At 33.2% G+C, this 72,089-nt stretch overlaps 4 protein-coding genes, 1 non-coding gene and 1 pseudogene across 8 annotated transcripts; 4 read left to right on the top strand and 2 right to left on the bottom strand.

Annotated features, from left to right (window-relative positions):
* Window positions 1–17,746: 17,746 nt before the first annotated feature.
* LOC124846212 (small nucleolar RNA R71) lies at window positions 17,747–17,853 on the bottom strand. Its single transcript, XR_007029517.1, has one exon. It is a non-coding gene; the product is annotated as a small nucleolar RNA R71 (small nucleolar RNA).
* A 2,714-nt stretch (window positions 17,854–20,567) lies between these two features.
* LOC124846209 (phenylacetaldehyde oxime monooxygenase CYP71AN24-like) lies at window positions 20,568–22,529 on the top strand. Its single transcript, XM_047323428.2, has 2 exons — window positions 20,568–21,570; window positions 21,715–22,529. The coding sequence occupies exons 1-2, from the start codon at window positions 20,572–20,574 to the stop codon at window positions 22,345–22,347; spliced, it is 1,632 nt and encodes a 543-aa protein (XP_047179384.2). The 5' UTR covers window positions 20,568–20,571; the 3' UTR covers window positions 22,348–22,529.
* A 5,785-nt stretch (window positions 22,530–28,314) lies between these two features.
* On the bottom strand, window positions 28,315–35,455 carry POD1 (POLLEN DEFECTIVE IN GUIDANCE-like protein). Its single transcript, XM_047323429.2, has 11 exons — window positions 34,677–35,455; window positions 34,192–34,343; window positions 33,827–33,930; window positions 33,284–33,372; window positions 33,118–33,191; window positions 32,283–32,433; window positions 32,004–32,171; window positions 29,746–29,843; window positions 29,538–29,660; window positions 29,007–29,075; window positions 28,315–28,910 (listed from the first exon to the last, which is right to left on the bottom strand). The coding sequence occupies exons 1-11, from the start codon at window positions 35,221–35,223 to the stop codon at window positions 28,704–28,706; spliced, it is 1,782 nt and encodes a 593-aa protein (XP_047179385.1). The 5' UTR covers window positions 35,224–35,455; the 3' UTR covers window positions 28,315–28,703.
* A 5,998-nt stretch (window positions 35,456–41,453) lies between these two features.
* On the top strand, window positions 41,454–43,798 carry LOC124846211 (manganese-dependent ADP-ribose/CDP-alcohol diphosphatase pseudogene; annotated as a pseudogene). 3 transcript variants are annotated; one of them, XR_015784188.1, is made up of 4 exons: window positions 41,490–41,567; window positions 42,033–42,165; window positions 42,266–42,391; window positions 42,640–43,798. The product of XR_015784188.1 is annotated as a manganese-dependent ADP-ribose/CDP-alcohol diphosphatase pseudogene, transcript variant X3 (transcript). The 3 variants fall into 3 exon arrangements; XR_015784187.1 differs by having other exon boundaries at window positions 42,033–42,391; XR_015784186.1 differs by lacking the exons at window positions 42,033–42,165; window positions 42,266–42,391 and having other exon boundaries at window positions 41,454–41,567.
* A 14,951-nt stretch (window positions 43,799–58,749) lies between these two features.
* LOC124824378 (manganese-dependent ADP-ribose/CDP-alcohol diphosphatase-like) lies at window positions 58,750–61,058 on the top strand. Its single transcript, XM_047296807.2, has 2 exons — window positions 58,750–58,880; window positions 59,904–61,058. The coding sequence occupies exon 2, from the start codon at window positions 59,925–59,927 to the stop codon at window positions 60,885–60,887; it is 963 nt and encodes a 320-aa protein (XP_047152763.1). The 5' UTR covers window positions 58,750–58,880; window positions 59,904–59,924; the 3' UTR covers window positions 60,888–61,058.
* A 6,062-nt stretch (window positions 61,059–67,120) lies between these two features.
* LOC124824375 (manganese-dependent ADP-ribose/CDP-alcohol diphosphatase-like) lies at window positions 67,121–69,591 on the top strand. Its single transcript, XM_047296804.2, has 2 exons — window positions 67,121–67,258; window positions 68,510–69,591. The coding sequence occupies exon 2, from the start codon at window positions 68,531–68,533 to the stop codon at window positions 69,491–69,493; it is 963 nt and encodes a 320-aa protein (XP_047152760.2). The 5' UTR covers window positions 67,121–67,258; window positions 68,510–68,530; the 3' UTR covers window positions 69,494–69,591.
* The last annotated feature ends 2,498 nt before the right edge of the window (window positions 69,592–72,089 follow it).

Raw genomic sequence — 72,089 nt, 5'->3', positions numbered from 1 at the left:
ATATGCAATTTGTCCATCGCTCATTCATAGATTGAAAGTTCCTCATCCTCTAGATTGCAATTCCCCTATCCTCGAGATTGAGTTCCCCCATTTACAAGATTGCAATTCCGCGATTCATAGAGCCTCCTTCATTCATTCATCATCTGTGTCATTCGCTCATTCGAAGAGGCAGATCCTCCATTGTAGAGCCACCTTGAGCGTTTCATTCCCTAACTCGCAAAGGCAGAGGCTCGTTCGGTCATTCGTAGAGGGCTTTTCCGTCTTTTGCACAGATGTATTGGCGAGGTTCTTGTTTTACGATTTTTGGTACGTTGGGTTTGAGCCGTCTTGGTGGAGGATTCGTCTTGTGTTGACGCTACCTTTGGGACGTCGACATTCTGACATGAGCATTATTGTTGGAGGGTTCGTGGTGCATTGGATTTGAGCTATCTTCCTCGCTAATTCTTCTTACATTTAGGGGAACTTGGTGTGGGGATCTTGGTTGAGGTTTTCTACTGTGTTTTTTCCCCTGTCGTTATCTAGAAGGCTGCCATCTACGTAATTTTTTTGGTTGTGGATGAATAGGAAAAGTTGATGCCGTATTCTTGGTAATTGGATGTTAATTTTGTGCAATGATACCCATAAATATTTGATTGTGAAATCTAATTTAAACATTAAAATTGAGTTGTTATGTGTCATTGGAAAATTGAGGCATGAATATATATATATATATATATATATATATATATATATATATATATATATATATATATATATATATATATATATATATATATATATATATATATATATATATATATATATATATATATATATATATATATATATATATATATATGGGGTTTGCTAATTTGTGTACGCCTATTTTTCAGTTGGTACATTTTAGTAATGTGTACCGAGTTTTAGTAGAAAAAAATACCCTAATATATCATAAATTCTAAGTTTTAAGGTTAAGGATATTTTAAGAATTTTCATTTTTAAAAGTAAAAAAAAAAAACACCAAACCCTTGCTCACTTCCCTCATTCCTCTCAACCCTTTCTCTTTCATTTTCTCACTCCAACATTTTCTCTGTCATCCCTACCCTAGTCCCAATTCAAAAAATCATAAACACTTGCCTAACCCTAATCTACCTTTCTCACGTATCCAATTTGGTTTTCTCTCATCTCTATACTTTCCCTCACCCACACACAACATCCTACGACACCATAATTTTTTGCTCTTACTCTGTTCGTTCATTTGTTTTCCAGTTTAATAACAAAATAATTGATGATGTTGATGTTGATTTTTGATTGGAGAGCTGTGTTATATATTTTTCCTTCTGTTTATTATTAAATTTTAGAATTAGTAGTTTATCTTCTTATACACTTAAACACCCTACTTGGTGTTTGGATGTTTTCTTCATTATTACTATGAGAGGCGGTTAGGTTAGGGATTGTAGACAATTCTAAGAGAAAAAAAGTTGACATTGAAAATGGAAGTAGCGATTCCATTATTGATTAGCTGATGGTTAGGGGAGTGTTGCGGGTAATTTTCATTCTCAAAACTAAAAAGAAAAAAAGAAACTCCCAAACCCTGGCTGATAGTGAGCAAGAGTTTAGGTTTTTTTTTTTTAGTTTTAAGAATGAAAATTATTAAAATACTCTTAACCTTATAACTTAGAGTCCATGATATATTAATGTATTTTTGTCAACTAAAACCCAGTACACATTATTAAAATGTCTCAACTAAAAAACAGGCGTACAAGTTAGCAAACTCATATATATATATATATATATATATATATATATATAAGTTTTTGTTAATTGGTCCTGTTCGTGTTTAATTCTTTTACTAAATTAAACTGATTGCATCTTGTTTCTTATTTATCCAAACGTATCATGTTGAAATGTTCATTTGATTCATCTGACAGATTGGCATTTGTAAATTGTGTTTTAGAGTTTAACTAAGAAGCTCTCTTTCACATAGTTTTCTTTAGTTCTGTTGAATGAAAGTAATTTGTTTGAGTGGAGGATTGAAGAAGATGAACTTTGCACGTAGGAGTGTTTTTAGAAACTAAATATCCATCTATATTATTATTAAAAGAGGATTTACTTACATTTTTTTTTTCAATTTTACCCTTTTAATAACTTCTTTTCTAAATTCAAATAAAAGGTTACTTCTCAATTTTATCTTTTAATATCTACTTGAATTCAAATAATTATTTGATAATAAAAAAGGCCATTTATACAATAAAAATTTCAAAACTTGTTTATTTTTATAATTAATTTTTTATTGAAATAGTTTTAAAATTTATTAATATTTTTGTTTTAACAATTAAAAAATATTTTACAGGTTAGTAAAATTATTTCTATGATGAAGAAAAAAGGTAGTTAGCACGCATAACATGCCTGTATTCCTACGAGTAGCCATTAATATTTCAATAATTAAGCCGTGACCAAAAGTAGTCTTTAGCCGTTTATGTCTGTATCACAGTTGATCCAAGGAAAACAGCAGAGGATAAACTCAAAGGAATAAACAATCTTCTCAACGTTTAAAATATTAACTAAGCACGTGTATAATGTTTTTAATCTTTACGATGATTACGTAAGGTAGTAGCACTCTATTAGTAAGAGTCTCAATTTTTAAAATATTATTTGTACTGCTTTTTTTTTATATATTTAAAAAATGTTTGATTAACTTTAAATATGAATATAAAATGAAATTGAAGTAGAAGTTAGTATAGTTAGATTGACTAAGAATGTAATTTTTCGAAATTTGTAGTATGGGAACTAAAAGAAAACGCAAAATCAAATTATTAAAAGTATAAATTTAATTTTTGTATCTCTTTTTCACTCTTTAAATATTTATTCAAATAAACTAACACTAAGATAGAGTTTTAAATTAGTTTGAATTAAAGAAAACTATAAAGCCAAAGTGACTTTTTTTCATGAACAAGTAAAAAATATATTAGAAAAGAACACTATTCAAGTTCTCCTCTCGTCCAAGAAAGTCTAATATCACTTATTTTAATGTTAAAAAGAAAATGTTACTGTCATTTTCGTGAAATGAGTAATGATTCTGATGAAATGAATTACCATGTACAATTTGGTCAACAAAAGCTGTATATAATTAATTAAGTGATACATTGTATGTGATTATCTTTGCTGTTATTCTAAGTTTTTGTTTAGTTTTAACTTAATTATATTTTATACATAAATATTGTCTGTGCCTAATAGCACTGTTATTGATGTCATACTTTTTTCTACATTATCATCGGGATAACATTTTTTTACTATACAAGAACTGAAACGTTTAAAATATTAACGACTAATTTATTCTTTTCAACAATTAAACATTAAACAACTAAATTATAAGACGGTATCTTATTCATACCTTCTAAAATTATTATAACTTTGAGTAAAGGTCCATAATATTCCCAAATTTGATAAGGCCAAACATTATACTAGCAAAAGACTTTCATAAAATATTGCCATTGATATAACTAAAAGAGATACACTTTTGTAAGAAATAAAATTGAGAGTGCAACTGCTACATTTATAGAGCTAAGTTTAGTTAACTTATATTGATAAATGGCCATTAACTAATCAATTATATATCGTAGAAGAAATTGGTCATGGTTCACGTCACCATACTGATTATTTCCATCAGAGTTCATATTTTTCTAATTATCCATAGTATATTATTCTATTTAGTTTTAGTAATTAAGGTGATTATAACTAATATATATATATATATATATATATATATATATAATTTATTTTGTATAAAATTAAAGTGATTATAACTTGTAACATTCCATAAATATAGCATTTAACCATATAATAGAATAATTACGATTAATAATAATACAGATCAGTTTTAACATTTAAAGAGCGTACCACTATGGCCGAACGGTTGTACAAGAACCACAACTTAGCTGTACAATATAAGCGGGATTTGACCGAGCGGTTTACAAAACCAACACCGAGCGGTCATACAAAACTTAAAGAAAAGACGAACGAACGACCACCTAACCAAAATAACTAACTCCTAGCCGAACGTCCTACTGTTTGGTTTTCACCTCTACTTCAACTAAGTTCTCTTCTTCCAGCGCATCCTCCAACAGCGCGTCTCCATCTGCTCACATCCACACGGATGATCATTGCAACGACAAGACGGACGTACAAGGACGAGACAACACAAGAAAAACACAGGGTAAGCTTATGTAATTTAATTCAAGTAATAACATACATTTCTCACATACAAACACATCAAACGCATTCCAACATACAATTCAATCAAACCCTAATACTAGACTGACTGTCCGGACTGTATGAATTTTGTGTAGCTACGACGTTCGTGCACCCGGGTGATGTAATAACTGGAATTCTCATCAGCTGCCACCCGAGGTTAGTCCGTTCCGTCCAAAGTACCCATAAGGACTAGGACCTCTTGCCATTTCCACACATGAACTACCCTCCTCTACGTGAGGACGAGTACTCACGGAACATCAGGATGAACCGCCAGCTAAGCATTTCCACATTCATACTTTACAAATTCCAATATTCATCCAACAGTCGTTCCTCCCCGGAACGCTCGTTCCAAATTCACAACCTTTAATTTATCTCAATTACTCTTCATCCTTTATAATCTTTCCCTTTAGTGTTATTTTCATCATCAGTTCTAAGAACATAAAATACCGAACGTTCAACCCTCTTCAGAACGAGGACGAACGATAGGAACGAGACCGAGAAGTCTCCCATTCCAGAATGGAATAAGACCGAGAAAGTCACTTTTAGGTTTAGGAATAATACGAGTACAATTATACAATATCTGACGATCGTTATTTACCACGTGAATCAGTTGAATGAACTGGCTCTCGTAAGTTCAGGCCAATACTCAAAGAATAAATTAAGTACGGTGGTTCTAGGCCGAATCCAATGGATGTAGACACCTCAAGACGTTTAAAGAACTATATTTAGAATAATTCAATTACTGAAACCTAATGCCAGTCAATGACCGAACACGGTAAAAGGGATTTACTGAATTTGGACGAACGCTGTTTTATCAAGGTTGATCAATTAGAAATGAGTACAAGCGCTTGGGTATAAGACCGAGCGCCACTCATTATGAGGGCTTGGGTTGAGACCCCTCACTAATTTAACTTATAATAGAAACATTAATAGTAATAAATATAATACAAGATGATGGAGATAGGGTTTAAGAATAACTAAGTATACAATTATACGTTTACAAGATTCCCAATTCCCCACATAACACTCAGGGACATCTACGCTTGGCCGAACGCTCAAACATAGCACTATTATAAGAAGACGTTCGTCCTCAACTAGAATTCTTCCCAAATGAAAAAATTCAATTTCAAAGAAGTTTACTAGAAATACGAACGGTTGAGGACCGTTCAATGACGAATGTACATTATCATAGTGAGAATTTCGTATTCAGATTTTCATTTATCTTCAACTCAATTTTCAATACATCATTTCATAACCTTATAACTTCATATAAAACATCAATTTACATATTTCATAAAATCCATATAATATTAATAATCCATATTAATAAGCTTCCCTTACCTGGATACGTGATTGAACGTCCTAAGAGTAGGTTTTTGGTTCGCCCGACTACAACTTTCTACCCTCAACGATCACTTAACTCTTCCAACTAAACCGAACCACATAAAAAATCAAAAATAACTTAGACTACACCCCTGCATGCAACCAGAACTTGGTTTTGCATGTAACAAAAGAACGAACGACTAAGGGGAGAAAACTTACCAGCTCAAACTTGAAACTAGTTCGGTTCAAGGTGAAGCTTGGGACGCCGGGAATGCTTCCACGGTGCCTGAACGTTGATCGGAGCAGAGAAAAGGTGAGTTATCGTAGAGAGAAGGGAGAGTTTTCTAGAGAGAAGAAGGAGAAAATGAAAGATCAGATTTTTGGAAAGAGGGTGCATGCAGAGTGAGTGAAACGGAAACTTCCGAAATCAGATTTTGCTTCTCTCGTTCAGAACGAGCGTCCGCTCACTTGCTGACACCTGCCTTCCACTATCTGATTCTCTAATCCTCGTTGCCTGACACCTGGCGTCCGCACAGAGGGTTTTGAGTGCATTTTAAATGACTGACATGAGGGGTTTTGGGTGCGTTTTTCCGAGGTCTGACATAACTAATATATATAAGGTGAATATAAATAATATATTTTGACTTTAATATTTATAACTAATAACCAATTTATTAAATTTTACATGAAACTTATATAATTCATTATTATTATTATGATAAGTTTTTTTTATTAAAGTAGTTATATATATATATATATATATATATATATATATTTATTGTAACATCTTGATAAAATTATATAGTCTTTCAAAATAATTAAAGTAAAACTTATATAAAATTAGTGCTATCAAAATGGATTAGAAACAATGGGTCAACCCGGTCCATTATGAGTTCGGGTCGGATTGAGTTTGAAAAAATGTCATTTTTTGATATGAGTCAATTTTCAACCCGGTCCACTTAGAACCCGACTGACCAATCCATCTAATTTAATTTAATTATTTATTACTTTGTATTTGAATATTATTAGTTAATGCTTTTTTTATTATGTTGTAAACTATAAAGAAAAATATGTTTCAAGAGAAAAAAAATATTATGGATTTATCCATTCAAGACTAATATTATAAATGGATAAGTAACACAAAAAGATCAATTTTAGAAACTTATTTATTCGCTTTTTGTGCTTGCTTTTGAATTACATTTGGACTGTATGATACTTTTTTTTTATTATTTTGAATTGTCTTTGGAGTTTAACATCATTTTAGGGTGAAATTTATTTATATTTAAATTACAAAAGAATTGTAATTTTTTTTAGATTTGAAAAAAAAATTGTATTTTTTTATGATTTGAAACAAAATTGTAATTAAGTGAGCCGGTGAGCCAATTCGTTTAACCCATCATCCTAATAGGTCGGTCCGGGTTCAAATTTTTTTAGCTCGCTAATAATGAGTCAGACTAGATTGATTCATTAAGTGACCAACCCGTGGTGGACCGGATCGGATCAGACAGGGTTACCCGTTTTGATAGCACTATATAAAATATAAATTTGATTATATTTTTTTGTCCTAATGTGCGGTTCAATTAGATCTTTTATTTTATATTTTTAATTTAGTTCTCTAATTATTAAAAATGATTTTATTTCTTCCTTCCAACTATATTAACTTTAACTTCGTCTTTGTACACTCTACATAATAGTTGGTAGTATTTTCATTTTTTTATTTGTTTTTAAATTTTTTTAATTTTTTTTTAAATTAAAAAAAATGTCATGTGTCAAACCAGTGTTGTGTTGTTTGACAATGGTAGTGCCACATGACAGTGATAGTGTCTGTGATAGTATTAGTGTCATGTGGCAGTGTTAGTGTCACACAATATTAGTGTCACGTGGCAATGTCATTTCTACATTATATTGCCTTGTATTCAATTTAATCCCTAACGAAATGGATCAAATTGTATCATTTTTAAGAAAATAAGGACTTAATTGAACAAAAAAAATTAGGGACCGAATTGAATCACATAAAGGGATAAGAGGACGAAAAATATAATTAACCCTAAGAACACATTAGGAGTATAATTGAGATGTAAAATGTAAGGACATACATGTTAAGACAAGATCATCTAGAGAGACAAGACCGTCTAGCGACTCTTGTTTTGAATTTTAACATACAAATATTTAACGAAATAACATTTATTGATTAAAACCGTCCAAAGCATATGTTTTCTTAAAATATTGTTGAATAACATAAGAAAATCATCGTTGATAACTCTATATAAGATGTTATATAACTTACAAACAATGTTTGTTAAAAATGTGTTTATCTTTATAAATGGTCTAGAAATTTTTTTTATTAAACGTTGTATCTTGTAAATGATGTGTTACTCAAAAGGAACAAACTTGTGCACTAAATGCTTAATACATGAAACATACCTAAACGTTCTATAATGTTTAAAACATTAAATGCATGTATGATTTGTACTTCTTTATCTGTGGTGCTTTGTTTCTCTTTATCTATGCAGATCATGAAAGTATCAAGCTTTATTTAAAAGCTCTACGCCAGATTAAGAAAGATTTCAAGGGATAGGAAGACATTCTTGGAATGTTTCCTTAATGCTTTTTACTCTGATTGAGTCGTACAAGCCATGTTTGCTAAAAGCACAGTTGTTATTCCAAGACGCAACCTAGCACCTGACTTACCTAAATGACTACCTACTTGTTGGGTATCCAAGTGTGAGTCCAAGTCCCACATTGGATAGAAATGAGAAAGTAAAGCAGTATATAAAGATGAAAGACCTATTAACCCATTGCCTTAACGTTTTGGGTAACGAATGATGTCAATCCCTTATATAGTTGGCTTAGATGTTATTGGTGTTTGTGTAACCCACTGGGAACCCTCCTCCTCAATAAACCCAACAGTGGTATCAGAGCCGATGGTTTGTCTTGGTGACCGGCTCAGACGAGTATAATGATCCCTATACCGAAAGTCTTCCTAGCAAAGGGTATCCAGGTAAAGCAAGTTTCGTTAAGATACGGCGGTTGGAAAGGGCTACTCGTGGTTGTGATTAGTTGGGAATGCTTCCGCTGGAGGGGGAGTGTACCTATGTGGAAGGGACTCACCCTTGAGGGGGAGATGTTGGGTATCCAAGTGTGAGTCCAAGTCTCACATTGGATAGAAATGAGAAAGTAGAGCAGTATATAAAGATGAAAGACCCATTAACCTATTGCCTTAAGGTTTTGGGTAAAGAGTGGTGTCGATCCCTTATATAGTTGGCTCAGATGTTATTGATGTTTGTGTAACCCACAAGGTAACCTCCTCTTCGAAAGACCCAACAGTCTTTACCATTTGTAGGGATGTTCAACACACACACATACACATAGTTCTCCACACTGGTAAGATATTGTCCGCTTTGGGTCAAGCCCTCACGTATTTGCTTTTGGTACCACTCCAAAAGGCCTCTTACCAATGGAGGTATCTTATGTGTATATAAATCCATGTCCATCTCTTATTTTATCCGAGGTGGGACTTTGTTTGTACCCAACATCCTCCCCTCAAACAAAGGACTATGGTTCTCCACCTCTACCTCCCCTACAGCGGAAGTCTTTTTCTTATCCTCGAGTACACCATGGTCATCACTTCTCTTTCACAATCCATGGTCAAACACTGAGCATCTCTTGCTCTTCACCTCTCATGATTCACTTCCAAGCTATCTACCGGCCACCTACCAAGGCTTCACCTGATTATGGATGGACGTACTCGTCTGAGCCCGGTCACCAGACCTGAACCATGGGCTCTGATACCATTTGTAGGGATGTTCAACACACACACATACACATAGATCTCCACACTGGTAAGATATTGTCCGCTTTGGGTCAAGCCCTCACGGATTTGCTTTTGCTACCACTCCAAAAGGCCTCTTACCAATGGAGGTATCTTATGTGTATATAAATCCATGTCGATCTCTTATTTTATCCGATGTGGGACTTTGTTTGTACCCAACACTACTCTCACTGAAGTCAACTCTTTGAGTAACAGATCTTTCCCGAAGAAGTTTATATAAGGAAGACTGGCTGAAAAGAAGATAATAAGAATATATCTTTGAATCTTACGTTGTTATTATCTCTTTATAAGCTTTCAATGTTTAGCACTTACTTTGTTAACAAAAAATGTTTTACAAGTTTTCAGATTTCCTTATCCTGTCTTTCAGAGCTTTCAATATGTACTTGTTTTTCAAAAATACCTTTGATATGTTTGTAAATTCTGAAGAGAATCAAAACACTTGGTTGTTTAGTTTAGTTGAGCTAAACGGTCTATCCAGGTTGGATAGTTTATAAACTAGGAGTGGTAAAACTCATTGTAATCTTTTAAAGATTAGTGAAACCCCTTAAGTGTGTTTAAGGGAGAACTAGATGTAGCTTAGTTGGAGTGAACCAGTTCAAAAATAAGCTTGTCTTGTTTGTTCTCTTTCCTAAACGCTATATGAAAACTTAAGTGTTTAATAGTAATTCCAAATCGTTTAACCCCTGCAAAAGAACTTAAACAATTGTTTGCAAAAAGTTTCTAAGAACTCCATTCAATCCTCTTTCTAGAGTTTTTCTGTGTTTCAATACAAATTTAAAAGTAGTAAAGGTTGTAAAGATTGCACTCCATTATTTTATTCAAAAAAGGTCAAACTATAATAAAATTTCTTATAACAGAGTTTCATTTAATAAATACCATTATCTCTCTAGAAACTTTTCTAAAACTTTTTTCTATCTTCTCTTTAGATTCTTGACTTCATCCTTCATTTGTTTCACGAATAGAGACCATAGGAAGGATTCTTGTAGGCAGCTCTACATACCCACCCGATCAGAACTAATAATAAAGTAAGTTTACTTTTTATCCCTTTTTGAAGTTAGTGGACATTTAAAGTTGCATGTAATATGTGATTGAGTGTATGTGACTCAAAATAACTCAAAGTGAATATATATTTGTCTATGAGCATAAGGATGTGCTTAAATATCCAACTACGGAGTAGTTTCTTATAGTATAGGCTTCATTTAAGAGTCAAAACTCATCCCTTTTTACTACTCTAGGATATACTTCAACTGTCCAATCGAAGTATTCTATCCAAAAAAAATGAAGCCAAAGCCCTTTACTACACTAATGAGAAGAGAAAAAAATAATAAATCAAAAATTCAATTTTTTTTAGCTTGAGCGAAAAATTTTAAATTTTATTCACAATTTTTCTCACAATTTTTTGTATATGCAAATATTTGTCGAAATCTATACATGTTAACCCTATATATTATTGATAATTATAAGAAAAGATAAATAATAGTCTTTTTAATTAAGAAACACATTAGTATTATTAATTTTCCATCTCACATATAATGTAACACAACCATAATATGAAATCTTATTACTTTTAGTATAATTAAATATAGCCACCAATTAATTTTAGGGAAATTTTAATATAAAATTTAAATTTATAATATTATGACTTTCGCCATAAATAAAGCCAAAAACAATAAATGCATAAAAATAATAGAAAAAAAATTACAAACGCAAAATTTCGCCTAGCAAACACAAACTGGTTCGTCCAACAAATTTAACTTCATGTAAAATTAATATAAATTATTCTTCAATTGTGCTTATGATCTTCATGTTTTCTAACTTCCTTCCTTCAGGAAATATTATAAGATTCAATGAGACATGTTTTGATCTTTGACCTTGTCATAAATCTTTTAAATTGCAAATGTTTTATTTCAAGTTCTTTTCATATATGCTCAGGAAATAATCCTTTATCATACATTCCTTCTTGAAGAGAATTTGTCCTCAAATTCGTACCACTTGAAGATTTCGTATAAACAACATAATCTCCTCTTCAACCTTTTCCCCTACACATACTAATAAATACCTAGTATTGATTGATTTCAATGTTGAATTGACACTTATCTTGCTTTAATTATGCGTAAAATTCATGATAAGTACCTCAATTCTACCTGTTTTTTAGGTATAGAAGAGTTTAACGAGTAAAAGTTCAATTTGTGAAGAAAAACAAAGAAATTCAAAAAATTTTCAAGCATTCTGTCACAACACGGTTGTAGTGTCGCAAGAAAAAAACCCAACATGAAAGGAAACCTCAATCCTTGACTTGGGGCTCAAGCCATTGAGAATCCTTATTGAGAATCCTTCATCATGAAGTAATCTCAAGAGGCTCACCCCTAAGAACTCACAACTAAAGCCATGGAGAAAACCCACTTAGGAAGGAAACCTCACAGTTGGACCATGGACCACAATTGGAGCCATGCTGCCAGAGTTTATAAATACCAAAATTTCAATCTGTTTAGGGATTTCATATTAGAGACTAAGGATTGGATTGCAGACTTTTTGAGAGACTTTAAGAGAACTTTTAGAGAGAAACTTTATAAAGTCTTCTCACTCACATCCTCTGTAATTAATAGAACATCTTTAGAGGATTAGGAGATTGGTTCTCTTCTTTGTTGTTACTTCTTTCTATCATTTATGAATAACTAAATCTTCCATGTGTTGGAGTGAGATGTAACAACTTTGAACTCTCTTGTATTCGACAATATTTTTCATTTATGTATGTTTGCTTTTGATCTAAAACTTGTTAATTGATTTATGCTTAATGTTGGATGACGTGATTACTCGTCTTACTTCACTAGCTTAATATTTAGTGAGAACTAGTGTTAAGTTGTAATCCAATAAGTTTTCATGTGGGCTTCTAGATGCTAAGAATAGATTTAGAGTGTGCAACTGAAGATATAGTCTTGATCTTAATGCAAGTGACCCGTTCAAGTAGTTATTGAGGAATCATACTAAAGAGTTGCGACCCTAGGCTCTAGGTGCCAAGGATGGACCTAGAGTTACACCTAAGCGAACTTTCTAGACTAGATCCTGTTAAGAAAATCTTACGATACACACACTCAAATATTTTCCTAAAATTGAGTATACTATTCATTGATAATTGAAGGGCTTTAAATAGTCGTGATACTTACAATATTACGGGAATAAAAATAAAACTTGAAAATAAAATATCAACTATCTCAAAAATAAAATATGCTTAATCTATCCTAAAATAATATTGTACCTAGATAAATAGAAAATCATAGCTACCTTTCCCTATTTTATCTCTATTAAATGAAACTAAATATTACTAGACCCAAAACTAATAAAATAAGATTTAAAAAAAATTATTAATAAAACCCTAAAATTTAAGTTTATCCCAACAAACTCCCCCATAAACTTAAATTCTTTCTTCCTTCCTTCATTCGGCTTTCCGTGTGCATCATCCTATATCGGGCTTGCTTCTTTCAATCAGATTTGACTTCTTCTTTTTCCTTATGGCCCTCTTGTCTTTTACCTTGGTTGACCTTTTTAGTGCTTTGACTGACTTTGTTATGTTTGACTTCTTAATAACCTTGACCAACTCGTTTCTAACCTTAGGCGATTTCTCAACAATCTTGGCCGACATCTTCATCGGGTTTTCTCAACATATTCATCTTCCTCTTCGTCTGGTTCAAGAACACTAGATGCTTTCTCTTCTTTTTCAAGAGTCGCCTTCTTCATCTCCTTAAGCTCAACCCTCTGTTTATTAATAATTTCATTAGCTTAATCTAGAAGCCTCCCTATCTGCTGAATCTCTTCATCTTTTTGTTTGACTTCTTTCTCCAGGTTTTCCTTCTCCACAATTGTTGCATCCTTTACCGATATCACTTCATCAATTGTTGGGATTGGGCTCTCTATGTCCACTGCATCTGAGCTCTTTGCCAACAACAAGATTCGACACTCTTCTTCTGCATCTTCAGTAAGGAGATTTGTCTCACCCTTTGTCTCGGTCTTGCAATACTTCGCAATATGGTCAGCCTTGCCACAGTTGTAACACTTGCTTGATCTACACTCCTTTGCATAGTGTTTATACTTGTCACACTTAAAACACTCAACTTTTGACCGATCACCTCGGCCTTTTCCTTGTCCTTGGTCACGCCAATTCTACTCACCGATTTGCTCTTCATTATCATTCTCAAAATTACCGGTCGGTCACATCCACCTTGTCCTTGGCTTCCTCACCATCTGTCGCCAGGACCTCGGCTCTGAGTAATCCGAGTTTTATTCGATTCAAACTGTACATGTAGTGCTTGATCGTCGGGTTCAACCTAATCATCCCAACTATTTCTTCTTTGTTTGTGGGCTTTTAATGACCTAACAAGTTCATCCACTGTGAGAACCGACAAGTCCTTCGATTCTTCGATGGCGCCCACGATACTTTCAAAATCTTGTGTAAGGGATCTCAAAATTTTTTCCACAACCCGACTAGATGGCATTTGTTCTCCATTTCTACCGAGTTGGTTGACCACCTTCTCCACCCGAGTTATGTACTCGGTTATATGCTCTTTGGGCTCCATCTTCAGCTGTTCAAACTCTCATCTAAGAGCATGTATTCGGACTTTTCTAACGCGGTTGTCACCTTTATACGCAACCTCCAATATCTCCCAAGTGTCCTTTGATGATTTGGCATTCGCTATTTTTTTGAATCCTCACTCATCTACTGCATTGTAGAGAAAATACAATGTTGACCCATCTCTTGCACGTGTTTTCTTCAACGTTGTCATCTATGCCACCGTCTGATGTTCATCCTCATCAGATTCAACGTACCCGTCTTCCACCGTATCCTAAATGTCTTAGAATCTCAATAACGACTTCATCTGTAGGCACCAATTACCATAATTGGTTTTTCTTATCAATTGTGGCACACTCATACCATTGACAACCTTTGCCATCTCTCTCACACAAAAAAATCAAGCACTCACTTTTTCTCTCACAGTGTTTAACTCTCTCCTCTCTCTCGGTACTCAAAGCATAAAGCTCTGATACCACTGTTAAGAAAATCTCACGATACACACACTCAAATATTTTTCGAAAATTGAGTCTATTATTCATTGATAATTGAAGGGCTTGAAGGACTTTAAATAGTCGTGATACTTACAATATTACGGGAATAAAAATAAAATCTGAAAAATAAAATATCAACTATCTTAAAAACAAAATATGCTTAATCTATCATAAAATAGTATTGTACCTAGATAAACAGAAAAGCATAACTACCTATCCTTATTTTATATCTATCAAATCAAACTAAATATTACTAGACCCAAAACTAATAAAATAAGATTTAAACAAAATTATTAAGAAAACCATAAAATTTAAGTTTATCCCAACAGATCCTTTGCAACTCCATATTTAAGGGTAGATCTGATGCAAGAGAGGGAGAAGTTGTGAAGTCAAACTGCAATGCACTTTCAACAATCTAAAAGTCATTCATCTAGTAATCCAAACTATGTTCTAACTTATTTTACAACATTTTCATCAACATAATTGTTTTTTTCAATACATCTTAAACACAACTACTGTTTTATAGAAGACCAAAATAGTTTAAACATTGCCTTTTTTGCCAAATTTCAATGAATACGACACTTGTTATACTACAACAACCTAGTATACTTTATATTTTGGGTGTTTCAAAGACATGCAAACAAGTTTTTAGCGTCATTGTCGGGGATTTAAGTCAAGAAAATCTCTATTTAAATTAGATTGATCATTGTACAAAGATGTATTAAGGTGTGGATAAGCTAAGCAATTTGTTTGTTTTTATGTTATTATTTTTTTAGTTATTGTTACATTGATTTCTACACTCTTTTCTACATCAATTTTTGTGCTTTAACGTTGCTCACTACTGTTTGAGTTGTTGTGTATGCAAAAGAGAAGATAAAAAAGGTTTTATTGTTTGATCCAAAGATTGAACGCACTATCAGAAGGCACAACAACAAGCACAAAAAACATAGACAAATTCTGACGCCACTACTGTTGCCACAAACTAAACTTGTAGACTCAGACCTTGATATGAAAGCAAATTGGTCTAATCAAATTGTTGCAGGAAACAGTCAAAGGAGATTACTGGGAGATTACACTCAACAACAAGGGTCATGCCACTTTTCAAGCATTGTTAAACCTATAAAAGGTATGAAGATAAAGCATGCATTACTCACTCTAATAACAACAAATCAATTTGTTGGATTAGACCAAGAAGATCTATTTAATTACTTGGCCACGTTCTATGAACTATGTGGAACCCTTGGGACAAATTCTGATGATGAAGAAACTATGTATCTCAGGTTGTTTCCATTATTACTTGTAGGAAAGGCCAAGATTTGGTTACAATCTCGCTCAAATCTTAAAATAACTGGAAAACACTAGATAGAGGGGGAGGGGGGGGGGGGGGGTTGAATAGTGTTTTGGAAAACTTTTTTCCAAAAGGTAGTTTAATAACTTTGTTAAAGATTAAATGATTTACACGAGTTGACATACACTTGAGTTATAAACTTCTTTTTAAACTGGAAGTTCAGAAATAAAATGTTTCTCAATTGTTTAGGCAAATCTATTGTAGTGTTTTGAGAAGGACAACTCTAAAAAGGTTGTGTTAATAAGCAACTGTAGAGTATATAAGTAAAACATTTTGCAAGGCTGAAGTAATAAACACATAATTATTTTATATTGGTTCACTCCACTAAGCTACATCCAGTTCACCTCTAAGACCTCTTAGAGGGTTCCACTATAATCTTCAACAAGATTACAATTAAGTATTCACACTACTCTCGGTATCACCTAGTCAATCCCAGTAACCGTTCTTACTCTAACTAGAACCGACTATCACCCACTCCTGGTTGTGTAGTATTATTTACCACTCTTGGCATCCCTAGAAAATCCCATTATATTCCTGATACGTTGTCTAATTGAGTTTCACATACTCCTAGTTTTCACTAGACAAACCCTGTATCAACCCATACAATGTCTAGCTATCGTTTAACTCCATCGAGTTAATCGTTAAGTGTTTGTATTCTCTTAAGAATATGTAATAAATCAGATTGCTTACAAGTCCTTAGATGATTACTCTCACAGAAAGCATGTGTTTATAATATAATTCAATCTAACAGACTTTTTAAAGTTTTCTCTCTTCTTACAAGTGTAAGCTTATGATTATATGAAGCTTGTGAGTATTTTCTTTCTTTTGTACTTGTTTTTCTTCTCAGATGATTTCTTTCGTATTCATGTGCTTATTCTCTTGATCTTCTCTTGAAGGATCTTCAATTTATAAGCTTCAAGAGAAAATACATGTTAGATAGTACTTATTTTTAATCTTTGGATTTTCTTAGCCTTTTCGTATGTAGCAGCCGTAGGTTGAAGTCAAGTTGTCAGAGCATATATGCTTTTTTAGTACTTTATCAAAAGTAGGTTGTATGAACTCTTAAGCACGACTTTTGATGGTGAGAACATTACATGAATATCTTTTTTGTCTCTAATGTCCACTTCTGACTTGTATATGATAAAGTAGATGGATAATTGACATAGGCAACAACAAAGATTAGAGTAGATATGCTTGCATGCAGATATGTCCTTTTCCCTATCATTTTGTTGTTTTGAAATATGGTGCATTTAATGCTCTTTAATGCAATTTCAGAACAATTATAAGCTTTTCAAAATTTGTGTCATTCAAGTAAGATTTGATCATTTAAGCATTTCTTAGAGATATCAAGCAGTTCTTTAAGGTTTTATTGTTGGATGAAAATGTCGTTTGGTACAAGGTATTGTTTGGCCTATACAAAGTGTTTTCTAACAACGCTTTGTTTAGTGGTCTTAATTTGGTTCAAAAGCGTGTTTAGCAAGATGTCTTTCACGACATGTTTTTGGAACAATGTTTATATCTTTTAGCGTGTTTACCAAAAACGTCATTTTTTGTAAGATATAGTGAAAGCTCGTTTAACATTGTTTAGTAAAGTATAGCAAGAGCTCATTTAGCAAGACCCTCATATAGCACATTGTCGTATTTTGTGAGGAAATCGTTTGGTAGTGCATCTAATAAGATGTTAGTGCGTTTACTAAAGCTTTTCTTTAAACATTCTGTTTTTCACAAAGCTTTTTCATAAGACGCTTTTCTTTCAAGAATATTATTTTTCACAAAGATATCATTTTGTCATATGCTCATTTTGTTAATTGTTGTTTGTTAAACTTCAAAATATATGAGGACGTTAGACGATCCAATCTTATAGATGATACTGTCTTAAAAAATCTAAGCTTAACAAGTTGGGAGAATGTGAAAAGAAAATTTATGGCCAGGACCAACCATCTAAATTTATAAGTGTTAAGGCTGCCATTGCAACCTTTTCCCAAGGATTGGGTGAACACATCTGCGAAGCATGGGAAAGGTACAAAGCCTTGCTAAAAAAATGTCCTAATCTTAGATTTGATGAAGTAGCACAATTCAACATGTTCCCTAGTAGACTTAAATCACAAATAAGAATGTTGTTGGATGCCTCAGTAAGAGAAACTATGATGATGAAACTACTACAATCATTTAATCACTAGCAAGTAGTGATCACCAAGCATAATATGACAAAAATCATCCTTCTAAAAGAGAAATATTGGAGCTAGGAACACAAGATTATATATTGTCATAAAACAAATTCATTTCTTAACAAATGGAAGAGTGAAAAAGTAGATGGCAAAGCTGGAGTTTGAGCCACAAGCTCACGGCTGCGCACAACAAATTTTAAAATGTGATTTTTGTGCAAGTGCACACCATATAATGTTTATTGTTCTCCTACTGAAACTACAAAGGAAAAAGAATTACACTTCATGAATAAAAACAAAAGACCAAATAACTACTCCAATAATTGGAGATCAAATCAAAACTAAAATCAACAACAAAGTTGGAGGCATGATGGTGGTTCAACTAGTAGGCAATCTTTGCAAACAAATTTTCATGGACAACAACCTTAACACTATGACAAAGTATCAAAAATTGATGATGCATTAACATAATTCATTCAGGTGTCTACAACAAACCAGAAAAACACATAAGCATCACTTAGGAACTTGGAGGTGCAAATTGGAAAGCTAGCACAATAGCTAGGAAAATAGTAGGAAGCAAAGCTTATGACCAATACTAAGATTAATCCAAAGGAGCAATGCAAAGCCACCACAACTAGGCAAGGAATTTTTATAGGTAAAGGAATTGGTGATGATGACTTTAGAATATAAGAAAGGGGTGAGGAAATTAAGTCAGAAAAACCAAGAGAAAAAGAGAAAGATTGTGAACCTGAGTTAGAAAAATTGAGAGAAGAAAAAGAAAAGGAGTGTGAGCATGATTCTGAAAAATTAAAAAAAATGCAGAAAAAGATGAGGAGAGTGTATTCAAAAAGAAGAATAAAGAGTGAAAATGAGAATGAGAAAAAGAGAGATCACGAGAGAAAAAAGGAAGAGGGAGAAAAGAAAAAGAAGAAGTTGTTTGAGAATGACAATCTTCCTGTCACTACTTAACTTTCTTGTTTAGGTACATGGACACAATCATTTTGGACCAAGGTTAAGCTTTCATGTATAAATTTATTGAACCTCCGACCATTCAATCTTCTATAAACATAATTTATCACAAGAAAACATATTTGAAAATACGGATGTCTGAGTCAAAAAGAGAGATGTACCTTGCGCCATAAATTGACGAGCATATGTTACAAATGTAAAATTTTATGAAGGTTCATTTAATTAATTGACTCATGATAGGGTCCATTGGCAACTAATGGTCATCATACCAAGACAATGCAAAATTGTATGGTTTTTTTTCCTACACAAGAGGATGAAACCTGACTTGAAATCCATGCTACATTTTTTTATATAATCTACTTAGTTACATTAATATTAACCTATGTTTCAAATTTAATTAGTGTTATGGGTAAGCGCATAACACAACAAATTTAAATACTGCATCCAAAGGTTAGAACTCATTGATCTTTTAGTTATTATTTTTTGTATGTCAATTTATAACCTGGATATGTGATTAGTTTATTTGTCATATTTAGTGTAACAAGGAGCAAGATTTACGGATATGTGATTATTTTATTTGTCATAATGAAGTTGTGTTATTTTTGTAGTGCTTCAAGAATCCATCACTAATAACAGAAGACAAAATGAAAAAGATACGATAAGAGTGAGAAACATATCTTTTAGGTGATGAAGTTAGGACATTGCAACAATTGTATTTTTCTTCAAGACATTTATTAGTTTAGTTTTAATTCTTTTAGTTTTGATAGTTTTAGTTTTTAGTCTTAGTTTTGATTAGTTCATACTTTTAATCTTGAAATTGTATGCTGGAAACATTCAATACAAAAAAGTGTGCTAGTTTTCTGTTTTTCAGATTTGATAAAATTATAAAAAGAAATATTTTTTTTAAAAAAAAAAAGCTACATTTGATGTCAGCCCTTAGCATAACATACCTCTATTGACATCGATCCTTACCATAGACGACGTCAATTGCCTCCATTTTCAATGCAAAATATCGCATTTAGTGGTGCTCTCCTTCCGTTGAGTGCCAAAACGTTCGTAAAAAGGTGCATTCAGTAGTGTTTCCCTACCGTTGAGCACCAAAGTGTTTGACAAAAAAACACACTTAGAGGTGTAGATCTTTTCGCTCAGCGACTCTAGACGTCGATTTTCCTGATATCCATCATCAATAGATGTCGGTTTGGCTGAACAGACGTCATTTGACGTCGTTTTCTCATCCAACATCAAATTGACGTCTCCAACTAAGATATTAGAGTTTGAATAGACAACAAAAATAAAAAATAAGCTACGCGAAATTTGGTTTTATAATAATGAGTCTAAAGCAAACCACATTCGACTTAAACCAAGATTCATAGATCCACATTATGAGTCGATGGTGTCATGGAGAAGAGATACTAAAACACATTTAAATATAGGGAATAAATGTAAAAGTGTTTGTGCATGTATAATCGAATAAAAAACAGTATACAAGAACACAGAAGTCTCTACCCACTTGGTTCGATATTATTTTTTTATTATTTTATCGTAAAGGACAAGATTTTTGTTCATCCGTGATTTTGTATGATACATTTCTCTGATCCTATTCATTATTGAGTTTCTATAAATTCTCAACCAGGGTTATGGAGATGAATACAAACCTACTCACCAAAATCCAAGTGACCCTAGAAGCAATGGCTCTTCGAGTTCAACCATTATCCTCACTTTTAAAGGAATTGCCAAACCAGCTCAGTACCTCTTACATAGCCATTTTTTTCTTCTTCTTAACCCTCCTTTTTGTGCTTAATAACAAAAGAAGAAGAAACAAGTCCAATTTGCCTCCTTCCCCACCAAAACTACCCATAATTGGAAACCTTCATCAACTGGGCACTCTCCCACACCGCTCCTTCCAAACACTGTCTCGCAAGTATGGCCCTCTCATGTTTCTGCAATTAGGCCAAACTCCGACTCTTGTGGTTTCATCAGCTGATGTCGCCAAAGAAGTTTACAAAACCCATGATGTTGCTTTCTCCAATAAGCCTCAGACCACAGCCGTGAAAATCATCATGTATGGGTGCACGGACGTGGCTTTTTCACCCTACGGGGAAGAGTGGAGACAGAAAAGGAAGATCTGTGTTCTTGAGCTTCTAAGCATCAAAAGGGTGCGATCCTTTCAGTTCATTCGAGAGGAAGAAGTTGCAGCCATGCTTGGTGCCATACGTGAAGCATGCAGCGCGGGTAAAACGTCTTCTTGCGTGAACCTGACTGAGATTCTGATTGAAACCTCCAACAACATAATGTCTAGATGTGTTGTTGGAAGAAAGTACGATAACCCAGATGGTGGAATCAGCTTTGGAGAGCTAGGAAGGAAGATGATGAAACACCTAGCCACTTTCTCGGTGGGAGATTTCTTTCCTTTGTTAGGTTGGATTGACGTTCTTTCTGGCCAAATACCAGAATTTAAGGCCACTTTCAGGGCATTAGATTCTTTCTTTGATCAGTTAATTGCTGAACGCAAGAAAATAATGAAGATGGACAGTTACCAACCTCGTAACAAAGACTTCGTGGACTCACTCCTTCAGATTCAAGATGGTGCAGGAAACCATGATTTTCAGCTTACACACGATGACGTCAAGGCAATCCTAATGGTACAATCACATCTCCTAAGATTAAAATATTTCAAAATCTTCAATTCTTGTAGATAGTTTCTCTAACAGTAAAATATAATGCTGAAATTTATGTTCAAGTATCCATGAACAGCTTAAGGGATGTTTCCATCTTCATAATTTCAGGACATATTTGCTGGAGGAAGTGACACCACTTCAACACTTCTGGAATGGGTATTTGCGGCGCTCTTGAATAATCCTGCTACCATGAAGAGAGCTCAAGAAGAAGTAAGAAGAGTTGTCGGGCAGAAACTAAAAGTGGAAGAGAATGATTTGAATGAAATGAGTTATCTGAAATGCGTAGTGAAAGAAACTCTGAGATTATATCCACCTGCTCCTCTTTTGATACCCCGAGAAACTTTATCCGATGTAAAAGTCAAAGGTTTCGATATTCCATCCAAAACAAGAGTGTTTGTGAATGCATGGGCGATTCAGAGGGACCCTGAAATTTGGAACAGGCCCGAAGAGTTTCTTCCCGAGAGATTTGAAGAAGAGCCCGAAGTTGATTTTAGAGGAAATGATTTGCAGCTTATTCCCTTTGGTTCTGGGAGAAGAGGGTGTATTGGAATTTCGTTTGCACTTGCTTCCACTGAGTTTATGCTTGCTAATCTCCTCTACTGGTTTGATTGGAAGATTCCTCATGAGAATGGTAAACCAGTGCAAGATGTAGACATGAGTGAGATATGGGGACTCACTGTCATCAAGAAACTACCACTTCATCTTCAACCTCAACTACACTCATTTGGTGTCTACAATTAATGCTCTTTCACTTCCTTTTCTCTTCTCTTGTCTTTAAAAATAGTTTTTATTTTCCCTTTTCTTCTAAGTAATGTCATTTCACAAAGAAAATAATTAAGTGTTGGCACCACAACACCAATTTAAGGTCAATGTCTGTATCATATAAATAAAATAAAAATATGAATGAAAAAAGTGCAGGTGAACTGTTGGCACTTTAGAAATAAGAAATTATTAGAAATAGCAGCCTTATGTCTCAATCCAAATCCGAGAGAATCCTTTTTCAAAAATCTTTTTCACATCTTTAAAGAATTCTTTTTCAAAAATCTTTTTCAAGATCTTTAAAGAGTTCTTAAAACTTGAAATCAATACCCTGTAAAAAAAAAGTCAAAAATCACAAGATTTATACTGGTTCAACTTATCCTGTCAATAGAAATTATGAAAGTTAAAATAAAAAAATGAAGTGAATGAATGAAATCTAGTAAATACTAATTTTTATGATTATCTATTGAGTACTCTAATATATTATTATACACTACTCGTTTTGGTCACTCCTTGAAGATGTTTTCTGAAGTAATGGATGAAATATGAGAAAACATATATGAGAATATAAATAGATGAGAAATATTGAATCAAAGTCTAATAAAACTCTATTATGTTATTATCAGTATATCATTTCTCACCAGTTTTGAAGAGTAAGGTCACAGCTTGAAGATGATGGCTTATAGGATTAAGAATGAATGAAATACGAGGAAAAGATAAAATAAAGGAGAAATAGACGTGAAAGAAAACAAAGAGTGTTTGATAAATATATACATATATACCAAAAAAATAATATTTAGTAGAAGTTATTTAAAAGTTATAAAAATCTTCACAAATAAATATGATTTAAAATAATTCTGATAAATTCTCTAAAAACTAATAATAGTAAAAGTTTTAATATTTTTTAAAAAGTTTATGATCCTATACAAATTATAATTCATTTTTTATAAATTCTCCAATTATTTTTAAAATTCCCTCCTAAAATTTGAGTGTTTGGTTTCTCTTAAATTCAGACTCTTCTTGAACCTCAGCTAGGGTTCGAACATTCGTGTAATATTTTCTTCATCCTTCCAGGAACTATTTGAGGTTTATGGACCCATATAATTCCAAGGAATTGGTTGGTAAGGCTAAAGAAAGGTATGGCTTCAGTTAATGTTGTCTTTATTTTTAATTCATTATCCATTCTCTGCTTGTTTCTTATATTTTACTTTCACCATTTCTTGATAATTTAATTTCCAAGCTTTAAACTTGTTCCTCTTCTGCAGGCATTGGGCCCTGTCGATGTATATGTTGCATTTCCGCTACACCTTCTCTCTCTTGCATTTGATTTCATTTCCTGATTGTGATTACAGTATGTAGCAGCTATGATTGCCCTTTTTGGACAAGCCGTAGTTAGGCTCTGTCAGAATAAATAATAACACATTAAATTAAATAACGCCTACAACTCAATTTTACACAGGTATGGATATCCGCGGTGAGTAGTAATTATTCGCGGATATTTACTATCCGCGGGTAACAGGTAGCGGGTATTTTAATACCCGCTTTTAAACAGGTCAGGTACGGATAATATACTATCCGCTTCGCGGGTACCCGTTACCCGCAAAAAATTAAAAAGAAATAATTTATATATATTTTAATTAAAAATAAAATAAAATTATATTTTATTAGTTTAAATTTAATTAAAATTAAATTTTAATTTACATTTAATTTATATTATATATATATATATATATTTTGTATTTTTATTTAAATTTTATTTTTAAAATGTATTAAATTTGTTTTTTTTGCGAGTATCTGCGGGTTTTAAAATACCCGCAGGTATTTTTTAACGGATACCCGGCGGATAGCGGATACAATTTTATCCGACGGATCGAATTACGAGTAGACACTACCCGACCCGACCCGTTGCCATCCCTAATTACAACCATTTTAGGTTTAGGCCACGATCCAGTGAATTGACCACATCAGTTGTAAGTGGCCATAGTGTTTCATAATATACCATACTTCAATGGATTGAGCACATGCGTTGTAAGTGGAGCAAATAATAACACATTAAATGGAAACAAAGAGTATATATATATATATATATTATGGAGGAAATAATAACACATTAAACGAAATAAAATAACTACTACAATCATTTTAGTTTTGGGCCACAATCTAATGGATTGACCACATCAATTGTTATGGCTATAGTGTTTCATAATATACCATAGTTCAATGGATTGACCACATGCGTTGTAAGTGGAGCAAATAATAACACATTAAATGGAAACAAAGAGTATATATATAATTCACCACATGCGTTGTAAGTGGTCATAGTATTTCATAATATACCATAGTTCAAGAAATAACATTTATTTTTAAATGGTGTATCTTTTTAATTTACTTATTTAGGTATTTTAAAAAATATTATAAAATGATGTTAGATATTTGTTTTTAGATTTCGCACATGACATATTTATTTGCTTTATCTTTTTTCTATTTCAATTATTCAATAAAGTTTTGTTTAATTTGTATTATTATGTGAACTAAACATTAATGGATGATCCACTCGTAAATAAATAAAAATTTAATAAACAACAAATTTTACTAAGATATATTTTATTTGATATCATTATTAGTGCAGTGCACGAATATAACAACGGTTGTTGGCAACAGTTCTAAAGGGAACCGAGACCATAGACCCTATCAGATTTTAATTATTTAATTTTAAGGAGATACGGCAGCAATTCTAGTAGGAACTACTATCATAACTTTTTAAAATTAAAATAATTATTTAAAATCTGGTAGAGTCTACAGTATTATAATTCTTTCCAAAATCGTTGTCAAAAGTCTTTTTTGCTTCGATTATCTTGTCAATCACTATCATACACTAGTACAAAATATGACTTATAACTTGCCTATTACAATTCAGTTTTGACAAAAACAAAGCATAAAAAGACATGGTGGTATTTTTTTAATTTTTGCAAACATATAGGCCTCGGTTAGAAAACAACTGAAGTCATATTTTGTTTTTGGCATTGGTTAATAAACAACTAAAGCCTAAAGGTGGGACACATAAGCACAAATTTAAACTTTTCTACTCAATACACACTGGTCTGGATCTATGGCCTCGGTTCTCCTCAAAACTAGTGTCATAGGGTCCTGACATTCCCCTATAAAGAGATATGTCAAACTTTTCAAATTTTGAACAAGTCTATGGCCTTGGTTCTTTGGAGAACTGTGGTCACAAGATTCTGACTTTGCACCCAGCAAAAGGAACTTCAGACGGTTAAAATTTTAAAGTCATCCTATGACCTCGGTTGTTCAGAAAACCGATGTCATAGATCCCTTTTGTTTCGATTTTACAAAGAACTGAAGCCAAAAGGTATGAGCCAAAAGCCATAAATGGTTTCAAAACTTTTAATTTTTAAATATTTGAAGATTTTTTTGGCATCAATTCTTAGTAGAATCGAGGCCTAAAAGAAATTGTAAAGGATTATGTGAATTTGCACTTTTTTTACCAGTACGAAGACATATTGTCTCAGTTATTTTAATGACCGAAACAATATGTAGTATATGGCCTCCTCTTTGCTAATATTGCTCCATTGACTCTGAACGTCATGGTCATTGCCTCCAACGCCGTTGTCATTGCCTCCATTGACGTGGTCTGAACTCCTCTTTAGTGATCTTTCATTCGTTTGTTCGTTTCTCTGAGGTGAACTTTGGTTCCTTTGTTCTTTGGCTTTTTTGGGCGTTTTTTTTAAGTTACTTTTTGTTCTTCAGACTAATAATTTTTTTTGTATTTGTATCCTATTATTGTTTTTTATGGTGAGCTTTTGGTGCATTCCAAAATGCGAGTAGTTGTAGCGTTCTTCATTGTTGTCTGCCTCATTTGCACCTAGGTTCCTATTTTTGGTCTTAAATTTATTTTGTAATATGAGCATCTAATTTTTTTTATAATGTTGCAGTAGGTTATTAAATTTTTGTGTGTTTCATATGTGATTAATTGCATGCTAAAATATATTATTGTATTGAATCAGTCTTAATTTCCGATTTGAGATTCAATAAAAAATTATTTATTGTCTTTAAGTTTGTTAAAGAAATGTATGTTTTAAAAATGAATATAAGAGGAGAAAACAATTATAATTTATAGCATTAAATCTTGAAATTTTCACTTGGAGAGTTTAAGAAGAGTAATCACTTTTTCATAGTTTATTAATGTATATAAATTTTAATATACATATCTTAAAATTCATGAATATTTTGTAAATGAGTTTTGTATTGATCTTTTGGTGCATATTTTATATAATTTTTAATCACTTCATTCATGTAACCGGAAGATCAAGGCGAAATATTGACAAAATTTTAGATATATTGTTTAAAATTTATATGTTCAATAAACTAAATAACTACTACCATAGAGCCTGAAAATTAAATAATTATTTAAAATCTAATAGAGCAGTGGTTGTTATTGGAACCACTACAATAAACCCAAAATTATTTTCTTTTTTTTTACTTTCTTTTAGTTTACTGCTTTGGTTTTCTTATAATCAAAGTAGAATCTTCAACTTTTGGCTCCAGTTCTGAACTGAGGCCAAAATCCTCCCTTTTTTACCTTGTCTTAATGTCTTGGTTATGAAACCGGTGTCATAACTCAAAAAATAATCGTTGTAGTATTTCTTGGCTGCAGTAGTGATAGGTCTAATTTTAATTAAAATATTTATTTAATTTTTGGTTCTTTGGCTTCGGTTGTAACCAGAACCGGGACCATAGACCATTTTCTGCCTTGATTTTGGTCATTACTGTTGTCTAAAGTTTGTATTTTAAAAAAAAATATTCTATTTTTGTAACATCCTATGTCATAGAAGCAAACCTACATATATCAAAACCAGTATGCACAACACAAAAAACATACCAGGATATATTTCTCAAGTATTGTCTCATGATGAATATCTAGACAATAGTTTTGTTTTACAAGTAATAAAGTAGTGACTATTGTGTCTAAAGGAGTTAAACTTTAGGACTTGATTGATTTACTTGTTTAAAGCAATTTTATACATGTATTCTCACATTCTCACAATAACCCTAATTTCTAAGTTACTGTAGATAATAATGAAGTGTGGTGTACATGTATAAGGAAAAAAAGAAATGCACAAGTTGTTCTTTGTACTAGTTCGTCTAACCAGGTGACATAGTTCTGAAACGACAAACTGAATTTCACTAAGTAGACTAATGTTTGTTAATTTTTGGGCTTATAGATATTCTTGACTAAGCCATGACTAACCCTTTGAGTAAATAATGAAGTGTGGTGTACATGTATAAGGAAAAAGAGAAATGCACAAGTTGTTCTTTATACTAGTTCGTCTGACCAGATAACAGTTCTAAAACGACAAACTGGATATCACTAAGTAGACTAATGTCTTGTTGATTCTTTGTGTATTGTTTCAGCTCTCAACCACTCATTAATTTTTTGCATATTGTTTCGACTCTCAATCAATTTTAGCTTAACCAACTATTCGTTTCACAAGACACCCCTTGGTTAGCTAAATATTCTTTCCATATGTCACTTATTGCTTGAACAAGTATTCTTTTCACAAGTCACTCATAGTTTAACCAAATATTCATTCCAAAAACTACTTTTGACTTAAACAATTATTTTTTGAACATTAGTAAACATATATAACATTGATGCTATTTCTTCTAATATACTAATTGAACACAAACCATGTTCTCTATGTGGCTTAACCAACTATTTCCATAAATGTTTGCACATTAGCCCTAAAGCTAACAAAATAACTAAACATATAATTCAAGTAACAATTTTCTTTCAAAATGTGGACTAATTTGATCAATATCCTTTCAGAGATTTATCTAAATTTTATTTAGTTCAGAATCTAATGAACATACAAACAAGAATTAAAATGGTAGGTTGCTCATATATTTTTCAATAGTTCCGATAATAAATTTCGAAAGAGGTCAAAAAGATGTGCTATTGTTTTTATTGAGTTGGCCAAAATTTGAGTGGAGGTGATTACATTTCATTGAAATTATGCAAGCCTATATATAACACTTTATTATTACTCTGTAATACTCAATCTATAACTTGCTGTCAAAATTGAAAAGGGAAACCATCTATGGGTCACCTTCAACCTATAAACCAAAAGTACAACTTCCAGATATAAACCAAAGTTGTTCTCGTTTGTGCCACGCACCAATGATAATTCGGAGTCAAGTAATCCTGAATGTTATCTCCCTGTGTGATCTTTCAGAAAATGTTCTTCGGGCTGAGTGGAGGAATGCTTGGGCAAACAGATCATGTTGACTCAATACAGCAGTATTGTTTCCCTTCCAAACTAATCTTCATGAAAATGATGTTTCCTCCTTCTGCAGCGATTAACATACCAAGTGGCATGCTGGTGTAAGCCAATGCCAATGAGGAGCTTAAGGCTTGTAAGCATAACATAGGTCATTGCTGAAAAAAGCAGAATCCAGAAAAGCCTCCATGGAAGGGGATTGTTAGGAAGGTTTGCAGAATATACTGGAGTCAGAACTCGTATAACCTAAGAACCAGTTATAAAAGGAAAAAGTGCACAGATGACGAATCGGTAAACTAAAAAACAGAAAAACCATATGGACATTTAAAATCGTATGCTTACCACGCATGCTGGGGCTAGGGGAACAAAAGTCAGGTTTTTCTTTGCGCCCTCAGTTTGCATATTTAGAGTCTACAAAATGGAGCAGTCAAATGTCAGGAGTATATTCTTTGGAAAGAAGCTCCATCAATGAACAGGAACAAAATGTTAATGCAATTTGATTGTCATAATATGACTTAAAGTTATACATCACTCTATCGAAGTAATAAGTAGCTCTCTCAAGTATTAGGTGAAGACCAAATTTGTTTTAGAGAAAGTGAACTATATTGCTGTAACAAAATAGCGTAACTACCTTTTCCCATCAAAGCATATCTTCCAGCAAAGGATTTCGAAAGGCATTTATGGTAGAATCATGGAGAGTCTTCGTGCACTCAATTGTGTTGCTCATAAATTCACTCAAGTTTTCAGCTTTAAGTTGAGATTTGAATGAAAATATAACAATTTGTTATCAAAGTGGTTCCAGTTTTTTACACCCTAGCAGTAAACAACCAGCATACTGTATAGATAATGTCCACAAAAATGAAATCAGAATACCTGTTTACATAGGTCTTCGAGGAACTCGGAGTATGCGATGGGCTTAATGTCATTGAATTTAGCAATGAATGAATGCTTGATAATATCAATAACCATTTCACATACATAAACCAAGAGGATATTCTGCACCATCCAAAATATGAGTCAGGAACGGGATTAACGAAACATCCTTCATTAATATTATGAGGTAAAATATTTCCAAACTTACAATAAGAAAACTTTGAAACCAGGGACCCTCTGCCTCCAGAATATTTTGAGCCAAGACGAATAAGATAAATGATGAAATGTGGAATCTCTCTACGGAATCTGCTTGGCATCATAAGTAAATGGAGGAAATAAAATACAGTAAGAGTTTGCAGGAAAATGAGAAAAAAGAAGTTTTAAATAATGCAATTGTCAAATGCAGAACAAATATTTTTACTCTTGCTCATTTCAGTAAAAAGGAATTGGATAAAGAATTTTACGCAGCTAAGATAATATACATACATTGTATAGAAATTTACACTAACACAACGTTAAAAAAATGTATACTAACGAGCCATTTGGTCCAGAGGGTGGGGTTAACAGGCGAAAAAAATTGGTGATGTTTTTTCCTTTCATTTTCACTTCCCTTCTCTCCAAACTTCTGAACCAAACATAAGCTTTTATTAAAATCCATCTCCTCTCCTCACCGCCCACCAAACAGTAAATAAATGGCAAAACCTACATACAAATTATATCACTTTTAATGTATAAAGGAGATCAAATCCCCATAAAATAACAAAAAAAAATAATCATAGACTGTTAGGTTACTTTATGCAAATAACCTAATCTATACTCTCTTCTCAATTCACACTAACACCAGAATTGAAAGTAAGTATGTATGTATTATTGATTCAGTAAAGTATAAAAAATACAAGTATACTCCTCCCAAGGAAGCCTACCTTCCTCCACTAGAAAATATGTTCAATCTATACTCAAAAGAAAATAATCTCCTCAATAGAGTTACAGTACTATTTATAGTATCTCATTCTCGCACCTCTTCCTAATTGGTAAAACAGTCAGCCTCTACCGTTCGGCCTCACTTCCCACTGCCTTACCGTTCGGCTTCTCTTCTCTTACACTCGGCCTCGCTTCCCCCTGTCTTTCTGTTCGGCCTCACTTTCCCCTTGCCTTACCGTTCGACTTCTCCTCTCATGCACCGTTCGGCCTCACTTCCCCCTGCCTTACCGTTTGGTATTAGTTTTAATTCCCTCCTCTTTTATTCCTCCTCTCATGTACTTCTAACTTCCTAACATAGACATTGCTATTGCAGAAATTGAAAAGGAACACTAGAGCGGAAAAAAATTGAGGTTGATGGGTGTAAGTTACTGAGACAAGATTTTTATAGCTATATATCTATTATAATTTTAAGTAACCAATAGGATGCCTTAAGGTTATGGATTTTAATAGTATAATTGAATTTCTATAATTCAAAAAAGGGTTTGTCATATTACATTTTAAAGAAAATCCATACATTTTTCCCAAGTATGATTAAACCTGCTAATGTAAACATTTGAATATGGAGCTAGTGTACCAAATGCTAATCCTTGTCTAAATTCAAACTAAAAAGAACTCAAAAGACAGACAAACAAGTTTATGAATATACCATGTTGGGTGCATGGGTTTCACAACTAACTGTTTATTGTGCAAAAGACTTAAAAGGCATTTCCATAATTCCCTAACCGCTAGATACTAGCAAACTATTCCATATACCTCAAGTATAAATTATATGGAGCAAAGTAAAAGGGAAAATGTGTCTTTAGTCAATGTGCTTTTGGACAAACTTGGTTTGATCCCTATACTTTCATATATATCAATTATTCCTCAAAATTCAGAAAAATGTAAATTTAATCTCTCTTCCAACTTTGGGGCTGTAAACAGCAACCACCCTCTAAATACTAAATTAAAGTATCAAGGCATATTCTTAAAAGATAGAGGACAAATTCATTGATTTGAGAGTGCATAGACTAAAACCAGGTTTGGGAAAAAATATATGGACCAACACATTTATCCTAAAATTAAAGTTAATCACTGTGTATAAATTTTCATGTCAATGCAAAAGACATTGCATTATTGTTCTGAATAATAATATATCCATATCAACTGAATCAATCCACTAAAAGCAAAAAGCTTTTTCCTTAACATAATTATGTGGCAACAGGGGTAAGATGCCAAAGAAGGCATAAAAGGGATACACGTACACCCTATAGATTGAGATATTCCCATTCAAAATAAAAGGCACTCACTTTAAAATTCAAACATCAAAACAATTTTACGGCATATAACCCTAAACAAATCAACTAATGTCAAAACTAGCACAAATAATATTCTGAAAATGAGACCATCCAGGGCTTCTTCCACATTTGAATGAAGGAGTATATAACCGCATACCAAGTAAGCAGGAATCCAGAAAAGAAAAACCCCATTATGAGAATGATAACATACCAAAGTAAACTAAACTGTGAACATTATCCATGCTGTATCGCTTGAACACATTACTTTTGATCTCAGCAAAATTATTTGACACCAGCAATGCCAACAGAGCATTGTTGTGAGCAACTATACATGTTGATAAAGTGATTGCCTGAGCTAATAAGATAAAAGAATGAACAAGTAAGACTAGTCAAGGAATCAAATCACCGACTTTGTTATTTCTTAATTTGCCTTCGCAGAAGATAAAAGGTAATCAAACAAATGGGGAAAAAATACAAAAATGAAGGATATTTGAAGCAACCACAGCTAAAGCTTGGTCAGAAACAAATCTCCAAATCCAGAATCGAATGCTTTCTTGGGGACAATTCGCAAGTCCTTCAGCAGAAAGAAATAACGTTTGCAACACATCCCCATTAAAACTTTGACATAGTTTATCAAATATCTGCAAGTTGGAAGATCAGTCACAAATTAACAGTATAAGTAACATTTTGAGCATTATGAGTCACAACACTTTTGCATTCAATCGGAAACTAAAAGCAAAAGGATACAATATTATGTTTAAATACCAGAAGGCTACTGAATACCCATATGCATGTTTCGAAAAGCTATTACAATATCATTTACACAACATTCATCCTACTTCTTTCATCACATTTTCATTATCTCCTCTAGCCCAATACATTTCTGCTATTTAAGGAGATAGTAAAAATTTCCAAATACAGCAATATTTTATCTCATCTTATGTCAGAGTTTCACGGTTCACAAATTAATTACAAACCAAAATTTTATCATTCCATATTCTTTGAAATTCCTTTACTTTGTCACCACAAGATCTTGCTTGCATAAACCCTATAAATAAAATTTTATTAGAATGCACCGAGACTTTTATACTTTCATCCAATCATGAATTTCTGCATAGGGTAAAAAATTATTTACTTCAGAAACAATTACTGTAAAGGTCATATCCTATCTAGGGTGGTTTCAATCAGTTTATAGTCTAAAAATTATATCCTAATAATGAATAAAAATTAAACTCAACAACACATAAATATTCACGTTGGTTGATATCTGACAGTTTGGACAGCTAATTATTCACCATGATCCAGACTAATAAATTTATGCTCACCTCTAAAACATTGTAGACCACATATAACTTTATTGTTCCTTGACCACGGATCATATGATATATTAAGCTGATATCTGTTGCAGCACATTTGAAAAGACGAATAAAACACAATTAGCATACTATTAAACTTGAACAATACAAAAAAGAAATGAGAAAACCACTTTGCCTGTTCGTTGCAAAAGAACCACTCCACAGGTCATAATGAGAAAACATCCAAAATCTGAAATTTCCATTGTTGATAGCCTCTTGAACTGCCTGTCATACGCATTGATTAGTCCACATGTAATACTATAAACCATGATATACATGCACAAATTTTAAAACATGAGTTGAACTAAAAAGGATAACAAAAAGTCAAAGCACAAGAAGATGCAAACTCTGTATTAGGGAGAGATTGGTCAAACTTATTCAGCTAAGTTTGAATCAGGGACTAACAGAACCCAGATGCAAATTAGCAACTAAGACCTCTATCACAGAGTGTCAGCTGAACTTACTGGTAATTTGGAAGTTTGTTCTGGAATTCAAAGATTTTTGACGATATTTGAAGCACTCTAAGATTGTAGTACTAGATGTGCACTGCTCTGTACTTACATCACTAATCTAAACTAAGGAAACAAGTGTTGTAAGATTAATCTATCACTTTATTCCCCACATGCATTGCCGACTAAAATTTTATTACAAGGGAAAAAATTAAGGAAACGTGGCTAACCTTGTCTTTAGAATCCTCCAGATGGCCATCGTGATCCTTGCTGGCATAACAGTTAATAATGAAAGAAATGAATCGAAGCAGACAAAGAAGCCAACATCTATAAGCTGCAATTGCGTTCCACGTTCAAGATACAAAACAAATGTAGAATGCCTCAATAAAAAATACAACTATAGGTGTCTACTATAAATTAGGTGGAAGGTTTAGTTTTACTTTACTTTCCCCATAAACCTATGAACTTATACGGTTATTTTGAAAGTAAATACAAGCAGCTCAACCAGGAGTACATATCCATAGATAACATCACAAAACTATAACCAGAGTTCTTATTATTTCTTAGTACTTTTTGATAAAGAAAGGAACTATACCAATTCACATCTCCAGGGCAGGCGGAAGATAGTATCATAAACTCTTTCTCGTTCTTTTTCATTCCCAAGAGTTGTTGTGCTCCGTAAGGAATTTCCATTGTACATTTCCTCCAAAAAGTACGTTACAGGAGACTTTTCCACTGAAAATACGTCTGACAACAAAACACACCACCACAAGATTAATTTGGCAGAAAATACGTCAGTGTTTACAGCAAAAACCTAACTTAAAACCTAGATGTATGTATTATTCAGTCAAAGTTTGCAGTATCCAATTAGCCATGCCACCAATTCCATAGCAAGTGGGGGACACATAACCAACCCCGCGTCTATTTTTCTAGTCATTTCCCCTTCGAAGTCCATGCATAATTTTGTTGCAACACATTTGTTAGCATTTTTTGTAGGGTCAATTTTTCGAAAAATCATTGCAATTATAATCATGAGATACAATATGATGCATGCACTGTAAGGCCCATTGTACCACTCACAATTCGGATCTTCCTCCATGAGACGCTTCCAGTCCAACGACTCCACGGTCTCCAATTTTGTAGCCACATTCCTATCAGGCTCGTTCGTCGGTTTCTCCACTGGACTCGCATTCACACCACCCTCCTCCTTCTCATCGCGCACCACCGAAGTCGGAAACTCATCGGAACTCCCACAACTCACGTTCCTCTGCCTCAATTTCCCAAAATTAAACCCCTCGATGCCACCGCGCACCGCCGTCGGTGCCTCACTCTCCGCCTCACGCGCATCCACAACCGCGCACACACTCGCCTCTCGCACCTCCTCGTAAACGACGCTCCCTCCGCCAGCGCTATACCTATTAGCGTCCAGCTCGAATCCGTTGCAGGCTCCTCCGTTTTCCAGAGGCTCTATATGCGGATCGACGGAATCCGCGCGATCAAGAAGCTTCTTCTTGCGCTTGGAGGCGCGATGCCTGCGTTTCCTGCGGCTGTGTTCGTTTGATTCCGATTCGCCATCGATGCTGAGAACCTCGAAGGAAATTTTTCTGCTGCCGTTTCGCAGCGCCATGGAAGAACGAAACGGAATTCGCAAATCGATGATTGCGAATGAGGAAAATGGTTATTGGTTGTCTACACGTCAGAAATTGGCTGGTGAAATTCCGGTGTTGGCCTAACGTGATTGATTCGTCTCTGTAAAAAGTGCAAACCACTGTCTTTGTTTGTTTCTTGTAGGAGTCCAGCTTTTGTTCGCGCTCTCATCTCACTGCACCACTGCTTCTTTTATTCACCACCCTATCACTGGCAGTTATTGTTTTCATTCACAAATGTATTCATCTTATTTTTACTTTTATTCCTTATTTAAAAAAATGCTTTAATTTATATATTTACGTCACATCAAATAAGAAATATTAATCTGTTACCCTTTTGTAACGGTTCTTTCTTTACATTCTTTTTATTACTTTATCCAAATGTTTTGATTATTTTATACTGCAATTACTCTTACATTAACTAAATTTTTAATTATATTAAGGTTCCCATTTATGTAGTATTGATTTTTTAATTCAATTAATAAATTATAGTCCTTACTCCAGAGATGATACTATATTAGTGTTCTTTCCTTAAAAATATGCAAACCGATTTAGCTAAGAAAAATGTATAAAATAAAAATAATATAAATCTGTAGTGTTGAAAAAAATTAAAATAGAAATTTAAATTTATAAAAAAACAGAAGATAAAAATTAATAATATATTAATGTTAGTTTTTCTTCCAAATGCGCAAGTGGTAATTATTAAATACCAAACACATATTTAAATAATTAATAATTTAAAAAAATAATTGAACTAAATTTATTGTACTATGTATCCAAATTTAATTTTTTTTGTTAGGAACTCCATTATTATATAACTTTGGTAAGCCTTTCCCTCAGAAGAAAACGAAAAGGTAAAATTGATTACACTGAAAACTGTAGGCCAAAATTATGTTTCACCCATATTTACTTTAAACAATCACACATAATTAAGGTGGTCCAAAGTGTTAATGATAAACACTTAGTTGGCAAATAAATTATAGAGGCTTTTTATTAATTTGTCAAGAAATATCTTCTTTCATTATTTTTTTTAATGCATATTTATACTATTTCCAAATATTTCTAATTTTTTAATCAGTGTTCTATAAGCTATGTATAATAAAATCTATTTTATCAAATTTTATCTTTTTTTTTTTAATTTCTGATGTGATTTTCTACTAATACCGATTAGAATTTTGACCATAATAATGTGCAATTTTCTTATCAACATAAATTAACAGTTATTTTTTAGTTACCATAACTTATTTTTCGATTGAAATGATTAAAAGTATTTCCGTTAACAGTTGTTCATTTTTTTCTTTTAAGACTACAGCTAAAATATTTTTTTTTAAGAAATATATGTCAAATTTCTTCGAAGTTGAAGTGTATACATTCTCTGTCATCTCAGCTAATTACAGCTGTCAAAATAGGTCACAATCAATCCGGTTCACCACGGGTTCGAACCGGATTAAGTTTGAAAAAATTATATCTTTTTTTATGTGGGTCAGATTTCAACCCGACTCATTTAAACCTGGCTCATGCGGGTTGAGTCTGTGGTGGATCGGGTCTCACCAATCTACCTACCTAATTTTATTTTATTAAAATTTAATTTTAATCTATAAAAAAATATTTTATTTTTTTTTTGCTTGAAAAAATTATTTGAATTTCTTATTTTCGAAATTAATTAAACACACATGTTGTTGGGAGTAAAATTTCAGAGTGGAATTTGTTTAGATTTGAATTATAGAAAGTTTGTAAATTTTTTTTATTAAAAAAAATTGTAATTAAGTGAGCCAGTGAGCCAACCCGTGATGAGTCAAGCCGGATTAATTTGACTCACTAAGTGACCAACCCGTTGTGGGTCGAACCGGATGACCCGTTTTGACAGCTTTACAGCTAATAATATTTTGGTGGATTTTCGTATTAAGTAATATTCTATTTGGCGATAACATGCATAATTTATTAAAATAAAAAAATTAAAATTTATTTGAATTCTCTTATCCAGATAAAATGTTTTAAAATTAAAAAAAAAACAATTATAATTTAACGTATTTAGGATTCCTAAAAATGATACAATTCTTAACAAAGACATTTAAATATACAAATCAACTAAAAAATATTTTATATTAAATAATGATCTCCAGTTTTAATCCTGAATTTAGAGTTATATCAAATATTTAATAGAGTTATTCACTGTCTTATTTTATTTAAACAGAATTGCCTGTAAAGTTGCTTTTATTTCTCTATAGAAAACTAAATATTCTCCACATTTAAGTATTTTTAATAACTATAGAAGTTAATGGGTTTTTAAAGCAATAAATGTATTAAATGAAACGCTCAAGAAGCTACAAGTTTTGAATTTATTTATTTGTACGTTAATTGTAGCATTTAATTTTCTTAAATTTACGGGTAAATGTCTAATTCAAACAGTTAATGGTATGCAACAATAAGTTACTCCCATTAACTGCATTTTAAAGTTTTATTTCTAAAATTTAATAATATAAATGCTATTTTAAAAAAATAATAAGTTGACTCTTGTTATTTTAACTGAAACAAAATAGTAAGTAATTTTAAAAACAAATTATTAAAAAGAAAGAATACCACTCAATTAAAAAAATGAAATGGCTAAAACCTCACAAAACTATACAAAGCATTTATATAGCATTTTAAATATATATATAACTGCAAATAGATTTATACAAAGCATTTTAAATAGAAAAATAAATAAGAATTATAAATAAATTTCATTTCTTTTACTTATATTTATATTCATATTTACTCGAATTGCATGCAAAACTTATTTTAGTAGAGTACATGAATATACATTAAAAACATTCAACAAATATCATACCCCTCAACTTTTCATTATCAAATATTAATCTATACTATTTAGACAAAAATGTGAAAGATTTATATAGGTAACACTCTTACAAATCAAACATTAATTTATGAAATTCTTATCATTTTCTATAATTATTTTCATAGAATATAATCTATTTAAATAAAATCCCAAATTATATATATATGAATAATTATTTTATAATTATAACAGACATTCAAATACAATCTAAAAAAAGAAAAATAAATAAATAAATAATAAAAAATTCGAAAAAGAAAAAACTAGCTCAAAATCGTTTAAGGAAAATTTCCAAACTTAAGTGAAAATATAGTTGAAATTGGGGTTAAAAAAAATCTTTGTTAAAGAAAAAAGATAACGAAAAAGAAAATTGATTTTGGGTTCGTGTAACACTCAATTTCGAGTATTTCAAATTTGATATTAAATAAAATAACTACAAATGATATGACCTATGTATTATAATATTCTTTACAAGTTACATAATAAAGTTTTCATAAATATAAATATAAGTGTATTTCAAATTTGAAGAAAATGTGTAATATATAAAAGAAATTATACATATGCAACCCACTTCTATCTATGTCACTTCTGGAATATTTTATTGTTGAGAATCCTTATATGTACTATCCTCTACACTCATGTATAATATATGATCATTATAGGTGGATAAATCATAACACATACAATAAAAAAAAAGGTAAGCTAGAGTTATTAAAATTATACTAACTGTTCTACATTATGGACCATAATAAAATATTATACATATATTTGTTTTCATACATCAAATTTATAGTACAAATCAAGAAAATACTACAGCTATAAGGTCTCTCGTGGTGTTTCCATATTCATCATACATTAGACACAACATCCTAAAGATTTTGTTTATTGATTAAAATCTGAGACCTTGCACCAATTATACTCACTCTTGCCTTTCAAAAGTCCTCGTCATCCCATGACCACATGCTCACCATCACATGGTCACATCCTCACCATCCCATGGTCACATCTCATACAAAAAGTATAACAAGGTAAATCACTCATGTGTAGAATTAGCCAGAAATGATTTTAATACTTAACTAGACAACATGTCAGGAAGATACTGGGACTGTTTAGGGATATCGAGGGTGGTGAAGAATACTACACAACCAAGAATATGTGATACTTAGTCAGTGTAATAGATGTTATTAGGATAGATTAGGGAAACCGTGAGTGACTTTAATACTCAACTAGATAATATATCAGGAAGATACCAGAATTGTCTAGGAATATCAAGAGTGGTGAATAATACTGCATAACTAGGAGTGCGTGAAACTTTGTTCTAGGTGGTGTATGTGAAAACCATGAGTGGTACAAATACTCAAGTGTAACCTTATTGAAAATATAATGAAACCTTCTAAAAGGTTTTTAAAGGAGAACTGGACATAGCTTAGTTGAATGAACCAATATAAATGTACATATTGTCTTAGCTTTACAAACATCCTACTTATAAATGCTACACTTGGTCACACAAGTCAACCTTTGTCAAATGCTCCTATTGCCAAACACCATGGTCTTCGAGAGCTATCAATTGCAAGCAATGGAGTAGATTTGCGAAGTGCCTGAAAAGCCTTGAGCTCTGAACGCTTTGCTTTTATACAGTATATTACAAATCAAACGTCTAACAACTTGCATAAATCGTTTAGCAACCACCAAAGTTGTTAAGCATCACACGCAAAAAGTTTTCAAAAAAACATTATTCAACCTCTCTTCTAGTATTTTTCCACATTATCAAGTACTAGTTCACAATGTAAATCCCAAAAATCACGACTTAAATACTAGATTTACAACTTAAAAACCCCAAATTAACCTATTCACACAGTTTTTCTAAATTCAACCAAATCAGCAAATGAAATTACACCGATTCAACAATCAATCTACATAGTACCAACCATCAATCAAGAGAGTAGAAATTAACATGCAAAAATTATTATACATTAGCTCCCTTTACCTTTGTAAAATTCTCCACTTTCTCACAAGTACTCCTTAGAGTTCTATCTATTACAAGATGACCTAACTATAATAATAAAGCTCCAAATTAGAATCTAAACACATATTCACGATCATAGAGCAACATAGATTCACTTTGAGCTTAGTTAAGCCATATGCATTTAGAAATTCCTTAAAAATTGAAAATTAATGTAACAATGCTTTAAATAAATAAATAAAAACTAATAATTAATCAAAATAATTTAAACAAAAATTGACTAATATTACTAGTGTTTCGGTTATGGGGCTGAGTCACCAAACTCCCTCACAATTTCGCCTTCTTGTCGTTTGGTCTCGCTCCAAGCTCCGTTGTCTTGCTCTTCCGTCCGAGAGGGAACCTGTCAAAGATCCTCCGATGCCAAAGTCAGTATACGAACCGTTCGGTAATTCAATAGAACAGTAATAAACGTGCAGTAAATGCAACCTATCTATCACTTACCTTTGACCTATATTTATAGTTTTCGTCATAGGCTTGGGATTAGTGAAAAGTTAATCACGGCCCAATTCTAGCCCAATGGATCTAATCACTATTTACCTTAATCATGATTTTAATGAATCAGTTCACCTACCGGTTGATCTTGTACAACAGTTCCGTTAAATCGATTCAGCGTTGCTCCCTTTGGACCGCTCGGTCCGTACGGTACATGGTTATTACTCACCCGAGTGAAAGGATGACTGATCGAGTAGAACAGTACGCAGTCAGTGTTTATGCAAGCTGTCTAGCAATGCTATGAGAGGACCAAACTCGAAGGAAAAAGGAATTTGAGTGTCGTGAGTGAGAGACAGATAGCACAATAAAAAAGATTGAAGAAACGTCAACGGTTAGGTTGATGTCGACACTGCTCTATGGACCGCCCGGTCCGTATGGTACAACTAGTTTAGATAAAAGGACTTATTCAAAGAAAAAAATTAAAATAAAATAAAAAGAAAAAATTAATTATTTTAAAAAGATATAGAATAATAATTAGGTAATAATATATTTTTAATTTAAAAAACCAAAATTTTATATTATAATTGTGTCGTTTACATTCATCCACGAATTAATTATTTCAAAACTTATCAATTACTAACAAACATGATTAACTTAAGAATTAGAAATTAACATATTAAGTTCATTAAGCTATAATCTTAGAATGAATGATTACATTTAAAATGTCCATTTTAAAGTTTAAAATATTTGTCACCATTTTATTTTAAAAGATATCTCAAATTGTTTAAAACTATCTTCATATTTAATGTGTAATTACTGGATCAAAAGAACAAATTTACTTTCATGTGAAAAGGGAATCATTTTAAAATTGTGCGTGGAAGTAAATGAGCATGTTACTGAAAGTACAGGATAAAGTTTTGATTTTACAAACGTGTTTATTTATTATAGCATACTGGAAGTTCTCTGTATCTATTGGCGTTGGCATTGGTGTCTCGCGTTTTGCAGCTTCTCCGTTTTCAACAAACACTTAACCTGTACGTCTCTCTGATCCCTCTCTTACCTTTTTTCACTCACCCAAACCAATTTCTTCATTCTTTCTTTGCAAAAATCACTTATCTCTGTCCGCATAGCAAGGTCACTCACAGGGTCTCATTTTCTTAATGCAATTTGGGCATTTTGGGAATCTCAATCTCTATTGCTATCCTTCATAAGCCTCAAATTTCACAATCACATTTGTTCACGAGTCTAGATTGTCACGTAAATACTAAAATTTAATCCAAACCACAAAAAGGTTTCTAACATTATGGTTAAATCAAAATCCTTGAGGCAATATACTGAATATAGCCATTTCTAGCACCTGGGTTTCCTGTTCTAGCTGAATTGTGCTTAACCGTGAATTTGACTGGTGATGGTAGATTCTACTAGGTGTTTTTTTCTTGAGACATTGCAAACAATTCTGTTCTGCTTGAACCTTAATCTGATACCATATACACAATTAGGGAAGAACTGGAAGCAAAATCCATGACTTGATGACATTGATGCAGCTAGCAGATAATAGGAACTCAAATACAACGACTCACATTCAAATTCAAATTTTTGCTTCTCATACCGCCCTTTCTCGTGAATTATTTGGTGATGAACCCTAATTCGTTGAACTGAAAAGAATACCTGTTTCTTTCATCGTATTTTTTAGCCACTAACTTTTTTCATCTTCTGAAACTCTCTTTCCTAGTCATCCTCCGGAGTTAGGACCTCAACTTTGTATCCACTCAAATGGGAAAGAAAAAGAGAGCTTGTTCATCTCATATACCTGTAGCTTTGGCTTTCAATCATTAGAATCATTGGCCCTGTGTAACGGGTACGAGGGTGAAACTACTCTTGTTTTGATAAGAAAATGTCAGGATTCAGATAATTTAAAACCGGCCAAGTTAGCAGCCCAGCAATACGGTTGTTTTTTGGCTTGTGTTGTGTATTTTCTCTCTTCTAGTTCTTTGAATAATTTCTGGGGCTGATAATGAGATAATACGTTCCTTTTTGTTTGACTTTAGATCAGATTGCTCTTGGAGTGTAATACTTTGATGACTATAAATGTTAAATGTATGACAGGATCAGGTAGAGAGACATGGTACTTTCTTCTAGTGGACTTACTACTACACAGCCACTTTTTTCTTTTGGATTGATTACGGATGTCCAATATGCTGATATTCCTGATGGTCGCTCATTCCTTGGTGTTCCACGGTATTATAGGCACAGCATTCTTGTGTTGCAGAGAGCAGTTAAAGAATGGAACACTCACCAAAAGCATAAGTTTGTGATCAATTTTGGAGATATTGTTGATGGGTTTTGTCCCAAAGATCAATCTCTTGGTGCTGTACAGAAAGTTGTGGACGAATTTGAGAAGTTCAAGGGGGGACCTGTGTATCATATGATTGGAAATCACTGCCTATACAATCTCCCTCGCAGCCAGTTGCTTCCGTTATTGAAGATCCAAAGTCTTGATGGCCGTGCATACTATGATTTTTCACCGGTGCCTGAATATAGATTTGTAGTTCTGGATGCCTATGACATCAGTGCCATTGGTTGGCCACAAGATCATCCCAAAACATTGGAGGCCATGAAAATCCTAAGGGAGAAAAACCCAAATGAAAATAAAAATAGTCCAACGGGTATGGAGGGGCTTGAAAGAAGATTTCTCATGTTCAATGGAGGCATTGGAAGGGAACAGATGGAATGGTTGGATGGTGTTCTCCTGGAAGCAACAAAAAAGAAGCAGAAGGTTGTTGTTTGTTGCCATCTGCCTTTAGATGCCGGTGCAGCAAGTGAGAAGGGACTGTTGTGGAATTATGATGAAGCAATGAATTTGATACATAGATACAACTGTGTTAAGGTATGTCTTGCTGGACATTATCATAAAGGAGGATACTCTATTGATTCTCATGGGATACACCATAGAATTATTGAAGCCGCTTTGGAATGTCCTCTTGGTACAAATGCATTTGGACACATTGATGCCTATGATGACAGATTATCTCTTGTGGGAACTGACAGAATGAAAAGTACAGACATGCATTTTTATCCTACAAGTTAGTTTGTATGACTTGATGTTTTGATGCTTTGGAAGAAGAATGATTCTAAATCATCCTTGTTTTCTATGGTAAGTATTGAAAGTATTTTTGTATTTCTTTATAAAGAACTAGGAAAATGCTAAAGAAGATATATTGGAAGATTACCTGTTATCTTTTATCAATCATTGATAGAGTACCTATGATCTTGTTTTAGTCTACCAAAAGAAGTTTCAATTTGAAGTAACTTAGTTGAGCTTCCTTTCTTTTGAGATTGAGATTATGAATGTGAACATGCTTTACATTCGGTCTGTGATTGTGATTGTTATTAGTTTTTTAAAACTGCTGTACCTTTACTGCATTTCCCATTTCTCTTATCTTCAACTTCTTTTTCCATTTCTATATTATTTTCAACTACATTTTTTCTCTCACAAAACAATTTTCCATACTATTTTCACTTAGAAATAATAGAAATAGTAAGTATTGAATTTTTAAAACAATCAAAATTTTGGAACTAAAAGAAAATCTTAAACGTGATTAAGGTAGTAAGGAGTTTTATGATTTTAGGAGTAGTCACGATTAAGGTCAATTCAAATATATAAATAATATAAATCTCATATTATTAGTTAGTTTTGTAAAGTTGAGTTAAACTTAAAATCTATTTTTTAAAATGATATTAGAGTTATAAGTTAAAGTTTTTCTTTATGAATATCTATTATCGAAATATCTATTAATATCAATTCAAAATATATAACTGAGTGTAAACTTAATATTAGAAGTTTAATTTTATAGAATTGAATTAAGCTTAAAATTCACTTTTTAATATTTTAAATTTAATTATTTAAAAAATATATTTTAATTGATGTTAAAATAATTTTTAAACCATATTCAATACATATTATTTATTACTGCTTTTATTTTAAAAAGACTTATTGTATTTGATTTTGACTTCTCTCCCTTATCACCACTTACATTTATCACTGTTTTTTTACATTTCACAATAACCCATCTATCTATGAGAATTTTAATGCCACAAGGAACATTTATCTGGATAAGAAAATTTATAATTTTTAGGCTTAAATGCTTATTTCGTCCCCATGTTAAGAGGTGAATTTCTGTTTAGTACCCGGTTTTAAAAATGAAGACATTGGGTCCCGATATTATGAAAAATATATGAAGAAGGTCCACAAAGAAAGAACAAGTTCAACAAATCATCAAAGAAAAAGCTGAACAAGAGATAGAAAAAGTTAGATAGCAGAAGAAAGAAGAGAAAAAGTACGGCCACATCAGCATGAGCTTAACGTCGTTGCTATCAATTTAACGGATATGACCTTATTCATACACTTTTCATAACATAGGGACTTAATGTCTTCATTTTTAAAACTGGGTACTAAACAGAAATTCACCTCTTAACGAAGTAAGCATTTAAGCCTAATTTTTAAGATATTTAAATATATTAAAAATTTTAAATGTTTTGTTTGGATAAGATAACTTCATGAATTTTAATGTTCGTGTTCGGATAAAATATTTTAATTATTATCAAATTCAAAAACTTATATTGAGATGAATGAAAAATATTAAGTATGTTTTTAGTCTTTAAACTTTGATGAAAAATTGGAATTCGAAATGGATATAATCCTTTTAACCTAACATTAAATTTTTTTTAATGTGTCAAATGAGTTTCATGCTAGTATTTGAGTTTATAACCTTTTGATATGTTCTCGCTTCAATATTAGTTGAGAAACATGTTTGACATGCAAAAAAAAATATCATAATTGAATGTATTAAAGTTTCATATAGGGACAAATTCCAATTTCACGTTAAAATTCAAAAATTAAAAACATATTTAACCCTTAAAAATTATCAATATCGATCATTTTTTGTAGTCATCTTGATTGATGTTATTTGTGTTTTATTTTATATTTGCAAAACCTATTCTTAATTCAAGTTAAACAAGATTATTTTCAAGTTACGAAATCTTATATCAGGCCAAACCCAAGTAAGATAGCATTAGATTAGGCCATCCAAGGTCAAGTCGAGTCTTCCCAAGTTAAAGTCAAGCCAAATAGACTACATCTAAGATTGAGTCGAGTTAGTCTTGGCTCAAGTCTCGATCAAGTTGAGTTGGTTGGACTCAAGTCATGTAGAGCTGATTCAATGCTAGGTGAAGCCAATCTTTGTTGGACTCGTGTTGAATTGAGTCGACTCAAACTCAGATTGAGTCGAGTTAGTCCCGAGCCTAGGTCAAGTCAAGTCAGTTTGGGCATGAATTGAGCTAAGTTAGGTCAAGCTCACATTCAGTCGAGTTACAGATGATCCATGTTCATTGGAGTTTGGGCTAACCCACATTCAAATGAGTTGGGTTAGGATTAGGTCAACCCTAGTTTGATCAAGACCAGGTCCAACCTAGCCCAATCAAGGTTAGGTCAGTTTGGATTGAGTTGGCCTAGACTTGGTTGATGGACAAATTTATGAACACCAAAATATGATGTCACAAACTTGTTTTTCAATCGGCAAGTATGACCGAATCGTTCAAGTAATAAACTTGGTGAGACCAAGTATCGTTCTTCCCAAAGGACTCACGGCCTAGCTTAGTTGTGTGGTTTCTTGATTAGCTAAGACTTAAAGACAAAATATTTGGATTTTATATGCAAAAGACGAAAATTAAATATGTATGCATGAAGTTTTGATCAATGGCAAAAAGCAAAAGATAAACACTTTCAATGAAATTTATGTATGAATATGTTGTTGGGGGTCAATTTCATCTTATCCACTCTCATATATTTTAGGAATTCAACATTCAAATCATCATTGTTAATGCCACTCTCTAAAGTACCTTTCAAGAAGGCTTCTCCCTAATCACGAGTTCATACAATTCCTAGCATTCCTAATGATCAGTTCATAAGTGCAGGAGCTTAACGACAACCAATATCATATTGGGAGAAATTCCCCGGATCTAGACTTCCCCGTACGCGCCCGTATCGACAAAACCAATAATCATGCATCGAATGAGTTAAACAATGCAAGCATTAAGCAAAGAGGAAAAACCCTAACTAATGATGAAAGAAAGCATAAGTCTTAATTAAAAGATGTAAAAACAGATTCCATATATGAGAGCTTCAAAAGATTACATTGATTCCCCAACAAACATACAAGGTTTAGTTCACCATATTCATGGTGAACCTAGATGAATTACAATGAAAGAATGAAAGATAAAACCCTAAAAAGGTGAAGAGGAAGCCTCAGCATCCAAGATCCTCCTTCAAAGGGGTGGAAGAGAGAGTGTTTACTTCGTTCCAGCCAAAGATACAAACCCTAGGAAACCCTAAAGCTTATATATTATTCGTAAATTACAGAAAATTAGGTCCAAGCCCATTAAAGTGCCGCTCAGCGGAAAAATACCGCTCAGCGGTAAGTGCGTGTCACGTTTCTTCCCCTCAGCGGCCATTTTGCCCCTCAGCGGTCCTCCCGTGAGCTCCTGAGTGCCGCACAGCGGTAAACTGCCGCTCAGCGGTGACTTCGGCTTCTCCTTTTGCACTTTTTGATGTCTTTTCTGATTCCATATCTCTCCTTCTTCACTTCTTTCACCAAATTCACCTTAAAACCTGCACAAAAACACTGAAATCAAGCATAAACCTGTCCAGCTCTCTTATTTCTGAAAATATGAATAAAAGCATGATTTCAAGCTAGTTTCTAAATATAAAAGTTGCTTTTAGTATCAATTTTAAGTATGAAAATAACAGTTTTGCAACTGTTATCATTGGTCAAGACAAGGTGTTTAGTCAAAAGGGTTAAGTAGTTTTGATGGTAACAAAACACTATAGAGTATGACGAAAGATCTTATTAGTTTTGATGATAAGAAACACTATATGAAAATGAAGATATACGTGACTATTGATATAATATGTTTTTTAAAATTGTTAAAAGTGTTGAATATCTTATATGAATAATCACATTTATCAGTCTAATGCTTTATGAAAATATTCATTTATATGAATAAATATAAAGTTACAATGACAAAGCATTGGAAAGAAGAAATATAATGTATTTTAAGAAATATAATTCGAAAACAGAAGATATGAAGATTACATTTGGAATTTTCCTTTGAAGTGCTAAATATGAAGTATAAGTGCAAGATAAATTATCTGTGGTACAACGAGCACATGCATTGATGCTAAAGAAAGAAAGAGTTCATGAAGAATCATTTTGAATATTATATGAAAAAACATCTCAAAAGCATATTGAAGATTATAATATAAAAAAAAATCTTGAAGTTTATATTAAGAAAATGTTGAATGGAGAAGATGTATATTCATCATAATAAAGTTCTACTATTTAAAGATTACAAACTGTCAAATATTTTGAAGAAAAAAAACGGAAAAAAAATACAAATATGGAAGAAAATAATGGAATCATTGAGAAGATACTTAGAAAAGGAAGGAGAAAGAATTAATAACAGAAGAAGAAAAGTTGAAGATTATCATGATGATTATATTAATTGAATGCCTATAGGTTGCAACCATCATATGAATTAAAGATCGAAGAAATACATATTAAAGAAAAAATTCAGAAAAGGAAAGGAGTAAATCGAGAATGGAAGAAAAAAAAGCTCTAAAGATTATATCATAACTTTCCTTAATAAGCAAAGCAAAATGAAGATATTAATACGAAGATAATTAAATAGGAAAGATTCAGAGATGAGGATACATACAAAAACCAAGGTGAAGAAGAATACGTAGAAAACGAGCAGAAAGCGAAATACACAATGTTATGTAGTAAGATATTTTAGATATTTATTATATAAAATATCTTAGATATTTTAAACGGTTGGTTACTTAACCACATTTTTAGGTAAGGTGGTTATTTTTATTTTGGCTTATAAATACAATGACAGGGTCAAAGTCCAGGTACGTTCTCTTTATGCTCTAGAGACCCTAAATATTATTTCAGAGTAATATCCAATTACTCTCTTGAGAGCTGAAGCTCCATAACTGACATCTGACTTGAGCGTCGGAGTATCTTTGCAGGTACCTCCCCCTCCTTTGGCGAGTATGAACAACAACAATTGGAGAAGAGCAAGCGTCCCAGACAGCATCCCAGACAGCCAGAAGCAATAAAGACACACCGGACAAATGTACACCGAAACATTTTGGCGCCCACCGTGGGGCCGAGTGCCAACCCAAAGAAGCCGCAAGAAGAGCACTCAGCCTCAATGAATCACCTCTCCGGATAAAGCTACTCCAGCAAGATGGAATCGCTGCATCGCCACCAAGATTCTCCTCCGCGAGCCGTGACGCCACTGTCATTACCAGATCGAATGACGCCTCCAGCGGGTTTCTCTCTTTCTTCTCCCGTGAGCCATTAACGCCAGTATACATCAGCGAAGTCACACCCCCAAAACGGATCCACCCATCAGCCTCCGCCGCGCCACCAGTCGCTGCTGTCACAGGAGCACCATTATTAGGTCACCTTCATCGTCTCCATGATTGCACAATCCTCAAATCAAAAAACCCTAAATTCCTAAATCACCTCCCAAACACTATCACGCTGATCCCACGACGGTGGTGGAGACCACGGAACTCCTATCCACGGTGTATCTCAACAACCCACACCGGCACCTTCATTAGCGCCACCTTTCATATCCCAAAACGCGTAATCAGATCCAACACCCAAAAACCTAGGTCTTTCTCCCAAAGCAGCTAACCAGAAAAACCCCAAACCGGGCCCTGCCCTGACCACGCATCACCGTCGTGGTTCAAGAGCCACTGTCGCGCTCTTATCCTCTTCGGTGTCGCAGCGGTGGCGCCACCTCCGTCATCTCCAAACTCCATCAGGTGCAGCTCAAGCGACAACCACACCAGGGCCATCGCCATCAAAGTGCCACCGCAAAGCATCGCCATCAAAGTGCCACCGCAAAGCCGCCAGTTCATCCCAAGCCTAGGGACTCCATTCTCTTCGATCACCTTGGATCGCGGCTTCTGTCGACAACAACAGCCTCAGGATCGGCCGTTCCGCAGTATGGCTGATTCTAGGGTTTTTTGGGGCAGAACGAATTTTACAGTGAGGCGGTTATCACCCAGGGTAAACCCTTTCGGTGTCTGGTCAAACCCATTCTCCACGTGTTCCGCAACCCTCGCGCAATCCACGCCTCGTTAAGTTATGCCTCCGCAATGTTCGGCTATTTCACATAACGGACGTGCGGCTTCAAGCATCCAACAATCAGCCTCGCCAAGCGTTCCGCCTTTCGGCTTCAATGACGCTCGACCATCCTTGGTCACGAGCGTTCCAGTGTTCGGTCGTTCGACCACACTGATGTTCGACAATTCGGCGCACTCCAAGGTCGTCCACCCTGGTCGACAGCAAGACCGAGTGTCGACCGTGACCGAGCGACCATTTCCAGGTCAACCATCTCCTTGCCGCTCGACCATTTAAAGGTCGACCATCAAAGACGCGACACTCTCCACGGTCGTCCACCTTAATAAGTCCGACACATGCATGGACTCAACGTCCCTTCAAGGTCGACCATCAAGAATAAGCCGCCATCAAGGCCGTCCACCTGGGTCAACCGACAAGACAGAGTGTCGATCATGACCGCTCGACATAGACTTCTTCATTGTCGTTCGACCATTTCCCGGTCGACCATCAAGAATAAGCCGCCATCAAGGTCGTCCACCTTTGTCGACAGACAAGACCGAGTGTCGATCATGACCGATCGACACGACCTTCCTTATTGTCGTTCGACAATTCCCAGGTCGACCATCACAAGCGCGCCACCTTCCTTATTGTCGTTCGACAATTTCCAGGTCGACCATCACAGGCGCGCCACCTTCCTTATTGTCGTTCGACAATTTCCAAGGTCGTCCATTTAAGTCGACCATAACCGATCGACAAAAACTTCCTCCAACGATCGACAATCTCCAAGGTCGTCCGCCTAGGTCGACCATGACCGATCAGCAGGACCTTCCTCATTGTCGTTCGACCATTTCCTGGTCGACCACCATGAATGAGCCGTACATCAAGGTCGACCAACAAAACTGAATGTCGACCGTGACCGATCGACAAAACCTGCCTCATGGCCGTTCGACAATGTCCAGCTCGACCATCAAGAATGAGCCACCACCAAGGTCGTCCTCCTTGGTCGACGACAAGAATGAGTGGCCTCAACGTTCATCCCTGGCGATCAACCATTCCGCCTCACTCATCTTCGGCCACCCTTCTCCATTACGTTCGTCCACTGGATCCCCAATGTTCGACAATCCTTGGCCTCGACCATTCAGCCACCCGCCTCAGTAACGTTCGTCCAATCGAATCCGCAAGCGTTCGCTCATTCGACTACATCTGATGCTCGCACATTGGTCCTCAATGACGTTCGGCGTCTTGGTCTCTACCGCTCGACCATACTTCAACACGAGCATGTCAGCGTTCGAGCGCCACTGACGACGAACACCGCTCGAAAATCCATATCAACGAGCGTTCAAAAACCGCTCGACAAACCATGTCCATGAGCGTTCAAACCGTCCACGCGTTCAACCTATGTGTCGAGCGTCCAAACCGTCCTCACGTTCAACCGCTCGACACTCCATTTGGATTCGGCCACTCGACGCCAACGACGTTCGTTCTCTTGGGGCCAATCGTTCGCCCATTAAATCTCACGGACGGTCGGCTTAGAGCGTTCATCGCTTCGCTAAACATCGATGTCAAACAGTCAGCCGTTCGGCCTCACGCTTCGGATTCGAACGCTCGACAGTGCCTGCGTACGGGCGTCCTAACATCCGAGCGCCACTGTCGTCCGACCCAGCTGACGATCAGCCATCCGGCGTCAATAACGTTCGTTCTCTAGACCTCAATAGTTCGGACGTTCAACCTCACGGACGTTCGGCCTATAGCGTTCGTCACTTCACTCATCATCGACGTTCGGCCTCAAGGGCCCAACACTCAGTCACTGATCATTCGGCCACCATTCCATCTCCTGGACATTCGGCCTCTAGCGTTCGATCATGCACGATCTCAACACTCAATCGTTCGGCCATTCTCCTGTTCGGCCTCGCCCTTTGGATTCGAACGCTCGACAATCAGCATGCGAACGAGCGTCCAAACAGTCGCGCGTTCGTCCTCGCCCTTTGCATTCGAACGCTCGACAATCAGAATGTGAACGAGCGTCCAAACAGTCATCCGTTCTTCCTCGTCTTTTGGATTCGAACGCTCGACAATCAGTATGTGAACGAGCGTCCAAACAGTCGCCCGTTCGGCATCCCTTTGGTTTTCAACAACCCGACCTCACATTCGGCCTCTACTGTTCAACCATACATCTACACCAGCACTCAAGCCTTGGGCCGTTCGTCCGCTTATCTCAGTTGTTCAACTATAGGTCTCAATTATGGTCGGCCGCCTGGCCTCCACCCTTTCGCCTCAGTCGTTCGGCGATTTGCGTCTCAAGCATTCCAGCATTCATTTTCACGAACGCTCGGCCTAAAGCGTCCAACACTCAGCCTCCCTGATGTTCGACAACTCGATCTCTACGGCTCGACCACTTATCGAAACGACCGCTCTACCATGCGATCCTATTGACATTCGACCGCCAGGTTTAAAACACTCTATATTTTTATATATTGTATATCTTATGCAGGTCACAGTAGACGGCCAACAGAAAACCGAGCGTTCTACGGGATACACTCCCTCTGGTAGTTGTTCGCCCAAGAACACCCAGAACATCAAACGCTCGACAAACCATGTCCATGAGCGTTCTACGGGATACACTCCCATGGGTCACTGTTCGCCCAAGAACACCCAGTACATTCGGGATACACTCCCACGGGTAACTGTTCGCCCAAGAACACCCAGTACATTCGGGATACACTCCCACGGGTAACTGTTCGCCCAAGAACACCCAGTACATTCGGGATACCCTCCCACGGGTAATTGTTCTCCCTTGAACACCCGATATACCCTTGCTCGACCACCAGTGTCAACGAACGTTCAGTGTCGGCCGTTCGGCCTCAAACCGTTCGTCATTTGGTTTCACTGCTCGACCACTAGCGTCAACGAACGTTCAGTGTCGGCCGTTCGGCCTCAAAAGCGTTCGTCAGTTGGTTTCAACCGCTCGACAACCCATATGTTTGAGCATTCACACAGTCAACCGTTCGACCTTGCCCTCTGGATTCGATCGCTCGACAATCAATGTAGACGAGCGTTCAAACAATCGGCCGTTCGGCCTCGCCCATTGGATTCGAGCGCTCGACATTCAATTTGTACGAGCGCTCAATAAGTCGACCGCTCGGCCTCGCCCTTTGTCAATGAATACGAACGTTCAAACAGTCGTCCGGCCTCCCTTCGGTTTCTACCGCTCGGCCATACATATCCTCACGTTCGGCCTCACTCATTCTAGCTTTTTGCCATTAATCTCCACGTCTTCGTGATCCCTCAAACTCCACTACTCGTTCATCCTTGATTTAAAACGTTCAAATCACACATGAACGACAACCAGAAACACGCTCCCCAACACAGCGAATACAACCTCCCTCAAACCCATAAGTCCTATCGTTACCACGTCCATAAAACAGAACGGTTAACTCGGACTTGGGGGGCATGTTATGTAGTAAGATATTTTAGATATTTATTATATAAAATATCTTAGATATTTTAAACGGTTGGTTACTTAACCACATTTTTAGGTAAGGTGGTTATTTTTATTTTGGCTTATAAATACAATGACAGGGTCAAAGTCCAGGTACGTTCTCTTTATGCTCTAGAGACCCTAAATATTATTTCAGAGTAATATCCAATTACTCTCTTGAGAGCTGAAGCTCCATAACTGACATCTGACTTGATCTTTGCAGGTACCTCCCCCTCCTTTGACGAGTATGAACAACAACAATTGGAGAAGAGCAAGCGTCCCAGACAGCATCCCAGACAGCCAGAAGCAATAAAGACACACCGGACAAATGTACACCGAAACACACAAGAAACGAAAAAGAGAAAGAAAGGGACATTGAGCTTATAGAGTCAAATTTCGATACTCGTGAAAAATAATGGGTGTGTGCCAATTGTAAAATTGTTTACTTTGTGAAATATGTGAAAGTGAGCTTTATTTCTGTTCTCCTATTTTAACAGTATTTCTCATTATTCGTGGTATCTTAAGATATTTTACTAAGTTAATTTTACAAAACGGGTTTATAATGTGAGGTTTATACACTCTTATATACTATGATATTGCCTTATCTATAGTCGATGCGGTACTTCCAATACACCTCTCTCACGCCAAAGAATATATATCTCGTGCATGAGACTATACATTAATGAGTGGTCTCATGGCCATCCAATAGTGGGTGGAATGATATGTCCATCTAACTCATGACTCTGATACCATGTTCATCATAGTAAAAATTATGTATGAGATTAATCTCCCTTGTGTTGTATATTCATATATATTTATAATAGAAGAAATATGGGCTAAGCCAAAAATACAAATAAGAAATAATAACAAACTAACTAAAGATAAAAGATAAAGATAAGATATTTATCTAAGATATCTAATCTAATAATCTAATAATCTAATATATCTAGCACTCATCTTCAAGTTCGTACATACAGTATGTACCAAACTTGTTACAAATATAATAAATTCGTTGTCCCATAAAGACATAGTGAAAACATATGCTTCTACACTCGAGTGATATCAAATTGTTAATGATTTGTGAAGACGACATAGAAGAAGACATACCAACCTAAAAGACTTCCTTTGAGCAACAAATTCTAGAGGTTGCTCCATATAAATCTCTTCTTGCAAATCGCGGTTGAGAAACTCATTGTTGACATCTAGTTGATAAATATGCCATTGTTGAAGAGTCATCATGACTATAAATAAACTAACAAAAACAATATTTGTCACTGAAGAAAAAGTATATATGGACGGATCAGGAACACTAGTGACAAAATAGACAACAACAGAAGAAGCCATAGATGAACAGGAGAGAGAAACCCTAAAAATCCAAGATTATCAAAGCACGAATCCTAAAAGAGAAGAAAGAGTGACATTGTGACAAAATTTTTTCCAAAGAACCTTAACCTGACTTTGATACCATGTTAAAAAGTGGGCTTGAAGCCTAATTAAATCCCACAAAACTAGTTGTAAGGTGAGATTTATATCTACTTATATATTATGGAATTGTCTTATCTCTATGTGGGACTTCCAAACATTGTAATTAAAGTTATTTCAAAGTAATCCAATCACTCTAATGAAATTCTAGAATTTCAAGTTTTCTTAAACATCCTTACCCAATCGACATATATTCTCATAAAACATTTCAATTTTTTTAAAAATAAATTACTCTCCTAAAACGTATTATTTAAAAAGGTTAAAGTTACTTAATGAAAATTTTAAAAATTAAAACAATTGTATTTTTTTAAAACCCTTTAAACTTATAACTAAAAACCAATTAGATAAAAAACAAAGTTTTGAAAGTATTTCTTAAAAGACAATTACATCAAAACTTGTATATTTTATTTTTAGTTTCTATAAATGCATTATAAAATATTTAGAGAAATTAATTTTTTTATGGAGAAATTAAAGAAAAAGATTTAATATTCTATCGAAAATTAAAAGTGTATGTGATTATTTGGGTACTTTAGTAAATCAAACAAATAATAATAATAATAATAATAATAATAATCGTAAGAACTTATAAAATAGAATATTAGAGTTGATAGATGTTTTAAAATAATGAGATCGAGTATAATTTTAAAATAATTCAATAATATAAATAAAATTTCACAAACTTGCTCATTATCTAAAATACTAACGATCTCTCTAGATCTCTTTCTCTGAGTTCCCTCTCCCTTCTCTCTACAATGTCTTACTTCTCGATCATCTGTTTGACAATCAGGAAGTGCTTAGGAGATCACCGCAATGTAGTCTCCAACATCTACCATCAATTTCTATTTTAGAGCAAGTAAGTTTCAGCTCCTTTTTCCTTCCGTTCTTAGTTTGAGATCATGCATAAGGTTTCTTCCTTCACATGTTTGGCTTTCTTTTCTAGTTCCTTGTTGATCAAAGGTTTTAAGGACTCTCTTTGATCACAATTCTATGTTTTGTGGGAGTTTGTAGAGTTCCTTGAGCTCTAAGCAAGGGTAGTATGTCGTGTAGAGCTTAGTCGCATTCTCTTTAAGGTAAAGGAAGCTAGTGTTTATTTATAAAATATGAAATTTACAAGTATGATTGGTAGTTGCTAAAATGTTATGTTGATTTAGTGAAATTGCATTAATTGTGCTAGTGTTAAATTGTCTTTAATAAGTGTAATTCATTGTGTGATGCTTGATGTTGGGTATGATTTTATTGTGGTTTGGAATTGTCTTGTCAAATGTTGCTGATATAAAACTTATGATGTGAAACTGGTGTAGTGTAGAGAAGTAAAAAGTAAGTTGGGTTATAACTCATTTTGGGTCTAAAATGGGGTGTGAATAGGTGAAACTTTAAAGTACAGGTTGAATGAATGGAACTGAGTTTCTGGGTTGAGTCAAGTGTCATTTAGGACATGTAGGAACTTTGAGATAAGGGAAATCTAGTGTAGAATTCAGTGGTTAGTTATCGAGGGTGTATTTTCATAGTTATTGGATCATTTAAGTGGTTTTGAGTAGTGAATTTTTAAAGGAGTAGGTATGTGCTATAGTGGATGGTTAAATTAGTGAATTAGAAGGAGTAGAAGTGAAATTAGGTAGTTTAGAGTAGTCAAGCTGGTGTGGGGTAGCTACTTTTAGTTAGAAATTTGTTTTTAGATGTTTCATAGTGCCTAGGAGGTCATATGAATTAGTTAAATATGTGTAGGGAATAACCGAGGTCAAATTATAAGTATTTTGGGTTTTGGTGTGGCGCTCAACGGTAGTCAACGAGACCTGAGCGCCAGAAATGCAAGAGGTCTGGCGCCTAACTGTCAGGGGGTGGCACTCAGGCGCTAGAATTGTAAGAAGAATGATGCTCAACAGAGGGAAAGTGCCACTCGGCGCCACTTTGTGTAGCTTTCTAGTTTGGTTTTTATCCTTATATGGATTTTGTGGTTTCTTTTAGGGATTGTATGATACTGTATGACATGTTTGGTATGTTTTATGAAAGATAATGGGGATTATGAATGATGTTAAAGTATGGATCAATGTGTGATATGGAATAATGATTTATAAGGAGAAATTCTAAGTGGTTGTTCAAAGTAATGTATTGATGTAGAGACTCAATATTAAAAGTTATCTTGACGCTCTAATAATCGTTCAATCTCAAAATGAGAAAGGGAGTATGTGGTGAGGAGTAACATAAGATCCTAGTTTGTGGTATGGTGTTCTTTGTCCATAGGTGGTCGACAAATTAACCTTGTGTGGTAGCTTGGGAGGGGAGAGGGGGGCAGCTGTTCCACCACTACAAGTGCAAAACTTATCATAGTCTGACATCAATACATCTATACGGATGATCTTGTCGTCCATATAATGTTTAGGATGATTGAATTAATTTATATGAAATACGATGTATGATGAAGTCTTATTATTCCACGTTTGATTCTAGTTTCATTAGCTTATCCTTTTGTATGTTTCCTTGTTGGTTGCTTTGTGAATGTTTGATTATTTTACTATGATCATCTTGTAGATTTGAGTAGAGGGTGATGATGTAGAGGCTTTGGAGGTGATGTTGTAAATATATAATTTTATAGTGTAGACCTTTTGTATAGTTGTCGTTTGAAAAAACCTTATATAAATATCTAGTTCTTTTTCTTTTGGATATTGTAAATATATAATAGTCTTATAGTTATGTTGGATAACTGAATGAATATTTTATATTTCCTTTAAGTTTAATTGTTTTATCTTATTAATTATGTGATAGTTCGTATTTATATATTTATATTATTTGAAATGATATATTACAATAATAATAATAATAATTATATATATAAATTAATTTTTTATTTTATTTTTAACGATACTTTAATATAAAAATTATAATAAAAAGTACATATTTAAAAAAGAAAATAAAAGAAATACAAATAAGCTATCAGATAAATTAAAATAAAAAGTAACTATGTAAATGTTGCTGTGTTTGATTTGATAGAAATAAAAAAAAAAAGAAAGAAATGCGTTAATATTTAATTTTAATTTTACGGTGTTTTAAAATTGTTTGAAAAATAACTAATTTTTATTTGAATTTAAAATATTATACCTAAAAATTGTAAAATCTAAATAATATGTCTTAAAAAATCCATTCAAATTCATTTCATTTTTAAATATTGAACATAGAAACTATATATTTATGTAACTTTAATTTCATAATTTTTTTTATTAAAATCTATATAAACTATAATCAAAATGTTGAAAACAGCTCAAGAGTATATATTTATATGTTGAAAAATAAATTAAACAAAAGTAAAGAAAAAAAGAATGAAAATTTAAACACACACACATATTATATATATATATATATATATATATATATATATATATATATATATATTCATAATTTTTTAATTAAGTTATTCTTTCTATATATACACCAACTAAAACACATAGTCCGTTCATGTTTTTACTTTATTTTTAGAATAAAAAAATAAAATTATTATTATAATTATAAAAATAAATATAAATAATTTATCAAATTTGATTATAGATAATTATTTTAATTGAAAAAAATATTAAATTAAAAAATTCAAGTTAAATTGATAAGTTATTTTAATTTAAAAGAATATTTTTAAAAAATAATATAGAAGTATAGATATTAGTAAAAACGTACCCTAAGTATATTTATATTCATTTCTATATGATAACAAAAATTAATAAAATTATAATTAGAAAAATAAATATAAATAATTTGTAAAATTTAATTATAAATAACTTTTATTCATTTTGTAATGATTTTTATTTGTTTAATTAAAAAATATAAAATTTTAAAAAATGATTAAATATAAAAAAGGTGTTATTTAAAAAGTCAAATTAAATAGAATAAAAACCAAAAAATAATTTTCTTTATATCATTTTATTTATATATATATATATATATATATATATATATATATATATATATATATATATATATATATATTTTCTCTTAAGTAACCATTATAAGAAACTATTGAAAAAAACTGTGTATTTATATATAAAAAAATAGTGAAAAATGAGATTATGTTAAATAAATTCAAGCACACCCACATAAAATAATATTTGGACAATGGAGGTTGAGTAACTTCTTCCTAACCTTCACGCCATTGCTCCGCCTCTGTTTTCAACAAAATATTTGCATTTTCAAATTACTTGACTCAGGTACGTATCTCGATTTCTCTGTTCGATTCTCTGTATGCTGCTCTGAACCCAGACCAATTTCTTTATGAGTGTTCGCCTAACAACGCAGTTATCAAGTTCTAAGTAAATTTTGGGCTTTTAGGAAAATTTAATTTCTGATGCGGTTAAGTGAGGTTCTAATTAATTCTTCTAGTGATCTTTCTTATTTGAGTTTGTCCATCAGCTTGTGTTCTTGTCCTTGGCGAATTGAGTTTAAGATCTACTAATTTTTCAGATATGCTTCATGAATCACACGGTTTTTATGAATTAATTTTTTAGATAATCATTTTAGAGAAGATTAGCGAGAAAGCTTTTATGAATTAATTTATACATATGAATAAATTTATTTCATTTTCTTTTCATTTTCTTCTATTAGGTTTAACCAGTACTTCTAAGCAGGTTTATCTAATTAAAAACCTTAGATATCTAACCCTTCAATCAAAATTCCCTATAAACCTACAAAATAAAGAAAGAAGAGGATTGAAAAATGTGTTCGGTGACATAACCGAACGCCCAAGTTACTCGGACACAGGATGAAACACTTAGAGCAGGAGTGAGGTTGTTTTCTCATTCACTAACCGCCTATGTTTTCTTTTGTGTTTGTTAGTTATTTTGTCCTCATGGGTGAAACAGGAAATTCATCTCAAATGTTTTAATTTATAATAAATACAGGTTTAATATACTACTTATGTTTATGTTAGATGATGAATGGAAACTGCATTTTCTAATCTTGGTTTGATGAACTTGACCACATGAAAGTTAGATGGGGTTGGAACTACTTTTCATAAGAAAATCTTAGGAACAGATAACTTGAACACAGGCTAAGTTAGCAACTTAACATTTTGCCTTTTTTTTTGTTTGCGGTTTGTATTCTTTACCTTCTGATTATCTGAATAGTTGCTGAGGTGACAATTTGATGACTGGTTCCAGTTTGAGTAAATTTAGACCAGATTGCTCTTGGAAAGTACTGCTTTGTTGACTTTATAAATGTTTAATGTGTGATAGGGGCACGTAGAGATAGACGCCATGGTTTCTTCTCGTGGTCTAACTACTAAGCAACCACTTTTTTCTTTTGGATTGATTTCTGATGTCCAATATGCTGATATTCCTGATGGTCGCTCATTCCTTGGTGTTCCACGATATTATAGGCACAGTATTCTTGTGTTGCAGAGAGCAGTTAAAGAATGGAATACTCATCAGAAGCATATGTTTGTGATTAATTTTGGAGATATTGTTGATGGGTTTTGTCCCAAAGATCAATCTCTTGGTACTGTACAGAAAGTTGTGGACGAATTTGAGAAGTTCAAGGGGGGACCTGTGTATCATATGATTGGAAATCACTGCCTATACAATCTCCCTCGCAGCCAGTTGCTTCCGTTATTGAAGATCCAAAGTCTTGATGGCCGTGCATACTATGATTTTTCACCGGTGCCTGAATATAGATTTGTAGTTCTGGATGCCTATGACATCAGTGCCATTGGTTGGCCACAAGATCATCCCAAAACATTGGAGGCCATGAAAATCCTTCGGGAGAAGAATCCAAATGAAAATATGAACAGTCCAGATAATTTGGAGGGGCCTGAAAGAAGGTTTCTCATGTTTAATGGGGGTCTTGGAAAGGAACAGATGGAATGGTTGGATGGAGTTCTCCTGGATGCGACAATATTGAATCAGAAGGTGATTGTCTGTTGCCATTTGCCTCTGGATACTGGTGCGGCAAATTTGGATACACTGTTGTGGAATTATGATGAAGTAATGAATTTGATACACAGATACAATTGCGTTAAGGCCTGTCTCGCAGGGCATGATCATATAGGTGGATACTCCATTGATTCTCATGGGATACACCATAGAGTTTTTGAGGCTGCTTTGGAATGTCCTCCTGGTACGAGTGCATTTGGATACATTGAAGTCTACGACGACAGGATATCACTAATCGGAACTGACAGAATGGAAAGTACAGACATGCATTTTAGCCCCCGAAGTTAATTTGTGTTAGAGGATGTGATCTTATTTATAAAAATTCCTATTATCTTTTATTAACAATTGATAGAGTACGTGTGGTCTTATTCTATTCTTACCAAGAGAAAGTTTGTATTTAAAGTTTGAATATTGGTACAGATAAATTGCAAGTTCATGAATTAGGTTTTATGTATTTAACTATTGGATTCTTGAAAATAATTCATCATTGAAAGTTTCACAATTTCACATTGTCTAGGATAAATAATGGAGTGATGATAAAGTAGAGAAGAATGCAAAATAAGATAGAGATATAGATGTCATACTCTAGCATATTGATGAGCTAACGAACATTCGTCTCAAAGATTTTTATTTTTTATAAGAACTAGAGTTGAAAATGCCAATTATAAGTCAAAGAAGATTTGTTACAAAAAAAATTCAATATTTGATAATAACTAGAGTTTTAATCCAAAAACCAAGAAAATCATCGCTCAACGAAAAATCATTTTTTATTTTTATTTTTTATAAGAACTAGAGTTGAAAATGCCAATTATAAGTCAAAGAAGATTTGTTACAAAAAAAATTCAATATTTGATAATAACTAGAGTTTTAATCCAAAAACCAAGAAAATCATCGCTCAACGAAAAATCATTTTTTATATAATGACCATCTAAGGTGTTCTTATATATAGTCACAAATGTTTAAACAAATTAAGAAATCCTAAAAAAAAGTCCAAAGCTATCAAACTAAAAAATAACATGAAAATTTAAAAATAGACTTGTCGCCTAGCGAGTTCTTTCGTCTAGTGACAGTTACAAACTATTTTAAATTAAAAGAAAATTACAATAATTTTAATTGCCTATAACTATTCTATAATTGTGTTCTAAGCCATGATCTTCATGTCTTAATGTTCTTTAAATCGCAAAGGTTGCTCTTCATGTTCTTCTTTTATTGAATCAGGTGATAGTCCTCTATCATACTCTCATTCTTATTGAGAATTTATCCTCAAATTCATATCACTTGAAGATTCGTTCTCCTATGTATTGAATCATGGGATAGTCCTCTATCATATATTATTTTTTGTAGATAATTTGTGCTCAAATTCATTCCACTTGAAGATTCCTTCTCCTTAAGTTTGGTAGTGGGTAGAAGTAGCTCCCTCCTTTTATTTCTCCTTATCATTCCATGAGGTGGATGACTTCTTGTAGAAGGTCCTTTTCTTAAGTTGTTATTTTCCTAGACCTGATCAATGCATCGTCATCCTCCACTTCTTAGATAGAATTCGACCATAAATTCAAGAAGATCTTAAGCATAAACACACACATAAATCAAAGACGCAAATATAAAATAATCCAAAATAATTTTTTTACTGAAATAAGATTTGGATAAGCAAATATCTTATTATCAAAGGGTTCGAGGTCTACCTCTAGGGTCAAATACCCACTTGTAAAAACATCAGTAATGATTAGGTATAACAAAAAAATCTGCGTCCGCGGATATCCGTGGTTAAAACCCGTGACGGATAGTTAATACCTGCAGATATTTACTATCTGCGGGTTGCGGGTAGCGAATATTTTAGTACCCGCTTATAAACGGGTCGAGTGCGGGTATTATATTATCCGTACCCGCGAATATCCGCTACCCGCAAAAAAATAAAAATAAAAATTTAATTTATATTTTATTAAGTTAAATTTAATTAAAATTAACATTAATTTATATTTTATACGGTTAAATTTAATTAAAATTAAATTTTAATTTATATTATATTTTATATATTTTTTTTGTAATTTTAATTAAATTTTATTTTAATAATTTATAAAAATATATTTTTTTAAATATTTGTGGGTATCCGCGGGTATTCATGGGTATTTACGGGATTTAAAATATCTACTGATATTTTTTAAGCGGATATTTGTGCGGGTAGCGGGTTGAGTAATAGGTGGATTTTTTTTGTTGGGTCGGGTTGCAAGTAGGCACTATCAGTGCCCGACCCGACCCGTTGCCATCCCTAGTAATGATGTTATGCCTAAAGAAAAGCAAAAGAACATTGTCCAAACAAACACCCAAACTATAAGTATGATTTGTTGGGAATTCAAGTGTGAGTCTAAGTCCCACATTGGATAGAAATGAGAAAGTAGAACAGTATATAAAGATGAAAGACCCATTAACCCATTACCTTAAGGTTTTGGGTAAAGAGTAGTGTCGACCCCTTATATATTTGGCTTAGATGTTATTGATGTTTGTGTAACTCACAGGGAACCTCCTCCTTGATAGACTCAATAGTGGTATCAGAGCCGATGGTTTGTCTTAGTGACCAGCTCGGGCGAGTATAACGATCCTTATACCGAAAGTCTTCCTAGGGTATTCAGGTAAGCAAATTCCGTTAAGGTACGACGATTGGAAGGGCTACTCATGGTTGTGGTTGGTTGGGAATGCTTCCGTTGGAGGGGGAGTGTACCTATGTGGAAGGGACTCACCCTTGAGGGGGAGATTGTTGGGAATACAAGTATGAGTCTAAGTCCCACATTGGATAGAAATGAGAAAGTAGAGCAGATCCCTTATATAGTTGGCTCAGATGTTATTGATGTTTGTGTAACCCACAGGGAACCTCCTCCTCGATAGAACCAACATGATTTTGACTACCCATAAGTTTGTTTGGATTGGATAGATAAACTAACTCTTGTGTATATATTTCCAAACTTGCATCCTAGCCGATAAGTTTGTTGAGGATGAATAAACAAACTAACTCAAACTTATATATTTTCAAGCTTACATCCTCTTTCTCGGTCTTCCTTTCTTCTTTCCATTGTTGACACCATTGCTCTTTTATAAACAAATCCTCTCTAGGCAACAAAACAAAACGAGTTGAGTTAGTATATTCCTCTTTCAATCTTTCTCTTTTCTTCTTCCTTTTTCGCTTTCTTTTCTTTCCCTCATCTCTCCTTCCTTTCTCCTTCTTCCTTCACTCTTTTCATTCTTCTCTCTCTCTTTCTTTCATTCTTCTTCCTTCTCTCTCTTTTCTTTATCGTCTTCTTCTTTCTCCTCTCTCTTTTCTTTCTCCTCTATCTTTCTTCTAGTATTCTTCTTTTTCTCTTATTGTTTCTTTTTGTGCTATTTGCTTTTATTTTTCTCTTTTCAACACCTCTATCCTTTGCCACATCTTTTTTCCTTCTTTCAAGTATAAAATATAGTTATTGAGGTCTTCATTACTCATGTGACTTGCAATCCAATTATGACATTGAGAATTTTCATGACCATAGTCATCGTATTTGAAGCATATGAGAGAACTTGTTTTATCCCTTGACAATGATTTTCTGTCAAGATTGTGCTCCCTTCTTAGACTATCAATCTTGCCATTCAACTTCACAATTTTGTACACCAAGGTATTGACATCCTCCACCAAAGCCAAACTTATATGAGGTGTCTCTTGTATCCCATGCTCTTTTCTCCTTTGTTAGGCCTTCGAGAGCTACATTTTTTTCCTTCACTAGTACAAAAACAGCGTATAACGTCACGCGTTGAACGTCGAACCACTGAATAACAAACGTTAAAAATGAGCGGTGGAATTTTTGTAAATAATAAAAGGATATAAAACGTCGAATGACTTTTAAATTCGACATCAAAAGGTTAGTGAATTCAATAAAAAATTGTGCGAGAGATTGAAATTTCATTCACTTTATCTTAGCGTGCGATACCCTCTTCTCTTCTCAAACTTTTCTCGAACGAAGTTTGACGAGTATCATATGTAATCTTTCTTTCATTTGATACAAATGCATGCTAATTAATTACTTTATGTATGATTTTTGTTTGTTTTAACCGATTATTTTCGTGCTCTTGTCCTTCATAGACACATTCTGTTTTCTCTCTCATTGTGACGAAACTTTATTCCGACGAACCCACCTTTTAAAGGTTAGTTTTCGTTTTCGTTTTTGCTTTGAAGAACTTATTTGTTGAAGTTGTTTGTTATTTTTTTTTTGTTGAACTTGTTTGTTGTTGTTGTTTAGTTGAACTTGTTTGTTGTTGTTTGATTGAACTTGTTTGTTGTTGGTTATTATTGTTTGTTGTTGATACTACACTACATGTTCATAGTTCATGCTTTATAAAATACCAAAAACTGAATTTTTTTTTGGTTTTTACTTTTCGGGTCTCATAGAATTGTAAAAATGGATCACAGTTAATTAAAACAACAAAAAAAAATTGATTAACGTCAAATATTGGCAAAATTCGACGTTAAGTTAATGTCGTATATTAACAAAATTCGACGTTAATTTAACGTCAAATTTTTTAAATTCGACGTAAATTTAACGTCTCCTGATATGACGTTGTTCGCGAATTCGCTGTCAAAAGCCCAAAATATTCAATGTTATACGTGATTTTTGTACTAGCGCTTGTATTTTGCAAATTTTTAGAACTGCCACTATGCCAGAAAATAACTTTTATACTGGTTTTTGAATCAGTATAAAGGCAACAGAAACATAAAGTATTCGAATTTTTATATCGGTTCCAAAATTGATATAAGAAGTCTACTTTTTATATCGGTTATGAAACCGAAATATAAAGTGATGGAGATGCTCCTTCAACCTTGTTGATGAAGCTAAATGGAAATGAAATGGCATTATAGAAGTATTGTAAACGAGATTAAGAGTGCTTAAAGGTTGCAGTTTTGATGAAGTTCCTTAAAGATGGTTGGGCCAACCTTGAAGGAAAAGGAAGAAGAAGTATAAAATAGAAGACAACTCCAATGAGAACCAAGAAGAGAGGCTTGCAAATTTGGCAAAGTTTCTCTACATTTAATCAAGTTCTAAGTTCTTTACAAAGGGTGTCTCTCCTTTTATAGGTGAAGCTAGAGTACATTGAATCCGAAAGAGCCTAGAAGCTTCCCTTTGGCAAGGGGGAAAGAATGAGAGCCTTTCCCTTGTAACTAACAGGTCAAATGCATTGAATGGGAGCCTCCCTTGATGTTGACCGGTTAAGGCTCCTTCTCCATGTTTTCTTCAAAGCCCAAATAAGCCCACTTAAGTGTTAATCCACCTTTAAGGCCCCAATGATGCACTAATCTTCTTTTGAGTGCACCAAAACCTTTTAACCAAAACTAAACAAGGTTATTGTCCAAATACAAGGCCTAAAATGAAACTATATTACATATTTACAAAGTGTTTAAGAGAAAAGAAGACGTTGATAGTTGATCCTCCACAAAAGTAGACTCCTTGAAGCTTTATCTTCCTTTTCCATCCTCTTGACCATGGCTCTTGTGAGTGGTCCAATATGTGCTCCAGATGGTCCTCCATCAGAAAGTTCGCTAGGAGAGGGATAAATTTGTATATGATCCAAACATTTTATACTAGTTGGAGCCCTAACCAATATAAAAGTATGAACTTTTATTTCAGTTATAGCTCTAACCAATATAAAATGTTAGGCATTTTATATATGTTAAAGCCGCAACCGGTATAAAAAGTCTAACTTTTTATACCAGTTAGAGTTATAACCATTATAAAACGTCCCTTTGTATACTAGTCCTAGCATTAACTAGTATAGAAAGTGACTTTTTTTTTTCAATACTAAATCTATATGTGATACCATCCACATATTGCATAAAATTTGATCCCAGAATACAATTTAGGTATATATATATATATATATATATATATATATATATATATATATATATATATATATATATATATATATATATATATGTAAAGAAAAAAATAATGAATATTGTTTTTACTATTTACACATCAAACAATAGTTCGTAACCTCAATGTATATTGAATACATCTAATACTTACCTAACATCATCTATAAACATTTAAAAGAAATGCAATCCATTGCTCTCGAATCTCCTTTACGACCTCTTGCTTCATTGGAAACACATTACTGAATATCTACACAAGGATAATTATAATTATAAAAATAAATATAACTATAAATAGTTTTTAAAATTATAATTATAAAAGTAAATATAAATAATTTTTAAAATTTAATTATAAATAGTATTTATTGATGTTGTAAATGATTTTTACTTATTTAGTTTAAAAATGTAAAATTTAAAAATAGATTAAGTGAAAAAAGTTAAATATAAAAAAAGTGTTATTTAAAAAGTAAAAAAAAAAATTCTTTATATATTTATATAAATTGTTTTTAAGTGAGAGTTAAAGAAAATGTTGAAAAAAAATGAGTATTTATGTGTAACAAAATAATGAAAAATGAGATTACATTAAATAAATTCAAGCAAACCCATATCAAATAATATTTACTCGTTGACGGATCCGACACCGAAGATTGTTTTAAAATGTTTGAAGGTCTACGACGGTGGTTGAGTAACTTCTTCCTAATCTTCACGCCATTGCTGCGGCTCTGTTTTCAACAAAATATTTGCATTTTCAAATTACTTGACTCAGGTGTGTCCCTCGATTTCAGTATCTCTGTATGCTGCTCTAAACCCAGACTAATTCTTTCTTTCTGTATTAGTGTTCGCCAAACTCATTTATCAATGTTCCAACCAATTTGGGCGTTTAGGAAAACTTAATTTCTGATGCGGTTAAGTGAGGTTCTAATTAATTGTTCTAGTGATCCTTTTAATTCGAGTTTGTCCATCAGCTTGTGTTCTTGTTCTTGGCTAATTGAGAGAGCTTAAGATCTACTAATTTTTCTAATATGCTTCATGAGTCACGGCTGCAAATAATTCATATGCGATTGTGCCTAGTGATGGTAGATTCTACAGGTTGTTTTTTCTTAATAGATTGTTGGTATGTATTATATATATCGTGGCTGTCATATTCTGGTGTAGAGAATGATTTCGATTTGCCGTTGCTGTTGGAGCTATTTAGTGCTATGAATCTATTCTATGGTTGCACTAAATATAATTCATCATGACATGACTCATTTTGAACATTCTACACGTCTTGTTCTCCCTCTCAAAGTTCACCATTCTCCAGTTATCATTTTACTGTATGTGAATAGACATTTTCATTTGAAACACTTATAGAAAAAAGGTAAATAAGAAAAAATAAAATATTATTTTCTATAAGCTATGTTAACTTGTGCCTTAGTTAAAAAATAATCTTTTTAGAAAAGATTAGTGAAAAAGCTTTTATGAATTAATTTATATATATGAAGAATTTTTTTTCTTTTTATTTTCTTCTATTACGATTAACAAGTGCTTCTAAGCAGGTTTATCTAATCAGAAACACTTAGAGCAGGAGTGAGGCTATTTTCTCATTCACTAACTGCCTTTGTCTTTAATGTGTTTGTTAGTTATTTTGTCCTCACGGGTGAAACAGGAAATTCATCTTAAATGTTTTAATTTATAATAAATACAGGTTTTATATACTACTTATGTTTATGTAAGATGAGGAATGGAAACTGCATTTTCTAATCTTGGTTTGATGAACTTCACCACATGAAAGTTAGATGGGGTTGGAACTACTTTTCATAAGAAAATCTTAGGAGCAGATAATTTGAACACAGGCTAAGTTAGCAACTCAACATTTAGCCTTTTTTTGTTTGTGGTTTGTATTCTTTACCTTCTGATTCTCTGAATAGTTGCTGAGGTGACAACTTGATGACTGGTTCCTGTTTGTGTAATTTTAGATCATACTGCTCTGGGAAAGTAGTGCCTTGTTGACTTTATAGTATTTACTGTGTGATAGGGGCATTTAGAGAGAGACGCTATGGTTTCTTCCAACGGACAAGCTACTATGCAACCACGTTTTTCTTTCGGATTGATTTCTGATGTTCAATATGCGGATATTTCTGATGGTCGCTCATTCCATGGTGTTCCACGGTATTATAGGCACAGTATTCTTGTTTTGCAGAGAGCAGTTAAAGAATGGAATACTCATCAGAAGCATATGTTTGTGATTAATTTTGGAGATATTGTTGATGGGTTTTGTCCCAAAGATCAATCTCTTGGTACTGTACAGAAAGTTGTGGACGAATTTGAGAAGTTCAAGGGGGGGCCTGTGTATCATATGATTGGAAATCACTGCCTATACAACCTCCCTCGCAGCAAGTTGCTTCCATTATTGAAGATCCAAAGTCTTGATGGCCGTGCATACTATGATTTTTCACCGGTGCCTGAATATAGATTTGTGGTTCTGGATGCCTATGACATCAGTGCCATTGGTTGGCCACAAGATCATCCCAAAACATTGGAGGCCGAGAAAATCCTTCGGGAGATGAATCCAAATGAAGATAAGAACAATCCAGATAATTTGGAGGGGCCTGAAAGAAGGTTTGTGATGTTTAATGGGGGTCTTGGAAAGGAACAGATAGAATGGTTAGATGGTGTTCTCCTGGATGCGACAATATTGAATCAGAAGGTGATTGTCTGTTGCCATTTGCCTCTAGATCCTGGTGCGGCAAGTAAAGCAACACTGTTGTGGAATTATGATGAAGTAATGAATTTGATACACAGATACAATTGCGTTAAGGCCTGTCTTGCAGGGCATGATCATAAAGGTGGATACTCCATTGATTCTCATGGGATACACCAGAGAGTTTTTGAAGCTTCTTTGGAATGTCCTCCTGGTACCAATGCATTTGGATACATTGATGTCTACGACGACAGGATATCACTCATCGGAACTGACAGAATGGAAAGTACAGAGATGCATTTTAACCCCCCAAGTTAATTTGTATCACAGGATTGCCCCCAAGTTAATTTGTATGACAGGATTGGTTTCTATTCATAAATAATGCCTATTATCTTTTATTACTAATTGATAAAGTACCTATGGTCTTGTTCTATTCTAGCTTATATAGGGAAATTAATATTTAGCTTGGAAATACAAGTATACTTTTACATTTTCGGCAACACCTTAGGAGGCAGCAAGATCAAATGACCTATGTTAAAACTAGTTTTGTTTTCTACATTCTTTTGGACAGAAACTAGTTTTAATTGACTTGTAACATGATTGACGTTTAGAAGGGAATGAAAATTAGTAACATGATGCAGTGAATCTGATCCTTGAGCATGCTAAGGGTATCTTAGGGTGTATAAAGAGGTTGAACACATTATAATTGGATGAGATTCGAATCCAATATAACAAATCTAATATAATTCAAATTTAATATTTTAAAAATTATATTCGATTATTTAACTTATCGAATTAAGCAGATTTGGATTTTGGATTAATTTGATCGAATATTTTAATTATAAATTCATATTGAATTAAATTTTTTGATAAAAAAATTATTTTATTTTAAATAAATGGTATAAATATATTGAATCCTTAACTTAAAAAAAATGACACATATAATTTTAGTAATAATTATTATACTGAATTATAATCTTTCAAACTTATTACTAAAATTTTAAATATATTTAGGAATTTATAAATAATAAAATATAAATTTGGATATTTATAAAATTTAAATTTGCGGTCATTTTACTCAATTTATTTATTTAATATTATTATTTGTTTATCCAATCTAATCCCGTATGTTTAAATTTATTTTGGATTTCTTTGGAATCGATGAAATACGAACTTGTTGGTCACTCTTAAGACAAACATGGTGACGGAGGGATTTAATTATTTGATTTTTTATATGAACTTTTTTTTAATTTAAGATAAATAATATGTTAATTAAGCACGATACGAACTGATATATTTCATTTTTCTATAATGAGAAAAATTAAACAAATTGTAATCTTGATACAAAAAATTTAGTTATGTTAATTTTTGTTTGAATTTCGTTTATTTTTAAACTAGTTAAATACACGTTTAGTCTTTAATAACATTCATAGATCAAACACTTGTTCAATTATATTAACTATTAACGAAATTTAAATAAAATTATTAAAACTAAAATATTTGTACTAATACTGCAATTTTATATTATATTAGTGAACTAACTATTTATTAATTTATTTACAATAAGTTACATAATGTATTGTGATTTTAGTACTAAGGGATTATTTAGCCGATAATTTACTCTATAAGTTAAACTAATTAGTTTTGGACCCTTAATTCAGCTACTCGAGTTTATGTAACTAATAGAGCTGGATTATTCTAAATTATATATCAATTAAGGGCCAAGAATATACAATGAATACAAGTAAATATATGGTTGAAAATATACTTAATTAGGTCATATTTGGCTAAAAATGTACTTAGTTAGGTCGACTATATATTTTGACAAGGATAAGTTGAAAATAGCTAAGTCATAACTACGAATAAGTAGCTCCTAAAAATACAATCAATCTATTATTATCTACAAATACAATATAGCTTAATCAAACTTCTCAATTTATGTTCTAAAATAACACCAAACAGAGAAATAGTAAAGAAGTTAGGAGATAAAAGAATAAATGAAAGGCATGCAAAAGAGAAATAAGCATACATGAGAATAATGAACAAAGCACTTATGAATGCTTCAATCTTGACACAAGTAGACACGATGATATACTAATTCGAATATGAAATTTGTCACATACTTTAATTATAATTAATTGAAGAAAAAGTATATGTTATATACTCACATAATAAAACAATTTTACACGAATCACTCACTACAACTTATGATAAATTTATTGACATTTATAATAAATACTTTAAAAACTATGCTAACAATGATTTGTAATTAAATTATGGTACCATGATCATACAATTTCAAATGCTCACAAAAATCAAACGTAAGGCAAGAAAACCTTGTTCTATTTATTTGCAGGAAACTTTTTAATTTTATTTTGTAGAGTTTGATTTATTTTCTATTTATAAAGTTTTAAACAGGAAATAGTGAAAAAACTTGTACTTTTACTATTTTTATTATAAATATTAAAAAAAATACTCTAAGATTTTCATAATTAAAATTAAAAAATGTTTCCTAATTAAATATATTTTTTATATATGTATTTCATTTTGTTATATATTATTGAGTTTTTCTTTTGTCGGGAAACCATTTTGTTCGGTGGTTGGATTAAAAGGGACAAAGTTTTGTTTAAAATATTATGAATGAAACTCATTCTGGACCTTTCGTTCCATTACGACTACTTAGCTTTCACACAATTCTAACTATAAATTTCTAAATAAATTTATAGTTAGATATGACTTTAGGTTCTCAATTTTAGTTAAATTTAAATTATGGTTTTTGTTATAAAATATAAAACTGATAAAGAGAGAAGAAAAAAAAAAGAAAAGAGATAAGAGAGAATGAATACTAATTCTTTTTATATCTTGTAATCATGTTTATAGATAATGCAACCCAAAATATATAATTTAAGGGTTA

The sequence above is a fragment of the Vigna umbellata genome, chromosome 2 (genome assembly GCF_029865625.1).
Source record: "Vigna umbellata cultivar VRB3 chromosome 2, Vumbellata_1.0, whole genome shotgun sequence".
NCBI classification, from domain to species: Eukaryota; Viridiplantae; Streptophyta; class Magnoliopsida; order Fabales; family Fabaceae; genus Vigna; species Vigna umbellata.
The sequence above is the reverse complement of the archived record's forward strand: the minus strand, read 5'-3'. Positions and strand labels throughout refer to the sequence as shown.

What these genes read in the sequence shown, in the direction of transcription:
- LOC124846209 (XM_047323428.2), top strand. Translation starts at nt 20,572, where the DNA reads ATGAATACAAACCTACTCACCAAAATCCAAGTGACCCTAGAAGCAATG. An exon ending in ACGTCAAGGCAATCCTAATG is followed by an intron (nt 21,571 to 21,714) that starts GTACAATCACAT and finishes TCATAATTTCAG; the next exon opens with GACATATTTGCTGGAGGAAG.
- POD1 (XM_047323429.2), bottom strand. Translation starts at nt 35,223, where the DNA reads ATGGCGCTGCGAAACGGCAGCAGAAAAATTTCCTTCGAGGTTCTCAGC. An exon ending in TCACAGTTTAGTTTACTTTG is followed by an intron (nt 29,844 to 32,003) that starts GTATGTTATCAT and finishes GATGCCAAGCAG; the next exon opens with ATTCCGTAGAGAGATTCCAC. An exon ending in GGTTTCAAAGTTTTCTTATT is followed by an intron (nt 29,661 to 29,745) that starts GTAAGTTTGGAA and finishes TGGATGGTGCAG; the next exon opens with AATATCCTCTTGGTTTATGT.
- LOC124824378 (XM_047296807.2), top strand. Translation starts at nt 59,925, where the DNA reads ATGGTTTCTTCTCGTGGTCTAACTACTAAGCAACCACTTTTTTCTTTT.
- LOC124824375 (XM_047296804.2), top strand. Translation starts at nt 68,531, where the DNA reads ATGGTTTCTTCCAACGGACAAGCTACTATGCAACCACGTTTTTCTTTC.